The following is a 72,089-nucleotide window of genomic DNA, read 5'->3' as shown; positions in this document are numbered from 1 at the left end:
AGCGTATCTGGTGAACACTACACAGAGACAGGAACAAACACCCACGAAATACCAAGCGAAACTCAGGCTGCCTAAATACGGTTTCCAATCAGAGACAACGAAAGCACCTGACTCTAATTGAGAATCGCCTCAGGCAGCCAAGCCTATACCACACCCCTAATCAGCCGCAATCCCAAATAATACAAACCCCAATACGAAACATAACATATAAACCCATGTCACACCCTGGCCTACCCAAACATATGACAAAAACACAAAATACAATGACCAAGGCGTGACAGAACCCCCCCCTAAGGTGCGGACTCCCGGACGCACCTCAAGAGCATAGGGAGGGTCCGGGTGGGCGTCTGTCCATGGTGGCGGTTCTGGCTCGGGACGTGGACCCCACTCCATTAATGTCCTTGTTCCTCCCCTTCGCGTCCTGGGATAATCCACCCTCTCCGCCGACCATGGCCTAATAGTCCTCACCCAGATCCCCACATAACTGAGGAGCCGCTCGGGACAGAGGGGCAGCTCGGGACAGAGGGGCAGCTCGGGACAGAGGGGCAGCTCGGGACAGAGGGGCAGCTCGGGACAGAAGGGCAGCTCGGGACAGAGGGGCATCTCGGGACAGAGGCAGCTCGGAACTGAGGGGAAGCCCGGGACCGAGGGGATGCCCGGGACCGAGGGGATGCCCGGGACCGAGGGGAAGCCCGGGACCGAGGGGATGCCCGGGACCGAGGGGAAGCCCGGGACTGAGAGGAATCCCAGTACTGAGAGGAAGCTCAGTACTGAGATGAAGCTCAGACAGGTAGTAGGCTCCGGTAAATCCTGGCTGGCTGGCGGAACTGGAAGATTCTGGTTGTCTGGCAGATCTGGAAGAGACTGGTTGTCTGGCAGATCTGGCAGATCTGGAAGAGACTGGTTGTCTGGCAGATCTGGAAGAGACTGATTGTCTGGCACTTCTGGCGGATCCTGGCAGACTGGCGACGCTGGGCAGACTGGCGACGCTGGGCAGACTGGCGACGCTGGCGGCGCTGGGCAGACTGGGAGCACTGGCGGCGCTGGGCAGACGGGGAGCACTGGCGGCGCTGGGCAGACGGGGAGCACTGGCGGCGCTGGGCAGACGGGGAGCACTGGCGGCGCTGGGCAGACTGGGAGCACTGGCGGCGCTGGGCAGACTGACAGCTCTGGCTGCTTCATGCAGACTGACAGCACTTGGCAGACTGACAGCTCTCTGCAGACTGGCAGCTCAGGCTGCTCCGAACAGGCAGGAGGCTCCGGCAGCGCAGGAGAGGATACAGGCTCTGGCTGCGCTGAACAAGCGGGAGACTCCAACAGCGTAGGAGGGAAGGAAGGCTCTGGCTGTGTTGAACAAGCAGGAGGCTCCGGCAGCGCAGGAGAGGAGACAGGCTCTGGCTGCGCTGAACAGGCGGGAGACTCCAACAGCGTAGGAGGGAAGGAAGGCTCTGGCTGTGTTGAACAGGCAGGAGGCTCTGGCAGCGCAGGAGAGGAGACAGGCTCTGGCTGCGCTGAACAGGCGAGGCGCACTGAAGGCCTGGTGCGTGGTGCTGGAACTGGTGGTATTGGATCGAGGACACGCACAGGAAGCCTGGTGCGGGGAGCTGCTACCGGAGGACTGGTGTGTGGAGGTGGCTCTGGATAGACCGGACCGTGCAGGCGCACTGGAGCTCTTGAGCACCTAGCCTGCCCAAGCTTACCTGGCTCGATGCCCACTCTAGCCCGGCCAATAGGAAGGACTGGTATGTGCCGCACCTGGCTCTGCACCCGCACTGGAAACACCGTGCGCTCCATAGCATAACACGGTGCCTTCCCGGTCTCTCTAGCCCAACGGTGAGCACAGGGAGTTTGCGCAGGTCTCCTACCTGGCATAAACATACTCCCTTCTAGCCCCCCCCCAATAATTTTTTGGGGCTGCTTTTCCGGCTTCCAACCGCGTTGCCGTGCTGCCTCCTCATACCTGCGCCTCTCCGCTTTAGCCGCTTCTATTTCTTCCTTGGGACGGCGATATTCTCCAGGCTGAGCCCAGGGTCCTTTACCGTCTAATTCCTCCTCCCATGTCCAAATCTCCAAGTGGTGCAGCCTCTCCCACTGCAACTGCTCTTCACGATTAACAGGGAGCGTAGGCTCAGGTCTGACTCCTGACTCAGCTACTCTCTCTCTGCGCTCTCCCCCGTTACTTTCGGTTTTCGCTCTGCGTCGCCGTGTTTTCCTCTTTGACTCCATTAGCCTGTAGCCCTCTTCGCACTGCTGAAGCGAATCCCAGGCGGGCTCCTGCACTCTCTCCGGGTCGGCCGCCCACCTGTCATCTCATATGCATACGTATATACTGTACTCTAGATCATCGACTGCATCATTATGTCACTAGCCACTTTAACTATGCCACTTTGTTTACTTTGTCTACATACTCATCTCATATGTATATACTGTACTCGATACCATCTACTGTATGCTGCTCTGTACCATCACTCATTCATATATCCTTATGTACATATTCCTTATCCCCTTACACTGTGTATAAGACAGTAGTTTTGGAATTGTTAGTTAGATTACTTGTTGGTTATCACTGCATTGTCGGAACTAGAAGCACAAGCATTTCGCTACACTCGCATTAACATCTGCTAACCATGTGTATGTGACAAATAAAATTTGATTTGATTTGATTTCTTCCCACGTCGTATACTCCATGCCTCTACCGTCCATAACGTCCTCCTTTCGCTCCTGCCAGTTTTCACGCCGCTCGGTCCGTTTGTGGTGGGTGTTTCTGTAACGGCGTTCTTCGTTTGTGGAAAGAGAGTCGGACCGAAATGCAGCGTGTTGGTTACTCATGACTTTAATGAATGAAATGCGGTACATGAAATAACTCAGAAATACAAAACAACAAACAGAACGTGAAACCTAAATACAGCCTATCTGGTGAACACTACACAGAGACAGGAACAAACACCCACGAAATACCAAGCGAAACTCAGGCTGCCTAAATACGGTTCCCAATCAGAGACAACGAAAGCACCTGACTCTAATTGAGAATCGCCTCAGGCAGCCAAGCCTATACCACACCCCTAATCAGCCGCAATCCCAAATAATACAAACCCCAATACGAAACATAACATATAAACCCATGTCACACCCTGGCCTACCCAAACATATGACAAAAACACAAAATACAATGACCAAGGCATGACAGGTGAGGCACACTTACTACACAACATACACTTAGTATTACTTTCTTAGCTACAGTATACATATCCCCCTGGCATATTTATTACATAATGTATGCAGCAGCATGCAAGACATTTTTGAACTCACCTTGTTGCGCTAATTTTGTCATCAAACTTTGTCAAAGTCTGGCATTTTCTGGATTTATGGTGCTTTCAAGACAACTGGGAACTCAGAAAAAAACAATTTGAATCATGATGACGTCAGTGATCTTCAGGTCGTAGCTCTAGAAAGTGGCCAGAGTTCCCGACTTACACCTCCGAGATGGATGAAAAATGTATTTTGCCAGTCGGGGCTTACTTTCTTCCCCGAGTTCCCAGTTGTCTTGTACTCACTGAAGTCAGTGTCTCACCCTAGCCACTAGCCCAGGGAAATGCGTAGCGCCAAATCATATAGTACTCGTTAAAACTCAAACTTTCATTAAATCACACATGCAGGGTACTCATTTAAAGCTACACTCGTTGTGAATCGAGCCAACATGTCAGATTTTAAAAATGCTTTTCGGCGAAAGCATGAGAAGCTATTATCTGATAGCATGCACCTCCCCGAAATACCTGAACAAGACGTAAACAAAATAATTAGCGTAGCCGGCGCTACACAAAACGCAGAAATAAAATATAAAACATTCATTACCTTTGACGAGCTTCTTTGTTGGCACTCCAATATGTCCCATAAACATCACAATTGGGTCTTTTTTTCGATTAATTCTGTCCATGTATACCCAAAATGTCAATTTATGAAGCCCGTCTGATCCAGAAAAAAACAGCTTTCCAAAACGCAACGTCATTTTTTTTAATTAAAAAAGTTGCCTATAAACTTTGCCAAAACACTTCAAACTACTTTTGTAATCCAACTTTAGGTATTTGTAAACGTTAATAACCGATCAAATTGATCACGGGGCGATCTGTATTCAATAGCAGCAAGTCTTGAAATCATGGAGGATTTTCTCTTTTTCATAACTTCCCACGGTGTACCCTCTGACAGGAAGTGCCTATTTCTCATTTCACCAAGGATTAACTTCAACCCAATTGCCAAGACTGGCGACATCGTGTGGAAGCTGTGGGAACTGTAAACTGGGGGCTATCTATTTTCCCTTGCCATAGACAATACAGGGACCTCGCGGAGGGATATATATATATTTTTTGTGAACAGTTTTTCCTTGGGGTTTTGCCTGCTACACACATTCTGTTATAGTCACAGACATGATTTAACCAGAAACTTCAGAGTGTTTTCTATCCACACATACTAATATATGCATATACTATATTCCTGGCATGAGTAGCAGGACGTTGAAATTTTGCGCGATTTTTAACAAAAAGTTGAAAAAATGCACCCGATCTTTAAGAGGTTTTTAACAGTTGTTTTGGTCGCAGCAGAAATCATGCTGGATTGTTGAACGTTTATAATGTTAAGCTCTGAAAATAGACCCTTAAACCCAGAATTGCTACCACACACCCACTTCTCTGAATAGCAGGCTAGCGATTGCTTTGCATTGCTTGCAGTTAGCCACTGATTCCTTCCAAACCACTCATTCTTGAATTTAAGATTTCCAACTTGTGTAATGTTTATGTCCAATAGCCAATGAGCACTGATACATTTCTATTTATTATTTCGACATGATCAGTCCAATCATAGCTACTGTAGATATAACATGATTTGATATAATTTTGAGTCTTCTTGGATGGGCACTTCTAATGTAACTCCATGGCAGCACCCAAGGGGCTTGATTTTTCTAGCTCTACCCTTAGATTTGGCAGTGATGTAGTGTCCCCATGAGGCACAGAACACTGAGCCAATCATGGCGCAAATAGAGACCATTACCAACTTCTACGCTCCCTATTTTTGGCTGGCTGCCCCACCACCACAGAAAGCACTAGGCTAGGATGAAACAATTGCATTTTGGAGCTGCCTTACTCAAGAAAGCAAAAAAGAGACCATGTTTGTATGGAGGCTTTATTAACTCATTCAGGGCAGATGGCTCTGCACACAACAGACACATCACAGGCAGGGACCAGCTCCTGGGCACTTAGGGGTAAAGTGCATTGTCAAGGGCACAACAGCACAAGGTAGTATACAGAGATAACGTAGCTGGTAAGCATCTCGCTGACAGATCACTCCCTGCAGTTTTCCCCCGTAACCTCAAATCTACTGCTGTCCCTATTAGTTTAGCTCTTTCCTCACTCCCTTGCCTTTGTTCAACCATTTGAACTGGCTTATTAACCCTTCCCTCAAAGTATGCTGTTGCCTACCCTCACCACCTGGAGGTGACCCATCAGGAAGTCCAGAATCCAGTTTCAGCGGGAGGTGTTTAGTCTAGCGATGGGGTGGCAGGTAGCATAGCAGTTAAGCGCATGGATCCAGTAACTGAAAGGTTCAAATCGCAAAGCCAGCTAGGTTGAGACCTCTCATTATTTGGCTTTTCAAAACCAACCATTAGAACAGGAGGGGGTGGAGCTCGGTGTCTGTGGGTGTTTGAGTGAGAAAGACACAGAAGAGAGCCAACCAGTAAAAGCACAGCCTCCTTCATTCTTGACCCATGTGCCAACAACATCAAAGAGCCATTCCAGGTTCTGAAGTCAGGAGGACTTTGAGAATTAGGTGTTAGCCGGACTAGTGATGAACTCTAATGGAAAATTAATTGTTTATCTGGCTACAACATAACAAATTTTTAAATCATATGAGGCAGCTTTTCATGAGCATTAGAAAAAGCATTGGGTGTGGATACGGTGGAACATGTGGATCTGTGTAACGGGATTCTTCCTGGGAAGGAGAGGAGGACTAAAACGCAGCGTGGTTGAAGTTCATGGTTCTTTAATAACTAGAAACTATACATGAACAAACTACAAAAAACAAGAACCGTGAAACCCGAAACAGTCCCGTGTGGTACAAACACTGACACAGGAGACAACCACCCACAAAATACCCAAAAGAATATGGCTGCCTAAATATGGTTCCCAATCAGAGACAACAATAAACACCTGCCTCTGATTGAGAACCACTCCAGGCAACCATAGCCTTTCCTAGACAACTCTACTAAACACAACCCCATAAATCTAATAAACCCCTAGACAAGACACATAAATCACCCATGTCACACCCTGGCCTAACCAAAATAATAAAGAAAACACAGAATACTAAGGCCAGGGCGTGACAATCTGAGCAAGTGTGATTTCATTCATGTTTGTGGATATGTAAATGTTAAATTGTCTATTGTTTTTGTCAATGTACACAACTGTTCAAAAGTTTGGGGTCACTTAGAAATGTCCTTGTTTTTGAAAGAAAGTCACATTTTTTGTACATTAAAATATAATCAAATCGATTACAGTAGACATTGTTAATGTTGTAAATGACTATTGTAGCTGGAAATTGCAGATTTTTTTATGGAATATCTACATAGGCGTACAGAGGCCCATTATCAGCAACCATCACTCCTGTGTTCCAATGTCACATTGTGTTAGCTAATCCAAGTTTATCATTTTAAAAGGCTAATTGATAATTAGAAAACCCTTTTGCAATTATGTTAGCATAGCTGAAAACTGTTGTCCTGATTAAAGAAGCAATAAAACTGGCCTTCTTTGTGGGTTCGACTACAGGCTCAGAAACAAAGACCTTTCTTCTGAAACTCATCAATCTATTCTTGTTCTAAGAAATTAAGGCTATTCCATGCGAGAAATTGCCAAGAAACTGTAGATCTTGTTGTGTACTGTGTACTACTCCCGTCACAGAACAGCGCAAACTGGCTCTAACCAGAATAGAAAAATGTGTGGGAGGCCTCGGTGCAGAACTGAGCAAGAGGACAAGTACATTAGAGTGTTAACGCCTCACAAGTCCTCAACTGGCTGCTTCATTAAATAGTACCATCAAAACCACACACTCAGAGGAAGTCCGCCTTGTGTAGTGTATATCTGCTAGGTTGCTTGTGGGTAGCCAGAGTAGCTTACTAAGCAAGAGGGGCCGAGGCACTCTTTTTGAACTTCCAGATCCGTTGTTATACGCCTGTTTACAAATACTAGTTACATGTCAGGCTAGTCTGGTATTCTGTGCTTTGCAACAGTACTTTTTAGCCACAAAAGCAAACATGTCTCCTTTTGATTTGCAAATGCTAGAGCTTGAACTGCTATTACTACTCAGGACGGAGGAGAAGAAAAGAATGTCTGAGAAAATGGCAAGTTTGTCCACTGAACACTACAAGAAGGGAGATGGAGAATACACTCCAACCTAAGCGAAGCATTGACAAGGAAAGACATTTTTCAATACTTTCGGATGTCGGTTGCCAGATTTGACAACTTGCTTCAGCGGCTTGCCTGTCATCTCACACAAGAGAATTCACAGCTTGGCCGTAAGTGCTGCAGAAAGGCTGTCTGTGACCTTTCGGTTTGTGCTGAGTGGCAGCACACAGCAAATTACCTCGACAGTTTGTGCAATCTTCACAGAAGTGTGCCAGGCTAAATACAGTAGCTCATGTACAAAGCAGCACATGTTTACTGAGTGACTGTTTTAAAACAAATAACCAGACAAATACATCTGCAGACCTTTTAGATATTTTTTTACTATCACAAGAGGAAAATAGTGCAATGTAAAACAATGTAATACACAGGTGAAATGTGTAATGAAAGGGACAATAAGAGAAAAAAACTAAGTAAACACAAGTAACATGAATGAGGAAATAAGTATTAAAAACAGGCACACAAAAAAACTGTAAATTACACATCCACCCTAACGTATAAATAATAAGCATTTTTTTAAAAGCACACAAAAAAATAGTTTTTGGGGTGAGACAAACAGTAGACGATCAGCAGGAATAGACTACTTCTATGACACCATGACGTCGTAAATGGCCTTTGGACAATACTGCTGTTTCTGTAACTCCTGCTGCCGTTTCTTTAAGTCATCCACCCGCTGCGTAATGTCAGTGTACAAAGGATACTCAGCTGTCTTCCTCTTCCAGCCATTGGAGCTGGGTCAGGGAGATGGCGTCAAGGTTGATGGAGTTGCCCAAAAAAACTTAGTTCATAAACATCTCAATATAATTAACACACACACACACACACAGTCTATATTCTGATTATTGAACTAACCCTACTAATAATTATGATAAGACAAGCACTGAATACTTCCCACTCTCAATTTCTCCCATCCGTGTTCTAACTAGGTCTGCTAAACATAAGATCACGAACACACACACTGACTGTATGAAAGGACTCGGCTGCATGACGAGTATATACCATATCTGGCATATTGGTATCTGTCTGATGTTTCACGTGAACATGAAGCCAATGCAATTGTCTGACAATCAGTGGGACACATCAGCGGTAGCCCCACTTCTCGTATCCTCACCCTTTTGAAATTGCGAACATATTGGTTCCGAATCTTTCTCAAGGTTTCTTTGATATCAGTATTGGAATTGAACTTTTGTGATATCTCTCTCCAGGTGTTGTCTTTTGCTTGCTTTTCCAAATACAATGGCATCGAAGGGTTGTAAAGGTTCTCATATTGTCTCACCAGCTCTCACAGATGCTCCTCCAAACTGAACATATACATAAATTAGGCTGAGGAAATAAAAAGCACAAAAAACCAGCTTGCCAGAAGTTGAAGCGAAGTAGCAGAATGTCCATCTAATCTGTGTTTCTACCAGAAAAGATGTGATATAGACACAGGGGCAGGACTTCCATTGCAAAACTCACCCAATACTGCCCCTCAGTCATCGCAAGAAATGATACGTCGGGTCTCAATTTCCAGATAGGAAAAAACTGTGTCAAATGACGGGGACGTATTGCAAGGAGTCGCCAGTTTGCTCACAAACAAATAGAGTGAGAGAAAAGTTACGTATTTACCTGATTTGTTTGATATTAATAATGTAATTATGTACTTAACAAATAGTAAGATATTTCTGTTCTACTAATGCTGTATTTTTGTGAAGGGATGGTCTCCACTCTAGCTCCCTGCAGCTAATCTGGGCTGCAGGGTCAAGGAAATGGGTTTTACTAGAAATTGCTTAGGAGTAGAACAATCCCTCTTTGTTTCTAAATAATCCTTGCATCTGGGAGACTAAGCCGGGTTGGGGAGTAAAAGAACACCAGGTGCAGATAACCACAAGATGAACCCAAGGTGGCTTATGATATCCCCCGATCTGCATGGGAGGGATGGAACCAGCCAAGAATAAGCATTTTTAGTGTCAGCTGTATAAGAACCAGGATTCCTCTGTAAGATCTCGACAACACACACTTCAGAGTGCAGTAATTAATGGATGTTAAAATAAAGATAGATTTTTTAAATAATTGTCCAAGACTCTCTCAGTATACATTAATTTCCACGACAATACATTGCAATCCCCCGCAGTAAGACTGTTGCGAGCATGTCTTTTTTCCCAAGTAACAATAGTGGATAAGTATCTGCTCTTGTATATAGTGTGAGAAGTGACAGAGGGAAGCACAGTCATCCGGCTGATGTGTTCCCGTGAATTAATAGCTTAGTGGATGGATGAGTCTCCTTCCATTGCTAATATGCTCTTAAGTCATTATTTATAGCACTGTTATTTTGTTATTTTTAATGCATTTGTGCCTGCTTTTTGCCTACAGTATGGTATGTGGCTCATTTGCCTTTAGTTCAAGTATTGAAGCGCGTTTTGGTACGCTTTCATTCTATCACAACAATTTATTTTGAATACAAATGTTACATTTTCGGGATTATGAAAGTGCTTTATGAATGAAATACAGTTATTACTTAATAACCTCTTTGGGCTAAGGGGCAGTATTCAGAAGTTTGGATGACTGACGTGCCCAAAGTAAACTGCCTGTTACTCAGGCCCAGAAGCTAGGATATGCATATAATTGGTAGCATTGGATAGAAATCTCTCAATTTCTAAAACTGTTAAAATAATGTCTGTAAGTAAAACAGAACTGATATGGCAGGAAAAAGCCTGAGGAAAATCCATCCGGAGGTCACAGGCCATTCCAATGCTTGTCTATGAGACAAGGAATTCCTCCCAGATTGCAGTTCCTATGGCTTCCACTAGATGTCAACAGTCTTTAGAAGGGATTTCATGCTTGTTTTTTGAAAATGAGCTTGTAGTTGTAGTTTTTCAAGGTGTCTCTCATTAGGACTGTAGTCTTGTGGCGCGAGTGGATAAGGGCTCACACTTTGTTACTAATCTCCGATATTGAACATACTACATTCCATCTTAAATTGTATAATTTATTTACATATTAGGGTACCTGAGGATTGATTAGAAACGTTGTTTGTCTTGTTTGGACAAAGTATTTATTTATTTTTCTACCCCTTTTTTTCTCCCCAATTTCATGGTATCCAATTTTTAGTAGTTAGTCTTGTCTCATCGCTGCAACTCCCGTAAGGACTCGGGAGAGGCGGAGGTCGAGAGCTATGCATCCTCTGAAACACAATCCAACCAAGCCGTACTGCTTCTTGACACAATGCACATCCAACCCAGAAGCCAGCCGCACCAATGTGTCAGAGGAAATACCGTACACCTGTCGACCTGGCCAAACACTCCCTAACCCGGATGATGCTGGGCCAATTGTGCGCCGCCCCATGGGCCTCCCGGTCGCGGCTGGCTGCGACAGAGCCTGGGCTCAAACCCAGAATCTCTGGTGGCACAGCTAGCACTGCGATGCAGTGCCTTAGACCACTGCGCCACCCGGGAGGCCTTGTTTGGATGAAGTTTACTGGTAACTTTCGCGATTCCTTTTTCTGCATGTGGAAAGGTGGATTACTGAATCAAACACACCAACTAAACAGACTTTTTTGGGATATAAAGGACTTTATCGTACAAAATGACAATTTGTTGTGTAGCTGGGACACTTGGGATTGCAAACAGAGGAAGATCTTCAAAGGTAAGTGATTTATTTTATTGTTATTTCAGATTTTTTTGACGTCTCTGCTGGTTTGAAAAATGTTTTTAATGCTGGTGTATGCGGGGCGCTGTCCTCAGATAATCGCATGGTATGCTTTCACCATAAAGCCTTTTTGAAATCTGAAAACGCGGTTGGATTAATGTTATGTACGCCTCTAGGAAGAGGGAACGCAACACCCCGCTACAACTCAACTCCACGTGGAGTGAAAGATGAATGGGACTGTAGGTGCGGGTAAGGATGACAAAGGCAGAGAATTTACCATTTACTGGGAATTTATTTATTCCTTCACACATACATTTTTGGGAAAGGGTCTGGACAGAACCAAAGCAAAGAAAGTAAAAGTTAGAGACCCCTCTCCTACCTTACCTGCCTACCCACTACTTACCTAATTTTTTAGCACCACCTGGTGCGCTAACCAACATACAGGGGGTGGTCCACCCAGGCCTTACCTAGTGTGCATAGACAGTAAATACTACGGGTTATGTATGCCCGCAGGCCTATTGCCTATGCACTCCCTAGGTGGCTTCCTCTTCCCGCCTGGGAACAAAACCAGAATAATACAAACTATTTAAATAGTCAAAACAGTCCTTTGGACATAAACAAGACCGGCTACAAAATACTTCACAAAAAAAAGAGAAACAACGAACAGGATTTCAAAGAAGCTCTCTCTGAGCAACAACCAACAAAGAACATAACAATCTCTCTGAGCAACAACCAACAAAGAACATAACAATCAGCTCTCTCTGAGAAACAACCAACACAGTATATAACCATCAGCTCTCTTCTGAGCAAAGGAACACTGGTTTATATACAGCTGGAGAAGGAGTCTGTAATGGGATACAGCTGTATCCTCTGACGAGAGGGCGGGGTCAGCTCCAATTAGCAATGGGGCCGACCAATCAGCTGCTTGGGGGACTCCAGGAAGCCATACATACAAATCTACAACAACACAGATACCGGAGAACTTATCAAGCTTTTAAACGATGTAAGACACTTGTATTTTCATGAAAGTTTAATAATACGATTTTTGTATTTTGAATTTCGCGCTCTGCAATTTTACCAGATGTTGTCGAGGTGGGACGCTAGTGGCACACCTATCCCAAAGAGTTAAGTAATGAGTCTTTAGTCCATGTCCTTTGTGGATTCACCTTCAAATGTAATATTTTACACTTGTTCTATGTATATTGCAAAACAACATGATTTGTGTGTCTGTGCTGTCACCTAGCTGAAGTGTGTCACTGAATGTGAATATCTATTGACTAGCTATGGCAATGTCTGACAGATCTGTGTTAATACCACTTGAGGCAGACCGTGTTACAAGCATATATGCTTTGTTTTTCTCAGATTGCAATCTGAGTGTGCACATCAAGTTCAGCTTTAGCTTTAGTCTGATGTTTAGACTGTTTGTTTCTTGAAATAATATAGATACATTTTAATAATCAATTATATCTATAAAATAATATCTTTTGAAATAACACATTTAGACAATAGGGCTTCGTTTCAATGTGCTATTTAACAAATTCTTATTATTTGTGTACATTGTGGACATTGTGGACATTGTGTACAATTCTCTGACAATGTATGTTCTGAAATGCAGGCAATAGATATTAATATTTTTAAATTCAACATTGTATCTTGATTGTGTGTAGGAAAGGGGGGATAGTAGAGAATGCAAAATTTAAATTAGGGTGACACTGAATATAACCCAAGGATTACATAAATTGTCCAGCTGCTGGGTCAATCCCCCAACCCAATGTGCTGGGTTTATGTCACAACCTAACACACTGGGTTTGTTTTAACCCAGCAATATAGTCTAATTTACCCAGCAGTTGGGTCAAGTGTTCAACCCATGGCGATGGGTTGAATTAACCCAATTCTGTGTTTGGCCAATATTGACCCAGTGCTAGGTTGTCGAAGTCAATCAAAATGGAGAATTTTTAACCCAGCATTTCTTTATAGTAACAATAATAATTGCCATATTAGACATAACTCAAGTTCTTCATTTTTAGATCCCAAAATATAAATTGTTTTCAGTGTTCTAATTTTGTTTGATTTGTGTTTTCTGATTGTTTCATTGCATGAATTCAACAAGCTTTGGACGAAGTACTTCCACATTTCCAAAATATACTCAAAAAGGCAATAGTTCTGAACTGTGTTTTGAATGAGTTTTTGTTGTTTTAAATATAACATTTTTATAAACTACGTTAAACTTCCATTGGTTGAAATCTATTTCTCAGTTATCACTTGGCTCATGTACAGTTGAAGTCAGAAGTTTACATACACTTAGGTTGGAGTCATTAAAACTCGTTTTTCAACCACTCCACAAATTTCTTGTTAACAAACTATAGATTTGGCAAGTCGGTTAGGACATCTACTTTGTGCATGACACAAGTAATTTTCCAACAATTGTTTATGGACAGATTATTACACTTTTAATTCACTGTATCACAATTCCAGTGGGTCAGAACACAATGTTGATTGTGCCTTAAAACAACTTGGAAAATTCCAGAAAATGATGTCATGGCTTTGGAAGCTTCTGATATGCTTATTGACATCATTCAAGTCAATTGGAGGTGTACCTGTGGATGTATTTCAAGGTCTTCCTTCAAACTCAGTGCCTCTTTGCTTGACATCATGGGAAAATCAAAAGAAATCAGCCAAGACATCAGAAAAACAATTGTAGACCTCCACAAGTCTGGTTCATCCTTGGGAGCAATTTCCAAATACCTGAAGGTACCATGTTCATCTGTACAAACAATAGTATGCAAGTATAAACACCATGGGATAGGGCAGCCATCATACCACTCAGGAAGGAGAAGCGTTCTGTCTCCTAGAGATGAACGTACTTTGGTGCGAAAAGTGCAAATCAATCAAAGGACCTTCCTAAGATGCTGGAGGAAACAGGTACAAAAGTATCTATATCCACAGTAAAACGAGTCCTATATCAAATTAACCTGAACGGCCACTTAGCAAGGAAGAAGCCACTGCTTCAAAACCGCCATAAAATAAGAGTATGGTTTGCAACTGCACATGGGGACAATGGAGAAATGTCCTCTGGTCTGATGAAACAAAAATATAACTGTTTGGCCTTAATGACCATCATTATGTTTGGAGGAAAAAGGGGGTGGACGAACACCGCCCCAAACGTGAAGCACGGGGGTGGCAGCATCATGTTGTGGGGGTGATTTGCTGCAGGAGGGACTGGTGCACTTCACAAAATAGATGGCGTCATGAAAAAGGAAAATTATGTGGATATATTGAAGCAACATCTCAAGACATCAGTCAGGAAGTTAAATCTTGGTTTGCAAATGGGACTTTCAGATGGACAATGACCCCAAGCATACTTCTAAAGTTGTGGCAAAATGGCTTAAGGACAACAATGTCAAGGTATTGGATAGGCCATCACAAAGCCCTGACCTCAATCCCATAGAAAATTTGTGGGCAGAACTGAAAAAGCTCGTGCTAGCAAGGAGGCCAAAAAACCTGACTCAGTTACACCAGCTCTATCAGGAGGAATGGGCCAAAATTCACCCAACTTATCGTGGGTGAAGTTAAACAATTTAAAGTCAGTGCTACCAAATACTAATTGAGTGTATGTAAACTTCTGACCCCCTGGGAATGTGATGAAATAAATAAAAGCTGAAATAATTAATTCTCTCTACTATTATTCCGACATTTCACATTCTTAAAATAACGTGGTGATCCTAACTGACCTAAGACAGGGAATTTTTACTCAGATTAAATGTCAGGAATTGTGAAAAACTGAGTTTAAATGTATTTGGCTAATTTGTATGTAAACTTCCGACTTCAACTGTAAATAATTCTGTCACATCCCCAAAGTGTTCACATTTATCGCATGTAAATGTTGTAGCTACATCAAAATCTTAAACTATTTATTTGAGAAATATCCAATCTTGGCTATTTTCTATTATAAGCAGTTTTTTCATGTAAGGGTAATTAATTAATGTGTGTGTTTGTCAGTGAAGGGTGAAAATAGAAGGCATATATGATTAACATTGTTTTGACACCTCTTGATAGTGTTACTTTCTCCACGTTTGTCCTGGCAACGGTAATGCACACCATGTAGAAATATATTTGAGAGTGCAATTTTTTTTTTACTTTGACATATGCACTGAAGCAATTGTATAATTGTTTAACATATCCACATCATACATTGTTTCCTGAAGAATACACACGTTGACAAGAACATTGAGTTAAACAAGAAACTTGTTGTGATCCACAACACCTGTCTGTGGTCAATATCAGTGTTGTGAAGTACTTAAGTAAAAATACTTTCAATTAGTACTTTAGTAAAAAAAAAAATATCTGTACTTTAGTATTTATATTTTTGCCAACTTTTACTTTTAATTCACTACATTCCTAGAGAAAATATTGGACTTTTTACACCATACATTTTCCCACCCAAAAGTACTTGTTGACAGGAAAATTGTTAAATTCTCACACTTATGAACAGAACATCCTTGGTCATACCTACTGCCTCTGATCTGGTGGCTTCACTAAACACAAATGCTTAGTTTTCAAATTATGTCTGAGTGTTGGAGTGTGCCCCTGGATATCCATTAAAAATATAAAAATAAAATTGTGCAGTCTGGTTTGCTTAATATAAGGAATTTGTTAGTTATTTATATTTTAGAAATTCCATTTACTTTTGATGCTTAATGTAAATTTAAAACCAAATACTTTTAGACTTTTCCTTAAGTAGCATTTTACTGGGTGACTTTCACATTTACTTGAGTCATTTTCTGCTATGGTACTTTTTCCACCACTGGTCAATATCTGGTCTTATTTTTTAACACAGAACATGCTGGTCCTAGTTCTGTCCTACATGAAAGCCATGTATGACACATTAGAACAAAGCTCTCTCTGTCCTCTGCCATGCTGTGTCTTTGTGTGATTCAGAAGGTGGCCAAGGGAGAGAGGTGCTCTGGGCGAGAGAGACCTACATGCTAACCCCAGATTAAGGTCATTCTATACGTAATCATACAGGGACCATCTCTCAGGAGATAAATCGCACAGGGAACTACATCTGTTAAGCCCTATGGAATTGTTTTAAGAAGGTAATACCAAGGATCCTTTTGCTATTTGATTTCCTTCTACCCCCTAATTTTTCGAACATTCTGTTAAAAATCGCGCAACATTTCAGCGCCCTGCTACTCATGCCAGGAATATAGTATATGCATATGATTAGTGATAGAAAACACTCAGACGTTTATAAAACTGGTTAAATCACGGCTGTGGCTATAGCGCAGGAAAATCTGATCACTGAAAATGGAAAAATATATCCCTGCGCGACTTGAACCCATTGACAAAGGTGAACCACAATTAATGGGGCTGAGGTTGCAGTACCTACAGCTTCCACACAGTGTCTAGAGTCTTGTCATTTGCCTACTATTTGTTTCTTGGTCAAACAGATGCAAGGCAGCGCAGTTCTTCAGGTCTCGGACTGGATATTTTGGTTGAGTTTCTACCCGGACATTTTTCCAGACGGACAGCTATAGAATATACTTCGTCTTGTGATTAATTTGATCGCTTATTAACGTTTACTAATACCTAAAGTTGCATTACAAAAGTATTTCGAAGTGTTTTTGTGACATTTTTTGAATTTTAAAAAATGACGTTACGTTATGAAACGCTTTTTTTTTCGTTTATCACACAGTCTACATATAACGATATCTAGGCTATATATGGACCGATTTAATCGAAAAAAAGACCCAATAGTGATTATGGGACATCTAGGAGTGCCAACAAAGAAGATGGTCAAAGGTAATGAATGTTTTCTATTTTATTGTGCGGTTTGTGTAGCGCCGAATATGCTAATTATTTCGTTTACGTCCCCTGCGGGTATTTTGTGGTGTTACATGCTATCAGATAATAGCTTCTCATGCTTTCGCCGAAAAGCATTTTAAAAATCTGACTCGTTGCCTGGATTCACAACGAGTGTAGCTTTAATTCAATACCCTGCATGTGTATTTTAATGAACGTTTGAGTTTTAACTAATACTATTAGCATTTAGCGTAGTGCATTTGCATTTCCAGAGCTCTAGATGGGACGCAAGCGTCTCAGTAGGAGCAAGAGGTTAAAATGTTAAGACCTCTATCATTTTTTTTGCTTATGAACATTTTTATTGGGCCTTATTGCTATTAGCCATACAAATGCATTGAATAACAGATTCACTACATACATCAACAGATTGTTCCCTCAAAAAACAATCTGAAATCAGTTTGTTCCAAGGTGTCTGCTCAATATCTAAAAGATTCAAGAACTTTGTAAGTTTGTTCAAGTGCAGTCGCAAAAACCATCAAGCTCTATGATGAAACTGGCTCTTATGAGGACCGCTACAGGAAAGGAAGACTGCTGCAAAGGATAAGTTCATTAGAGTTACCAGCCTCAGAAATTGCAGCCCAAATAAATACTTCAGAGTTCAAGTAACAGACACATCTTAACATCAACTGTTCAGAGGAGCCTGCATGAATCAGGCCTTCATGGTCAAATTGCTGCAAAGAAACCACTACTAAAGAGGACATTAATATGAAGAAGAGTCTTGCTTGGGCCAAGAAACAATGGACATTAGCCTGGTGGATATCTGTCCTTTGGTCTGATGAGTCCAAATTTTAGATTTTTGGTTCCAACTGCAGTGTCGTTGTGAGATACAGAGTAGGTGAACAGATGATCTGAAAATGGCGCTGGAAGAAATGGCAGCAGTTTTACGGGCACCCAACCAATTGTGCTATTATGTGTTTTTTTACGCATTATTTGAAACTTATTTTGTACATAGTGTTTCTGCAACCTTATTTTATGGAAAAAAAGAGCTTGTGGATATGAGGACAGTGATCACCTACCTCGGATTAGAATTTTTTTTTTGACAACAAGCCGGAAGCACAGGACATTCTCCAAACACCCGACAGGGCCAACATCCCTGTTATTTGCAAGAGGAGGAGACGCAGGGATAGAGGACACTGAGCGGGATCCCTCGTGAGGACCCGCAGGAGGCGAGTGGGAAAACTGCCGTTACCGTCAATATTACTCACCAACGTGCATTCATTGGACAATAAATTAGACGAGGTACGATCACGAATATCCTACCAACGGGACATCAAAACCTGTAATATCCTATGTTTCACGGAATCGTGGCTGAATGACGACATGGATATTCAGCTAGCGGGATATCCGCTGCACCTGCAAGGTAGAACAGCACACTCCGGTAAGACGAGCGGGGACTGTCTGTGCATATTTGTAAACAACAGCTGGTGCACGAAATCTAAGGAAGTCTCTAGATTTTGCTCGCCTGAAGTAGAGTATATTGTGATAAATTGCAGGCCACACTACTTGCCTAAAGATTTTTCAGCTATACTTTTTGTGGCTGTTTATTTACCACCAAAAGATAGATCCTGGCACTAAGACCGCACTCAGTCAGCTGTATAAGGAAATAAGCAAACAGGAAACCACCCAGAGGCAGCGCTCCTAGTGGCCGGAGACTTTAATGCAGAGAAATTTAAATGATTTCTACCAAATTTCTATCAACATGTTAAATGTGCAACCACAAGGAAAAAATTCTAGATCACGTCTACGCCACACACAGAGACGCGTACAAAGCTCTCCCTCGCCCTCCATTTGGTCAATCTGACCACAACTTTATCCTCCTGATTCCTGCTACAAGCAAAAATTAAAGCAGGAAGCACCAGTGACTTGGTCTACAAAAAAGTGGTCAAATGAAGCAGATTGCTAAACTACAGGACTGTTTTGCTATCACAGACTGGAACATATTCTAGGATCCTTCCGATGGCATTGAGGATTACACCACATCAGTCACTGGCTTTATCAATAAGTGCATCGATGACGTCGTCCCCACAGTGACTGTACGTACATACCCCAACCAGAAGCCATGGATTACAGGCAACATTCGCACTGAGCTAAAGGGTAGAGCTGCCGGCTTTCAAGGTGCCGGACTCATACAATAAATCCTGTTATGCCCTGCGACGAACCATCAAACAGGCAAAGCGTCAACACAGGGCTAAGACTGAATCATACTACACTGGCTCCGACGCTCCTCTTATGTGGCAGGGCTTGCAAACTATTACAGACTTACAAAGGGAAGCACAGCTGTGAGCTGCCCAGTGACACGAGCCTACCAGACGAGCTAAATCACTTCCATGCTCGCTTCGAGGCAAGCAACACTGAGGCATGCATGAGAGCATCAGCTGTTCCGGATGACTGTGTGATCACGCTCTCCGTAGCCGACGTGAGTAAGACCTTTAAACAGGTTAACATACACAGGCTGCGGGTCAGACGGATAATCAGAACCTGTGCTCCGGGCATGTGCTGACCAACTGGCAGGTGTCTTCACTGACATTTTCAACATGTCCCTGATTTGAGTCTGTAATACCAACATGTTTCAAGCAGACCACCATAGCCCCTGTAACCAGGACCACAAGGGCAACCTTCCTAAATTACTACAGACCCGTAGCACTCATGTCAGTAGCCACAAACTGCTTTGAAAGGCTGGTAATGGCTCACATCAACACCATTATCCCAGAAACCCTAGACCCACTCTAATTTGCAAACATATCCACAGATGGTGCAATCTCTATTGCACTCCACACTGCCCATTCCCACCTGGACAAAAGGAACACTTATGTGAGAATGCTATTCATTGACTACAGCTCAGCGTTCAACACCATAGTACCCTCAAAGTTCATCACTAAGCTAAGGACCCTGGAACTAAACACCTCCCTCTGCAACTGGATCCTGGACTTCCTGACGGGCCACCCCCAGGTGGTGAGGGTAGGTTGCAACACATCTGCCACGCTGATCCTCAACACTGGAGCTCCCCAGGAGTGTGTGCTCAGTCCTCTCCTGTACTCCCTGTTCACCCATGACTGCATGGCCAGGCACGACTCCAACACCATCATTAAGAATGCAGACGACACAACAGTGTTAGGCCTGATCACAGACAACGACGAGACAGCCTATAGTGAGGGGGTCAGAGACCTGGCCGGTTGGTGCGAAAATAACAACCTATCCCTCAACGTAACCAAGACTAAGGAGATGATTGTGGACTACAGGAAAAGGAGGCCGAGCACACCCCCATTCTCAACCGACGGGGCTGTAGTGGAGGAGGTTGAGAGCTTCAAGTTCCTTGGTGTCCACATCACCAACAAATTAGAATGGTCCAAACACACCAAGATGGTCATGAAGAGGGCACGACAAAGCCTATTCTCCTTCAGAAAACTAGAAAGATTTGACATGGGTCCTGAGATCCTCAAAAGGTTCTACAGCTGCAACACCGAGAGAATCCTGACTGGTTGCATCACTGCCTGGTACGGCAATTGCTCGGCCTCCGACCGCAAGGAACTACAGAGGGTAGTGCGTACGGCCCAGTACATCACTGGGGCTAAGCTGCCTGCCATCCAGGTCATCTACACCAGGCGGTGTCAGAGGAAGGCCATAAAAATGGTCAAAGGCCCCAGACACCCCAGTCATAGACTGTTCTCTCTACTACCGCATGGCAAGCGGTACCGGAGTGTCAAGTCTAGGACAAAAAGGCTTCTCAACAGATTTTACCCACAAGCTATAAGACTCCTGAACAGGTAATCAAATGGCTACCCTGACTATTTGGATTGTGTGCCCCCCCAACCCGTCTTTTACGCTGCTGCTACTCTCTGTTTATCATATATGCATAGTCACTTTAACTATACATTCATGTACAAACTACCTCAATTGGCCCGACCAACCAGTGCTCCCGCACATTGGCTAACCTGCTATCTGCATTGTGTCCTGCCACCCACCAACCCCTCTTTTACATTACTGCTACTCTCTGTCCATCATATATGCATAGTCACTTTAACCATATCTACATGTACATACTACAGCAATCAGCCCGACTAACAGGTGTCTGTATGTTGCCTCGCTACTGTATATAGCCTTGCTACTGTTATTTTTCACTTTCTTTTTACTGTTGTTTTTTTCTTTACTTACCTACTGTTCACCTAACACCTTTTTTGTACTATTGGTTAGAGCCTGTAAGCATTTCACTGTAAGGTCTACACCTGTTGTATTCGGTGCAGGTGACAAATACAATTTGATTTGATTTGAATGCCGCATGTGTAGTTCCCACTGTGAAGCATGGAGGAGGAGGTGGGATGGTGTGGGGGCTTTGCCGTTGACACTGTTGGTGATTTATTTCGAATTCAAGGCACACTTAACCAGCATGGCTACCCCAGCATTCTGCAGTGATACACCATCCCAACTGTTTTGCGCATAGTCGGACTATCATTTGTTTTTCAACAGGACAATGATCCAACACACTTCCAGGCTGTGTAAGAGCAATTTGAGAGTGATGGAGAGTGATGGAGTTCTGCATCAGATGACCTGGCCTCCCCAATCACCCGACCTCAACCCAATTGAAATGGTTTGGGATGAGTTGGACCACAGATTGAAGGCAGAAAATCAGCCAACAAGTGCTCAGCATATGTGGGAACTCTATCAAGACTGTTGGAAAAGCATTCCAGGTGAAGCCGTTTGAAAGAATGCATAGCTGTCATCAAAGCAAAGGGCGGCTACTTTGAAGAATCTCAGATACAAAATCTATTTTGATTTGTTTAACACTTTTTGGTTACTACATGATTGTATATTTGTTATTTTATAGTTTTGATGTCTTCTCTTTTATTCGTAAAAAAAAAGAAGAAAAACCCATGAATGAGTAGGTGTGTCCAAACCTTTGACTGGTACAGTACGTGTTCGTGAGAGTCTTACCTTTACTCAGAGTGGTCCATTTTTGTTGCCCAAACTGTTTGGACTTTGCAGATAGAAGCTGACAGATCGGCTGTACTGACTTCAGATATCTCTAGCTTAAAGGATTTGTATGCAAATGTTTGTATTATACTAAGGGGGCGCAGGGGCGCAGACATCGACCTTTGGGGGTTTAATATTCCCGAGGGGATAATTGTCTTAGACACACAGTACTGCTGTATACAAAATAGACATTGGTCAATACATTCTCAACATAATACATACTGTACATCCAACATTACCCTTGTCCTGCACATTGTACAGTATAGCCATATTCATAATACATACGGCACATTTCCCTTACACATTCTGTCAGTGGTGCACTAACACAGCTCAGCTTTAATTAATGCTGTCCATGTGTTTAATAGACAAGTTAGTGAGTAGACACTCTAGTGTGTACGGTAAGGTTCAATAGGAGTCGTCTTTCTCTGAAGTGGCACAATAGATATCCTCATGAATACAGAGCGGTTTTCACATTGCATTGCCATGCTTCACTATGCTATCCATTCTGTTTTCCCTGAGCCATTTTGTAATTCCACATACTTTATGTAAACTCTATGACTCATGTGTTCTTAGGCACAGCCATTAATCAAAGAAAATATGGTGCGAAAGAGAATATGCAATTCAGCTCTTTAACATGCAAATTGACCCAAGAAGAGAATACCACCAAGAAAAATTTAACAGTGCTGTTATGAATAACCTCTAAACAAACAGCTATTTAGATTATAAACAGATCATAATATTGCTTTGGCACCATGATTAATACTAGTAATACAATGTTTTTTGTTCTGTAATTTTACTCTACTCACTCTTCTCATACAACTATGTAAGCGTTCCATTTGCATTTCGCTACACCAGCAAATTCATCTGCTAAACACGTGTGTGTGTGTGTGTGTGTGTGTGACCAATAAAATTTGATCTGATTTACTGTTGTATACGCAACATCAGTGTACAAGTGAGGCTTCAAGCTGTATCTCTTTTCGTTCTAGTCATTTTCTTCCATCCACTTTTCCAACCTCTATCATTATGACCCAAAGCCGAGTACGAAGCTAAATAAAAGCTTATACATTTTTTTACATGCGACCCTCACACAGCCATTTACTCAAAGGTCGTTGGAGGCTAGAAATGACCAAGATCATAGAACAGAGAAAATGATCCATACTGCAGAAAGCACACAGCAACCTGCCTTTGGAGTAGCTACTATGTTATGATTTCATTTGCAACATACTTTTTTAACACTGTGTGATCCCCCCCTATATTAAGATAAATTAAATTGCAGCTGTAGCTGAAGATTTTATTCAGATTCAGTATTCACCTTCTGCTAAGGTAGCCACCTATGTTAGTCAACCCTCTGGTCTAATTTAAATTAACTAAGTGTTTGCTTTCCAGCTTTGCAGTATGCAGATACCCTTTCTTTGCCCTCCACACAACACCCACAATTACTGCAATATCACACAGCCCATATGTGTGAAATAACCATATTCTAATATGCCTTCTTAAAAGCGGCGGTGGGTTCCGCCTGAGATAATTCAATTAATATTTAGATCATGTCTTTACATATCTTTACATTTACAGTGCAAATGAATGATCTGTTATTCATTTATTCAGATTATGAGAGTATGGTAGGACTTGACCATAAAAGATTGCATGAGCTCTTTTGGTTTTATGTCCAAATTTATGTGCAGGATTGTGTGTGTGTGTGTGTGTGTGTGTGTGTGTGTGTGTGTGTGTGTGTGTGTGTGTGTGTGTGTGTGTGTGTGTGTGTGTGTGTGTGTGCCTCCCACAACACAAGCACGCACACACAAAATGCTTGGCAGTGGCACACAGCAAGGTCACATCTGCTGAAGTGAATATATTCTCTTTGTGCTTGGTTTCCACTGACCGACTCTCTCTTACAGAGAAAACCAATACATGTGGTCAGTGCATTGGTCAGCTCTCCAGGCACAGGCAATTAGGCTAGAATGATGTTGAGGCTGAGACACATACACATTCACATTTGTTCCACACTCCATATTGGTTGTCATTTATTGTGCTTTTCTAACAAAGGGAGAGGAAATGGGTCAAGCTGTGCACAGATGAATGCACAAGGCCCCTGCTCACAAAACTGATAATTATCTTCTGCTTAATGCAATCATAGGCTGTTCATCATTGCTTCAGCTGGCATCTACTGCAAGCATGCACATCACTACCTAAAGTACCTGACACATTTACATTACATTACATTTAAGTCATTTAGCAGACGCTCTTATCCAGAGCGACTTACAAATTGGTGCGTTCACCTTAAGACATCCAGTGGAACAGCCACTTTACAATAGTGCATCTAAATCTTTTAAGGGGGGTGAGAAGGATTACTTTATCCTATCCTAGGTATTCCTGAAAGAGGTGGGGTTTCAGGTGTCTCCGGAAGGTGGTGATTGACTCCGCTGTCCTGGCGTCGTGAGGGAGTTTGTTCCACCATTGGGGGGCCAGAGCAGCGAACAGTTTTGACACTGTTGTTTCCATGGACACGTCAATTACATTATGGGCTGTCAGTCAGGTTAGGTACGACAGCTACTGTAGCTCTCCTCCTGGGCCAAATGGCACTCTATTCATAGAGCTCTGGCCAAAAGGGATATATAGGGAATAGGGTGCTATTTGGTACTCAGACATTGGTTTGGCTAACAGACAACATCTCTGACTAAATCCTACAGGTCAGGCCTTTAACAATCTAAAACAAATGAATATTTTTGTTAGATAAATAATTCAGACTGAGAGAGAATTTGTCATGGGATGACATTCTGGATGGGAAGGGATCCTACACATGGGAGGAGATCCTGGCTGGAAGGGATCGCCTCCCATGGGAACAGGTGGAGGCAGCCAGAAGAGCGGAGGAAGCAGGAAAAGGGAGCCAGCAATTTGAGGGAACGTGGCTGGTAAGGAAGCCTGAGAGGCAGCCCCAAAAATGTCTTGGGAGGGGGCACACGGGTAGATTGGCGGAGTCAGGTAGAAGACCTGAGCCAACTCTCCGTGCTTACCGGGTGGGGTGTCGTACTGTTTAGGCACCGTGTTATGCAGTGGAGCGCACTGTGTCTCCAGTGCACGTTCACAGCCCGGTACGTTACATCGCAGCTCCTCATATCGGCCGGGCTAGAGTGGGCATCGAGCCAGGAGGGATGAAGCCGGCTCAGCGCATCTGGTCTCCAGTGCGTCTCCTTGGCCCGGGTTATCCTGCGCCAGCTATGCGCACTGTGTCTCCAGTGCGTCTGCACAGCCCAGAGCGTCCTGTGCCTGCGTCCCGCATGTGCAGGGCCAAAGCCACCATACAGCCAGGACGGGTTGTGCAGGCTCTTTGCCTGAGACCTCCAGTGCGCCTCCACGGCCCAGTGTATCCTGTGCCTCGTCCAAGGACAAGGCCTCCTGCATGTCTCCCCAGCCTGGTGAGTCCTGTGCCTGCTCCTAGAACCAAGTCCCACTCCCATCTGTCTGGAGCTGCGAGGGCTGCATGTCTGTCCGGAGGCGCCAGAGCCGCCCGTCTGTCCGGAGGCGCCAGAGCCGCCCTTCACTCCGGAGCCGCCAGAGCCGCCCGTCACTCCGGAGCCGCCAGAGTCTCCCGCCTGTCCGGCGCCGCCAGAGTCTCCCTCCTATTCGGGGCCCGCGGTAAGGGTCCCCAGTCCTAGGTTGGCGGCGAGGGTCGCCACTCCAGAGGCACCACATAAGCGGGCAAAGACTAAGGTGGAGTGGGGTCTACGTCCCGCACCAGAGCCGCCACTGCGGAGAAATGCCCACCCAGACCCTCCCCTATAGGTTCAGATTTTCGGCCAGAGTCCGTACCTTTGGGGTGGCACTGTCACGTTCTGACCTTAGTTCCTTTTTTATGTCTCTATTTTGGTTTGGTCAGGGCGTGAGTTGGGGTGGGCCTTCTAGTTTTTGTTCTATGTTTTGTATTTCTGTGTTTGGCCTGGTATGGTTCCCAATCAGAGGCATCTGGCAATCGTTGTCTCTAACTGAGAACCATACTTAGGTAGCCTTTTCCCACCTGTGTGGTGTGGGTAGTTATTCTCTGTTTAGTGTGTGTTGCACCTGACGGAGCTGTTTCGGTTGTGCCTTTTGTTACTTTTTATTTAGTGTTCAGTTATATTTAATAAAATGCCAAACATGTACCATGCTGCACCTTGGTCCTCACCTTTTTCCACCAACGGCCGTTACAGAATTAAATCCGATGGTATACCCTAAACAGCTGGTGCAGTAAACCACATGCTGAGCCCTAACTGAATTGTAAAGGAACAGATGTGGGCAGAAAGTAAATGTATTGTGCAGATACACCCTGTCAAAACAATGTATTTTAGCCCAAATTCTTCACAAACTAATATCATCTAATAACTGTTTTCCCCTGCAGCAGCAGACCTAAAACCAAATAGAACAGTGCACAAATAGGCCAAGAAGCATTTTCATTAAGCCATCAGATGAATTGTTCTGATATTTATTCAATTTAACCTTTTATTTAATATTGATATGAATAGTGTTGCATCCCAATTGGCATGCTATTTCCTATAAAGTACACTCTTTCTGGTGGCTGGTCCAAAGTAGTGCACTATATAGGGAATAGGTTGCCATTTGGGACATAGTCTTGGTCTCTCCTAAAACATCCATCCGTTCCCTCTCCTGTGAAGAGAAAAGAAAATAAGCTTCTAATAAGTTTCTGCTGGCTCTGGTCTGCATATCCATGAGCTCTAATTGGCTAAAGGACATGACACAGACACCTGTAGGGCAGGTGTGGTCACAACCTTTCAGAGCACCGTCCTCTGGACATCCTCCCTAATGGACACCTACACAGCAGGAGGGCTGGGACCTGTGGTTCCATTTGTGACCTTTCCAATATATGTACGTCGGTAATAAATGGGCCAGTCATACGCCCGCCACACACTCAAGATGTGCGTTGTATGTTCACTTAGCGTTTGTACCTTATAATTGGCATGTTTAGTATTCATTTTGCTTCTCAATCTCTGCAAATGTGCAACTGTCATCAATTTACAGGGAATTTTGTTGTGGTATGCAAGTGAACTCCAAAAGTATTGGGGTAGTTGTTTATTTGAAATGATATCATGACTATGAGATACACAAATATCATACCACCCACCCTCAAATTTAAGCAGTCTTCACCTTAACCTCAGTCATTGCATCATTTCAAATTGCTGGACTACAGAGCCAAAATTACCAAAAATGTGTCACTGTCCCAATATTTTGGAGGTCTGTATGTACTGTAAGGTAGACATGTATATGGTTATAAATTGAGCACGAAAACAAAGAAAGCATGTAAATGTGTGAGTGTCGGTGCATGTACAGTATATGAGTGTTTGCCTATTTTCCCTGTATTTCCATTTTTGTGTCTTCCTGCGAGACACCCTTCATCAGTACACTGTGGTGTGCAGTATAGCACAATACAACAGTCAAATTCAACATCTTGTGCTTTTAAATATTCTGAGCATCAGACGCATGGTAAATGAAGGCCTCCCGTCTGCCCCATGCTGCGTGGCTCTGAGGAGAAGCATTGATCCACAGCTTTGAAGCATTGTCCTCCACATGGGGCAGGCAGAAAATAGGGATCGGGAAGTGTATCATTCTTTCTCCTCCAGGTCCAAAGTCGTCCATTATTCCAACGAGACCAGCTTTCAAAGGCCTCCACCGGCGCCCAGTCCGACGCCCTTATCGTAGTGGGCAGCAGGTAGCCTAGTGGTTAAAAGCGTTGGGCCAGTAAACGAAAGGTCACTGATTCTAATCCCCACAGCCGTCTAGATGAAAGATCTGTTGATGTGCCCTTGACCAAGGCACTTAACCCTAATTACTCCTGTAAGTCGCTCTGGATAGGAGCGTCTGCTAATTTATTTAAATTAAGTGGTGGATAGGTGAGTGGAGAGAACTGAAGTCCTAAATATGATAATTTGGAACGGAACCTCCTTTTATTGACATTTAGACTTCACATTTGAGATGAAAAGTCTCTTTACAAAGGCACCCTGTAGCGATTCCACATTTCAAATGTAGCAGTTCAGAGAAATGGATTGACAAGAAACTTATATTTTTATTTTCGATAATACAGAGATCACATAGGTTTTTGCATATTTAATTGTGTAGGTTTGTATATCAGGCCAATGGGTGAATGAGTAATTTCCTTATAAATTCACATGTTTACTGTCTAGTTGAGATTTGCAATTTTTCATTAATTTCTTATTTTTCAAGCAAATAATGATTTGAGAAATGGATTAAAAAAATTAACATGATATAAATCAATCTAATATTTTAAACTAGAGGTAGGGATTACTATGGGGTGTTCCATTTCCCTTATACTGTTGGTGGTAGTTTTTGAGATCATCCTGATCAGGGCCAGACAAAATGTACTGTAGGAAGAGTTCAATTACCATCTGGCCAGAAACTACCGCCACTGTGGAGCTACATGTGTGCTAAACACAGCAGTATGAACATCCAGACTGTTGGAATGGCCGGATGAGCTAATAACCTGGACAAGGATGAAGATCAAACCCAACAAGTCAAGAAACATGTCACTGTGCAAATGGATCAGGAATGACAGAATTATCTTTGTTGTGCATTTACATTTTATCAGGCGCACTTATCCAGAGCAATTTACAGGAGCAATTAGGGTTAAGTGCCTTGCTCCAGGGCACATCAACAGATTTTTCACCACGTCGGCTAGGGGATTCAAACCAGCAAAACTAGGCTACCTGCCGGTGTGTGTAGCCCCGCAATAGGAGGAGAGGCCATACCAACTACAGCAGAGCAACCCATCCAAAGCCTGCAGAGACAATACAAAGCAGATCTGTCGGATAGGAACATGGGAAAGGCTGTCCTCAAATAACTCTGACTGCCTGATCAATCAAAGCCAGCTACCCAAAAAGAACAACGTGGTACTACCAATGGGTAATGTGACCACTGAAGATATGTGAAATTGTTTAATCTACAGTGAACAAGTGGTGGCACAAGGTCAGCAGGAATGCTGGACAATGTGGGAAATGTTTTGTCAACAAGACTGCCACCTGGTCAGACGTGTGGAAGATCTCACAGGCTCGTATCACTCTTTCTGATAAGATCCACCTACGACACCTTGCCATGCCCTTGGAACCTGCACCAATGGTATGGCACAGAGACGGCCTGCCAGCTCTGCAGCAACACCAACGCAAATCTCCAGCACATTCTGTCAGGCTGCAAGACCATGCTGACATAAGGTCGATACAGGTGGAGACAGGTGTGCAGGAAGTTGGTGGAAGTGTTGGAGGCGAGGAGGCAGGACGTGAATAGGGCAGATCAAACAAGCAGATCAACTTCATCAGGCGGGGAATGGAATCCAAGTTAAGCAGCTATTGATGTCTGACACTGTTCTGGCATTCCCTAGGTATGACAGTGAATTCACACAGACTGTGGATTGCAGGGAGGGGTTCATGACATCAGTGTTGACTCAGAGACACGGAGGGAAGAATAAGCCGGTGGCCTATTGTTCCTCCCGTCTTGATGAGGTGGCACAAGCAATGCCCCTGTGTTTGCAGTCAGTGGTGGCTGCAGCACGGGCTGTGGAGGACTCAGCCTCTAGTACTTTACCATGATTTGACATTGAGGGTACCACATGACGTCTCAATCTTATTATTAGAACATAAAATGGTGTACATGTCACCAGCTAGACACTTGTCTTGTATGATTATTTTGTTAAATATGCCAAATCTAACTATTTAGCGATGTACTACCTTGAACCCCTCTACTCTAATCCCCATAGCTACCGATGGGTGTCCCCATGATTGTGTAGCAGAGACAGAGAAAGTAGTTCTCCCCAGACCAGATCTAACTGATCTGCCTTGGCCAGATGCTGAAATAACTATGTTTGTTGGTGGGTCTTCCAGAAAGAACCCAGATGGCTCAAATGCTACGTGTTATGCAGTAGTGACTCTCACTGAGGTGCTTGAAGCTGAAGCTTTACCAAAGAATTACTCTGCTCGACAAGCTGAAATTGTTGCCCTTACCAGGGCTTGTGAATTGGGAAAGGGTAAATACATTACGATACATATCGATAGTGCTTAGGCTTTTAACACTGTCCGTGTATTTGCAGCTCAGTGAAGAAACAGGGGTATGGTCACCACGGCGGGTAAACCCATTACCCATGAGAAGCTAATTTTGAATTTACTAAAGGCAGTTTTATTACCAAAGACAGTAGCCGTTTGTAAATGTGAAAGGGCATATGAGGAAACAAAGAGAGCGGTCAGAAAACAACACCCATACACAGAATCTCACTTGAAAGAGGAAGTTAGTATTGACACAGAATTACTGAAGGAAAGTCAGCTTAGAGCTCAGATTAAGGAAGTTACTAGATGGGTTAAGATGGGAGCCGCTGATAAAGGAGGAATTTGGCACAAAGGGTACCTACCTATTTTACCTTAGTTACGGTTTAAATAGGCTGTTGTATTGATACCTGGGCAGAGCCAGGTATCAAAGGGGGGATGGGTAGTTGTGGTCTAGGATAGGACACTTTGTGGCCTATTGGATAATAAACTATTAAATAAAAAATTCTAGCTAACAATTAGGCATAGAAGTTAAAGATATCATCAGACAGAACAAATGAGAAACTGTTTGGTAACCAAACCTGTATGTCCAAGATTTTATACACTACAGGTGAAATACAGGAGAAGGCGATTCACTCAATCCAGTCCCTGAGGAGAATAGACGGGAAGCAGCCCTGTTGGGAGGGGCCATACCAAGTATTCCCGGTGACAGCCTTCACGTTGAGAATAGCTGAAAGAGCTACCTGGGTGCATATCACACATTGTAGGAGGGTAAGACACACTAACACTGTCGAACAATCACAGGGGTAGATTCCTTTATACCCGACCTTTCCCCGCTGTGAGCGTTCATAGAAGTGAAAGTATGGCTTGGCCTCTGGCTGATGATATGTTCTCTGGGAAATGGTGGGGCTTTACAGGAGTGCTGGTTGGTCTGAGCTGTCTTATTGTGGGAGCAATATATTCCTTAATACACCATGACCCATCCGAGAATTCAGATGGTAACTTGATCCATAGTTAGACGATGAGGATGTTGTATTAACCAAGCATAAGAGATCACTTAATCTGGATAAACAGGAAGTGAGAGTGGAGATTGGGAAGGATGTCTCAGTTGAGTCCTATGTAGACCAAATGGGGTCTCTGACTCCTTGGCAGTCTAGGACTATGAGCCATTATGGAAAATATCTGTACAGGTCCCTGTGTAGTTCATGGACACAGGTCATAGCTCACACAGTGAGAGAGGGCTATATGAATCCACATACCCAGTATGGAAGGAGGTGGAGTATAGTGAAGGTAAAGGTTTCAGTTGACACCCTAGTGCCATTCCTGGAAGTAGAAGTTAGGGCAGATGATAGCTCTATAGTCAGCCAGAATACAAGCAGAACCCCAGAAAAAAACAGATACTAACAGCAGAGTCGTCCTGAGCCAAGGGCCGGTGCGGATAGTGCAGACAAAAGATCTTAAGGAAGTGATTGAGGTGGAAACTGGTTATGGGGTTCTAACCTATGGTTAGAATAGATTCAGTATACAGCCAGATCAATAGCGTAAAAAGAATGTTAGGCCTGCGCCACAGCAAAACCTCAGTTGACAACCATTCCCTTTCCATTTGATGGAATTGATGCACCCAGGGGAATGGCCGGTATGGTAAAGCTGTTCATGAGGGCAGGAAAGCCAGACAGTGACAGTTGCATTATCTATATCCCTATGTGCCGATTACAGCCAGACTTCACCCTTTCACAGTTACAGGAGGACATTATTATGGTATGGCTCGCTACATCACACGGATGGGACGTAGGGGAAGTAATAACATGCAATAGGACAGAGAATGTTACAATCGACGGGACAATGAGGGACATGACTGGCAGATGAAAGGCCTAAAGTGGATCTTTAGTGGTTTGTGGAGGTGTAAGACTGTGGCCTAACCTGCCTCCCAATTGGCCTGGCAGTTGTGCACTAGTGCAGTTAGGCATGTCCTTCACCCTTACCCAGAGCCCGGTAGAAGAGAGAGGAGTGCTCCGTCAGGATCTTTTGCCAATAGAGTTTACATTAATAGCATTGGAGTTCCAAGGGGGTTACTTGATTAGTTCTGGATTGGAATCAAGCATCTTGATAACTGGGGGGATGACACAGCTCCAGACAGATCAGTGACCAAGGCCCTGGCAGAGAACTGGGGAAGATAATGCTCTAACAAATTGGTTTGATAGTGTGTTTGGGAAATGAAGAAATGTCATGATCACTGTGTTTTGGGCAACCTTCACCTGTGTGACTGTGTTAGTTTTGTGCGGATGATTCCGGTGTGAAAGGTTCTCATTTCCAGGACTCTGGGGAAATCGATGACGCAACAGATGGTGAGTTACGGGCCGATTCCGAGCTCTGACCAGTGGAATGAAAAATACATGACTCTAGACCTAGCAGATGGATCTGGCTCCTTTACATACGAAGAGCCTAAGTTGGATGAGACCATTTCTGATGTTTAGGGATTTTAGTTTGTTTCTTGTTTTCATGTTTAGACTGTTTCTTTGATGAAGATTGTAATGAAAATCCCGATAAGAAGAGTTCTGATGTAGGCCTAGAACAGTCAGTGTAAATGCATGTATTGGTTTCTGTTAGGTTGTATTTGGATAACAATAAATATTTCTAATAAAAATTAGATGTGTGCTTTTTAATATTTTTAATAAAACTAGATGTGTGCTGGATGTATAATATTTAGTCAAAGGGTGGATATGTTGAAGTATTTTTAGCAAATATGACTAAATAATGTATACATTGGGCGTAGAGTTATAATATAATTCACAGAGTGGTCTGTCGTCTATTAAAATAATATGTTGGTACATAGGCCAAGAGGAAGGGTCAACAGATAACTCATGATCACAGTGAAACTAACAACAGGAAATATGTCTGGTCCTCAACCAGGGAGGGGAGAAACCGTTGGCCGTGCAGTAGATTGTGTAACATATGGTAGCCGAAGATAACCAATGTGTATGTGTTGGAATGGAATTGAAATGCAGCTTTGTCATTGTCTGAGAGGAGGAGGGACATTTATGACGAAATGAGAGGTATATCAACCAATGTTCAGGAAATGATATGCAGAGCTCCCGAGAATAAACGTCACTGACTATTTTTGGCTGGTCTCCGTCTGTTTCATTTCCCCCAGAACCTTACAAACTCTGGGTACAGACTGAGTTTTTAATTGAATTGGTGAAAACATAAGAACTAAATTCATCTAACAAGGTTGCCCTTGAAAGGAAGCGGCTGAGTACTCAGAACTGGCTGCGTAGTGCAAGGAAGCTGGCTGGAATCCTGTCATCTACCCCGTAGAAGTGGGATGCAGAGGCTTCTTGGGAACTCCAACAATCCGCCTTCTCAAAGGCACAGGAATGGCAGAAGCGAAGCTGAAAAAGGCACAACAGAGCTGGCAGAGAAAGGGGAAGGACAGGAGTTGGGGAACGAAGAACTAACATCTAGTGCAGGGGTGTCAAACTCATTTTCGTCTTAAACGAGTTCCAGAGGGCTGCACTGAAAATATGTTATATTTTCTTGCCGTCAGAATTTCCGAAGCTCCCTGATTGTCTCGTGAACTGTATGAACTGTATGAACTGTATCAGCCCATTATTATTTCGACACAGTTTAGATTTGGTTTTAGTCATTTTCAAGTATATTGACCTCGTGTCTCCCCCCCCAAAAAAAACAATTCCAAATATAAACTTACTCAAACAACCTGCGGGCCGGAATGGAGCCCCTCACAGGCCGAATCCAAGCTGGTTTACGACACCATTGAAGGTGTGACAGGCAGCGATGCCCAGCAGGTAACTACTGCACCTACCTACCTGTATAAAGTATGATCTTTAATGTAGTTGTTTTCTCTTCCTCCCTTTACTCCTCTCTTTGCCTCTTTCAGCATCAGCTGAAAGATGAACAGATGTTGTCATAGGGACAATTCAGGCAATTGACTGACATATAAACAGCATCTCAGAACAATCTCACCAAAAATACATTCAGTTCCATTCAATGAAGATTAATTCATACTTTCGTTAACCTGATATTCAGGCTCCCAAAGAGAACAACTCAGAACAATGTGTCAAAAAAAAATGAATTACTTACAATGGAAGTGAAGACACAGCAAAATTGATGAATGTTGGTATGAGTCTTCACAATACACCCTGTACTTGTTTTTAATCCTTGCTTATTGGGTAGACTTCACTAGTACTCTATAAAACACTCCATCATAAGAGTCCATGTGCTGACTGTATAAAGCCAGTTGTTAATAAGTGTGAATTACGTCTCTGTAATAGTAATTCAGTTGAAGGTGTGTGGACTTGGAGATCCCCTTGGCTCCTGTAACAATTCAAAGAGTGGAATAGTCTGGCACCACCTATTGGTGGCCTATTACATAAGCTTGATGACTGCCTTTACTGTGTTTCTCAAACTCGGTCCTGGGGAGCCCAAGGGGTGAACATTTTGGTTTTTGCCCTAGCACTACACAGCTGATTTAAAATAATCAAAGCTTGATAAAGATTGATGACTTGAATCAGCTGTGTGGCGCCTTGGTAAAAAACTAAATGTGCACCCCTTGGGGACACCAAAAACAAGTATGGGACATGTTGGTCTATGACATCTGTTAAGTTATTAGTATAATATTGTTTTGCATCCCTTACAGAGGGTTCAAGTAGCATTACCTTATCAAGCATCTTTGAGAGGACACTGCTGTCCTCCATCCTAGCTAGATTACAACTACCTAGTAGCCTACAATTATCTGTTTCCATTGACCAATGATGTCTGCTAAACCATCATTTCTCATTTTAAAGCAGCCTTTGTTTTATGAGGTAAACACACCCTTTATGAGGGGATCAAATAAAAGTCTGTGTAAAGTCAAGGAAGGTACCAATGTTTTCCTTGTAATAGACCGTCTCTATCAATGCACATCACTGTGCATTTTTTATGAGGGTCACCATCTTCACATCCCAGTGATTTAACAAGTAAAAAAACAAAAACCGTCAGACGAGGTATCAAATAGAAGATGAGTGATTAAATCTAGTCAGACTGGGCGATGCTATATATATATATATATTTCAGAAGATTGCTGCTCCCTTTCAAGCCCAATTTAAAGTTTGAAGAAGTAAAAAGGAAGTAAAAGTTGTTCCACCAGTCTCCTTCTTTTGATCTGTCACAGTTAGAGCTGTTAGTGCCATGAGATACCGTGATTAGAGAGAATTGCTCAAATTCTGAAGAATCTATAGGAAACTAAAAAGCATTCTGAAACCACCCTATGAGCAAATAGACTTATTAAGGTATGAGAGACAAGCTATCCCTGCTATGTTCAATTCTTCATGTGATGGCTTGTTAAAGTACACTGAACAAAAATATAAGCTCAACATGCAACAATTTTAAAGATGTTACTGGGTAATAGTTCATATTAGGAAATCAGTCAATTGAATTAAATTCCATGGGTGGGGAGCCAGGCCTAGCCAAATAGAATGAGTTTTTATTACAGACAGAGATACTCCTCAGTTTCATCAGCTGTCCGGGCTGTTGATCTCAGATGATCTCAAAGGTGAAGAAGCCAGATGTGGAAGTCCTGGGTTGGTGTGGTTACACTTGGTCTGCGGTTGTGAGGCTGGTTGGACATACTGTCAAATTGATGTTGGAGGTGGCTTATGTGTCACGGTTTTCTTCCTGGGAAGGAGAGGCGGACCAAAACGCAGCGTGGTTGAAGTTCATGGTTCTTTAATAAGAAAACTCAAACATGAACAAACTACAAAACAATAAATGTGAAAACCGTAACAGTCCTAACTGGTGCATAAAACACAAAGACAGGAAACAATCACCCACAAAATACCCAAAGAATATGGCTGTACACAACCCCATAAATCTACAAAAACCCCTAGACAAGTCGAAACACATAAATCACCCATGTCACACCCTGGCCTAACCAAAATAATAAAGAAACAAAGATAACTAAGGCCAGGGCGTGACAGTACCCCCCCCCAAAGGTGCGGACTCCCGGCCACACACCTAAACCCATAGGGGAGGGTCTGGGTGGGCGTCTGTCCACGGTGGCGGCTCTGGCGTGGGACGTGGACCCCACTCCACCATAGTCTTAGTCCGTTTTTGTAGCATCCTAGGAACGGCGACCCTTGCCTCCGACCTAGGATTGGCAACCCTACTAAATGGCCCCACTGGACTGAGGGGCAGCTCCGGACTGAGGTATCTCAAGACTGAGAGGTAGCTCAGGCTGGTTGACGGCTCTGGCAGATCCTGGCTGAATGGCGGCCCCTGGCGGATCCTGGCTGAATGGCGGATCCTGGCTGAATGGTGGCTCTGACGGATCCTGGCTGAATGGCGACTCTGGCGGATCCTGGCCGACTGGCGGCTCTGGAAGATCCTGGCTGACTGGCGGCTCTGGAAGATCCTGGCTGACTAGCGGCTCTGGAAGATCCTGGCTGACTGGCGGCACTGGAAGACCCTGGCTGACTGGCGGCTCTGGAAGATCCTGGCTGACTGGCGGCACTGGAAGATCCTGGCTGACTGGCGGCTCTGGAAGATCCTGGCTGACTGGCGGCACTGGAAGATCCTGGCTGACTGGCGGCTCTGGAACATCCTGGCTGACTGGCGGCTCTGGACGATCCTGGCTGACTGGCGGCTCTGGCGGCTCCATGCTGACAGACGGGAGACTCTGGCGGCTCATGACAGACGGGAGACTCTGGCGGCTCATGACAGACGGGAGACTCTGGCGGCTCATGATAGACGGGAGACTCTGGCGGCTCATGATAGACGGGAGACTCTAGCGGCTCTGGACAGACGGGAGACTCTAGCGGCTCTGGACAGACGGGAGACTCTAGCAGCTCTGGACAGACGAGGCGCATTGTAGGCCTGGTGCTGGTGGTACTGGGCCGAGGACACGCACCTCAGGGCGAGTGCGGGGAGGAGGAACAGGGAGTACTGGGCTCTGGACACGCACAGGAAGCCTGGTGCGGGGGGCTGCCACCGGAGGGCTGGTTCGTGGAGGTGGCACTGGATAGACCGGACCGTGCAGGCGCACTGGAGCTCTTGATCACAGAGCCTGTCCAACCTTACCTGGTTGAATTCTCCCGGTCGCCCTGCCAGTGCGGCAAGGTGGAATATCCCGCACTGGGATGTGCAGGCAAACCAGGGACACCATGCGTAAGGCTGGTGCCATGTACGCAGGTCCAAGGAGACGCACTGGAGACCAGATGCGTAGAACCGGCTTCGTGGCACTTGGCTCGATGCCCACACTAGCCGATACGAGGAGCTGGTATGTACACTGTGCTATGCACCCGCACTGGGGACACCGTGCGCTCCACAGCATAAAACGGTGCCAGCCCGGTCTCTCTCGCTCTCCGGTAAGCACAGGAAGTTGGCGCAGGTCTCCTACCTGGCTTCGCCATACTTCCTGTGTGCCCCCCCCAAGAAATGTTTGGGGCTGACACTCGGGTTTCCAGCCCTGCTTCCATGCTGCCTCTTCAAACCGCCACCTCTCCGCTTTGGCTGCCTCCAGCTCTGCCTTGGGGCGGCGATATTCCCCCGGCTATGTCCAGGGTCCATCACCGTCCAACTCGTCCTCCCATGTCCACTCCTCCTTGCGCTGCTCCTGCTGCCGCTTCTCCTGCTGCACCTTGGGGCGGCGACACTCCCCTGGCTTTGCCCAGGGTCCTCTCCCGTCGAGGATTTCCTCCCACGTCCAGAAGTCCTGATTGCCACGCCGCTTGGTCCTGTTATGGTGGGTGATTCTGTCACGATTTTCTTCCTGAGAAGGAGAGGCGGACCAAAACGCAGCGTGGTTGAAGTTCATGGTTCTTTAATAAGAAAACTCAAACATGACCAAACTACAAAACAATAAACGTGAAAACCGTAACAGTCCTAACTGGTGCATAAAACACAAAGACAGGAAACAATCACCCACAAAATACCCAAAGAATATGGCTCCCAATCAGAGACAACAATAAACACCTGCCTCTGATTGAGAACCAATCTAGGCAACCATAGACTTACCTAGACACCTAAACTGAACACAACCCCATAAATCTACAAAAACCCTAGACAAGACGAAACACATAAATCACCCATATCACACCCTGGCCTAGCCAAAATAATAAAGAAAACAAAGATAACTAAGGCCAGGGCGTGACATTATTGTAGCGAAATTAACATTAAATTCTCTGGCAACAGCTCTGGTGGACATTCCTGCAGGCAGCATGCCAATTGCACGCTCCCTCAAAACTTGAGACATCTGTGGAATTGTGCTGTGTGAAAGAAATTCACATTTTATAGTAGCCTTTTATTGTCCCTGGCACAAAGGTGCACCTGTGTAATGATCTTGATATGTCACACCTGTCAGGTGGATGGTTTAATTTGGCAAAGGAGAAATGTTCATTAACAGGGATGTAAACAAATTTCTCCCAAAAATTTGAGAGAAATACGATTTTTGTCTATATGGAAAAATTCAAGGATCTTTTATTTCAGTTTATGAAACATGGGACCAACACTTTACATGTTGCGTTTATATTTTTGTTCAGTATGTGATACTGCCATTTCTGTTGAGAGGCACTCAAACACAGAGTGCCACTTAGATGTTTGTTAGGCTGCTGGGGTTCTGTTAGCAGGGCTAGGGGTTTCAACATACCTCTTCCATTACAATATTCATGATATACAACATCCTGTGGTGTAATTGTTTTGTCCTCAATTTTTTGGGTCCTCAATTTTTCTTTCAATTTCTCCACAAAGCCAGTTTGATGTTCTAGTCAAGTCTCTGCAAACTTTTTCGCAAAGTAACAACCAAGTAAGCAAGCAAGCCCCAAAGACCACGCAAGCCACAGTGCCTGATTGCTCCAACATGTTACCAGACTTTACCATGGTGCAATTAATTGACATTCTCAAATCAAATTAACCTTGCTCATCTCAGAAAATGAAACCCTCTTGTTCTGAATCAGTGACTGTACACTTACATCATTGTAATTGTTAAATGTAAAAGACACTAAAAATAAGTGGTGAGAATATTTAAACAAATTAAAACCATTGATGATTCACAGCTTTTTAGTCAACACATGGCCTATGTAATATGGCCATACCCATTTTACCACAATGACCACCATAGTAGAACCACGATGAATGGCAAAGCATTATTAAGAATATCATTATAACCCTTGGCTTCAGCCTGTGAAGTGAACCTGATATTACAACGTTTATCCTAATCAATAGGAATCAGATTCATATGCCAGTCAGATTTACATAACTCGCTTTCCAGACCCTATTAAATTACTCAAGAACAAACTCCATTGACCTTTACATCGTAATGTGTTACTGTTGTTTGCTTCAAGAGACACGGTGATACAATATATGGCATATAAATTACATATAATGAATTATACTGTAGGATTTCTATAGTATATGGAGATAGAAGATGGGTTGTGATAATAAAGATACATTTCCGTTCTCTGCAAGTTAATGGACAATAAAGTATTGTTCTTCTTCTAAGACAAAGGCAGCAGCACAATAAACATGAACGGAATAACGGACGATGACAATGCACTTTGAGTGATATTGTTTTTCCCTCCTCCAGTGGAAGATCATTATCACTCAGTTGTTTCTTATTATGTGGCTCAGCGGACCCTCACATTAGCAAGCGTTCTGAACAGCGTTCAGTACCAGCTAAACAGGCTGAGAGTGAGGGACTGTAGTGTACGCTTCAGCAGCCTAAAGCACTCTAATACATACAGGAACAGCCTTCCACTTATACATTACCACTCAAGTGCTTCTGTTGGAAAGAAACGCAATAGAGGCATCCATTCTGTAGAGTTCCAGAACACGAAGGTAGAGAGGATGATTAGAATGTGATTTAGAAGCACCAGTCCAGTGCACTCCAGAATGCTTTAAAAGACAATTAAGCTGTCTAGTCACGAAAACCGACTATCACAACTCAATCGATTTAAATCAGAGGATTAATTTGGTGTATTAGTTGTCTGTGACTAAAGCCCACTAGAGTAACCCACAGATCCATGCACAAACTACAAATCTGCTTTCATGAATTCTAAAATGCATTTTTGGAATCCCCCTGAGTGGAATAGACAAATAGATTTGTCAATATGTCAGATTGTGTGGTTTGCTTACACCAGATGGCCGTCTTTCATATGTTCTCTCTGACTTGGTGTAAAATGCTGATTAATGCAAAGAGATCCTGGCCCGCTCCCAGTGTGTGTGTGGGTGTGGGTGTGTGTGTGTGCCCGCCAAGCTCACCCTTCGTTAATTGCTTCCATCCTCTGCTGAAATAAGAGGCTCTTGTGAGCCATGCTCTGCTATCCACCCCCATTGAAACAACCAGAGACAGAGCTGTAGGAATTAATGCAGAAGAATTCAAACCCCTGAAATAGAGGACCTGTCATACATTATTCAACAGACAGACATGCAGGCTGTGTCTGTGTGAATATGTGTGTGTGTGTGTGTGCATACGTGTGTGTGTGCGTCCTTTTGTGCCTGTGTGTGTGTGTACATACCTGAGAAAATATTACTATTTTACCCCCAGTATATAACACGACGGAAGCAGAAACAAGTAAACCATGGTAAGTCAACCTTGGGGCCAGTCGATAACCAGGCCTCTGCATTGGTCTGTCAGTGTTCAGACAACCATGGTTTAAAGTTGTAATCTGGGATTAGTACATCGATTCTAGGACTTTTTAATTAGTTATACAATATATTGCCATATATTAATGAAGTATATAACTTAAAAATTCCTCAGTTCAACTGTTTTAACCCATTAGAAACCCCAAATAAAATATTATTTTACTCCAACACACAAAGGAAAAAGGCAAATCAAAGGCAAAAAAATATTTTTAAATGACACTATAAGGATTATGGGAGAGTGTTATTCCAAGGGTTGGGATGGAATAAAGGCCAGGATTATATCCAATCTCCAGTTTTCAGCTATGCAAGGAGAGACGGAAGAGAACAGAGAGCTGAGGAGAGGACTGAAAGGAAAAGAGGAGAGAAGGGGAGAGTTGAGAGAAGAAAGGAGAAGAAATGAGAGGAGGATGGATGAGAGAAGAGAAGAGAAAGAGAGGGGAGGATTGAGAGAAGAGAAGAGAAAATAGGGAGATATGGAGAGCTGAGATTACAGGAGAGGCACTGGCAGGGAGAACTGATTTCCTGTCTAGCGTTCTCCAGCTTGCAATGAATGCATACTGCCTCTCATTGATTTGACTTTGCAATTCGAGTAGAATCATATTGCAGAGGTGGGGATAGGGAGGGGGCAGGGGGCATAAAGGATGCAAAGGCAAGACAGAATTAAAATCCTGGCTGCCATACTCTATACCAGTGTCATGCCCTGACCTTAGATATCTCTGTTTTCTATATATTTTGGTTAGGTCAATGTGTGACCAAAGGGTTGTTTGTATGTCTAGGGGTTTTGTATGTCTATGTTGGCCTGATATGGTTCCCAATCAGAGACAGCTGTTTATCGTTGTCTCTGATTGGGGATCATATTCAGGCAGGCCTTTTTCCCACTTTCCAATGTGGGATCGTATCTATGTGTAGTTTCTTGTCAGCACTATATTGTATAGCTTCACGGTTCGTTTGTTATTTTGTTAGTTTGTTCAGTGTTCATTCTTTTAATAAAGAGAATCTACACATACCACGCTGCGCCTTGGTCTCCTTCATACGACGAATGTGACAACCAGGTTGAAGGACAAAGTGTAAAAGTAAGATTTTCTCCACTTATTTTCCTTTACCCTCGGGATTGAAGCAAAGTTTAAACATCTTGTTAACCTCTTGCGTCCCCCCGACACGCAGGCGTCCCATCTAGACATCTGGAAATGCAAATGCGCTACGCTAAATGCTAATAGCACTCGTTAAAACTCAAACGTTCAGTAAATCACACATGCAGGGTACTGAATTAAAACTACACTCGTTGTGAATCCAGCCAACAAGTCAGATTTTTAAAATGCTTTTCGGCGAAAGCATGAGAAGCTATTATCTGATAGCATGCAACGCCCCAAAAGACCTGCAGGGGACGTAAACAAAATAATTAAGCATAGTCGGCGCTTCACAAAACGCACAAATAAAATATAAAACATTCATTACCTTTGACAATCTTCTTTGTTGGCACTCCTAGATGTCCCATAAACATCACTATTGGGTCTTTTTTTCGATTAAATCGGTCCATATATAGCCTAGATATCGATCTATGAAGACTGTGTGATCAAGGAAAAAAACATCGTTTTATAACGCAACGTCATTTTTTTCAATTAAAAAAGTCGACGATAAACTTTCACAAAACACTTCGAAATACTTTTGTAATGCAACTTTAGGTATTAGTAAACGTTAATAATCGATCAAATTGATCACGAGGCGATGTATATTCTATAGCTGTACGTCTTGAAATAATGTCCGGGTAAATAATATCCGGTCGGAGACCGGAAGAAATGGGCTGTCTCTTGTTCGTTTGACCAAGAAACAAAGCCCAGGCAAATGACAAGACTGTTGACATCGTGTGGAAGCTGTAGGTATTGCAACCTCGGCCCAATTTAATGTGGTTTCTATTCAACAATACGTTCAAGTGGCGCATTGATATATTTTCCCATTTTCAGTGATCAGATTTTCCTGCGCTTTTCGATGAAACACACGTTCTGTTATAGTCACAGCCGTGATTTAACCAGTTAACCAGAAATGTCTGAGTGTTTTCTATCCACACATACTAATCATATGCATATACTATATTCCTGGCATGAGTAGCAGGGCGCTGAAATGTTGCGTGATTTTTAACAGAATGTTCGAAAAAGTAGGGGGTAGGATCAACAGGTTAATTATGGTCCATTCCAGTGTTTGATCACAACTTGATTGCTGTGAGCTGATCAATGTTGGATGTGTCTCCCTTTGCTTTTAAACTGAGATCATTTGTTTTCTCAAATCCATCCACATTACAAATTATTACATTCAATTGTTCTATTGACAATTACACCATGAAGCTTAATGATCATAATTAAGGTTTCAAAGCTATTCTTAGATTTTGTTTTTGTCTTGACATGGTTAAGAATAGATTGGTAACTTTTTCTAATTTGGCACACAGAAACTAGAGGCCATGAGTACCTTGGTCAAAAAGAATGGCACCGATTGGTCTATACAGTAGGCAGTAGGTGGTGCTGGTATAAGCAGTCTCACTTAAACCCTCATATCCGCCATATCCGCCAGGGGTTGATGATCTATTTAAGAATGTAATGGAATTTAAACGCAGTTTGGAGTTTATGAAGTCAGAAGTTTTACGCAGTCAGAAGAATTTACGCAGTCAGGAGTTTACGCAGTCAGAAAAATCCCCGAGCTGACAAGGTAAAAATCTGTCGTTCGCCCCCCGAACAAGGCAGTTAACCCACCATTCCTAGGCCGTCATTGAAAATAAGAATGTGTTCTTAACTGACTTGCCTAGTTAAATAAAGGTGTCAAAAATAGAATATATACCGATTTCCAATTGTTATGAAAACTTGAAATATGCCCTAATTAATCGGCCATTCCCATTAATCGGTTGACCTCTAGTTGTCATGTGTTGCTGCCTTGCTATGTTGCTGTCTTAGGTCTCTCTTTATGTAGTGTTCTGTCCCCGACCCCGCAGGAGGCATTTTGCCTTTTGGTATGCCGTCAACAAAATAAGAATTTGTTCTTAACTGACTTGCCTAGTTAAATAAATAAATAAAACTATAATGCAATAGTATTACCAGGCACCCAGGACACAAGCACTGTTGTGGAAAGCTGCTGCCATCCCATGACTGTCACGTTGTATAATGTTGTATAATGATAGGAGACATGTGCTTCTTGTCAGTAACAAACAACCACATCATGAACATTCAGGGACATGGGCAGCAATGAGGAGAAGGGTTTGTTCTCCAGGTCTTTAAAATTTAGTTTCCACCTGACTGAAATGCCCAAAGTAAACTGCCTGTTACTCAGGTCCAGAAACCAGGATGTGCATATAATTGGTAGCATTGCATATAAAACACTTTGAAGTTTCTAAAACTGTTCAAATAATGTCTGAGACTATAACATAATCGATATGGCAGGCAAAAATCCAAAGAACATCCCAGGCCCCAACATCCAATAGGTCCCAGGCTCTTATTATGGAAACCTATTGTTTCTTTGTAAATACGTCTCCCAGAATGCAATTCATATGGCTTCCACTAGATGTCAGTCTATGAATGAACAAGTATTTGGAGTCTTGGTTAGGAGACCACCTGAACAATATCAGTCGTTCGGCGCGCGAGGGAGAGGGCGTGCGCTTACTAATTTTCCTTTCCTATTTAACATACCACTTTCTGTATCAAAATATTATATTTTATTTACATTTTAGAGTACCTGAGGATTAAATAGAAACATTGTTTTACTTGTTTGGACGAAGTTTAGCAGTAGCTTTTTGTAGCTTTTGTTTTCAGGTTGAAGGAGTGGACTACTACCAAAACAACCATTCTGGGACCCATGGGATTGCAAAGAGAGGAAAATCTTCAAACTTAAGTGATTTATTAAATCGCTATTTGTGATTTTATGAAGCCTGTGCTGGTTGAAAAAATATGTAGATGTGGGGCACCGTCCTCAGCATGGTATCCTTCCGCCATAAAGCCTTTTTGAAATCGGACAACGCAGTTCGATTGACAAGAATTTAAGTTTTTAAATGATGAATGTTAAATATTACAATTATTTATTGGAATTGCACACCCTCTGATTTCATCGGATGTTGTTGGCTTGTGTCCCAAGATCACAGTCTAACCGGGGGCTGAACCTGTTTTTAATTCTCATTTTATTTATACAATACCACTACAATTCTCATTTTATTCTCATTTTATTTATACAATACCACTACAAAAAAACAAAAAGATTGTCCAAGCGTCTTCGACAGAGGGGATCAAGCTGATTCTATACCATTCTAGAGGCCACTTCATGAAGGAAGGCTTGATCATTAATGTTTTTTAGCAAGTGTCTGTGACAAATCAGGACATGTCGTTTCACTGTGCTGCCCTTACGAACACAGGCTGTAAAACAGTGATCACTAAGGTCATTACAGAAAACACCAGACTGATACCTATCAGGATTATTTGTGAGGATAACATTGAGGAGATTAGCCTTTTAGGCAGTCCCATTGCTTTAGGACTTGGTCAGGTGGTTTAAGCATGACCCAGTTTAGGTCACCTAGAAGGACAAATTCATACTTAGTGTAAGGGGCCAGGAGAGAGTTTAGGGCAGGTAGGGTACAGGCCAGTGCTGATGGAGACGATAGCACCCAGCAACAGTTAACCTCAAATAACTATTTGCAAGTTTAATGCTTAAAACCAGCAAATCAAATTATTTGGGGACAGAGCACTGAAGATGATCCTTGGTAATGATTGCCATTTCCCCACCTTTGGAAGATCTGTCTTGCCAAAAAAAGGTTATAACTGGAAAGGTTAACATCTGTATTCAAAACATTCTTCCCTTAACCACGTCTCAGTAATGACCAACACATTTGGATTGGAGCTGTGAACCAACACTTTCAATTGATCCATTTTAGGTAATAAGCTTCTAGTGTTAACATGCAGACAACTCAGGCTTTTACGAGAGCAGAAATCAGTGAAGCAGATATCAGAGCACTAGTCAGAATTGGGCCTAGCAACAGTAGATGGGCCAGGGTGTAAATGCACATTTACAGATATCATCAGCAGTAATACAATCAGGGCACAGCAGAAGACAGGGAGAGAGCTCTGCAATCTTGACATATTACATTTGAATGTGCATTAGATGGCAACAAGATCATATTTTACAGCAGTTTCATCAGGTAACATGAATACAAAGCCGGCAAGAGGTGGTTAGAATAGGATGGGAGGCCAAAAGTCTGTGTAACTAATATATAGTCAGAGTCCCGAGTATTATTCTCTGCGTTATTGTTGAAGTTCACCACTCGCTGCAAGTCCTCATGCTTCAGGTGTAACCTGTGCTTGCTTGGGCCAGCTCTCTTTTTGAAGGGAGGCATTATTAAACCATTCTCCTTGTATGACTGGTGGAGGAGAGTCAGGCGAGTTCTACTGATGCTGAAAGACAAATTTCAGATACAAATATTTTAGCGTTATTATACAATAGATAGCTGTAATCACTGTCAGACACACCTGGCTAGCTAGCTAACATTAGGCTATAACTAGCAATGCGAAATGGTTTTTTGAGCTATCACCACACACAGATCGTACATGTAATGTTAGCTAGCAAGCTAAGCATCTAACATCAGCTAGCAGGCCGACCATCTAAAGTCAGCTAAGCTACCTAACAGTAAGCCTTATAACTTGCAATGAAAATAACTTTCTGACAAAATTAGAAACATATATCTGAAGCTGTAGCTGAAAGCTTCAAGGCAGACTGCAACCCCTTTCATTAAATAAAATGTCCTGTGTCGTTTCCATTTTGTTTGTACAGCTTGCTTGGCCCGTTGTGTGAAGTCTCTCTTCACACTGACCATGTCCAATGCCATAAGAATCATCTACAGCTTTATCCCCCACTCAAACTATTACCCTTTTACCCGTCCTAGCAGAGCTGGTTAGGCTGTTTTCAGGTCATCCTGAGCATTTGTGACTAACTGTGCTGCTGGCAACAATTTAATTACGCTTTTTGGCAACGTTTACTGACACCGGCCATATTCAACAGGTGTTGAGTGTTCTTAAAATCCTCAGTTATTCTGCGCTCACACTCAGATGAGAGTGCTCTGATACAGTTATTGCAGTGACATTCTATTGAAATGGATACTTGCATAGTGGAGTCTTTTGTTAAGTTTTACAACACTATACATTGAAAATAAAGCTGCGTTAGACAGGATTACCTACACATACTGACCAGCTCAAATAGACAGAAGCGTGCTATATGGCATACCAATCCAAACTGATCTCTCGGCATTTCCAACCCACTCATTATCTCAGCCAATCATGGCTAGCGGGAAGGTTGCTGCTTTATCTGTAGCTTAACCAACTAAGCTCATTATTTAACCATGTTATTCCGATTTACAGATGGCATACAAGTTTGTTATTAAAGGGTCATGAAAGTTCACATGTTCAAGAAGGTGTTTCTGCCAAACAAACACATTTTGATGAAAGAAAAACACACATAGCTCTAAATGTCATAACCCTCTGAAGTCTTCAGTGGTGTTATGTGGACTGTGTCAATGTGAGTTCCATAGGAAGTGCACCCCTATTGATAAAACTAACAAAATGTACAGTGGTTCCTCCTTTAAAAGTTGCGAGCTTACACCACGGGACTTAGAGGTATCCAGCATCAAGGCTTCATTGCTCCAGACCACCACAAAGGGGAGTTAGAGCACTATACGTTATAACGATTCAAGAAAAAATGTACTATTGAGAGGAATATGTTAGTTAATGTGCATATTTTTTAGTCATAAAGTTAATTTATGAAAATCGCTATTTAGCAAGATAGTTGAATAGCTAACATTAGCCAGCTAGCTAGCTGATGTAATGACATGAGAATGACATTGTAATTCATGTTGTTTAATGTTTTAGGGACTCCTGAGAAAACCAGCAAACCAGGCTGTCATCTTGGGAAACAGTGGATGCAAAGAATCTAGCTAGCTAAAGCATTGACTGCAAATTGAATGTACAATTGTGTAAGCTTGCCTTGCCGTGCACTGCAGATAAAGTAACATAGCTAGCTAACTATTTACTTGCGTATTGTGTAGTGGAGGATAAAAATAACTGTATGCTTATGGATATGTAGCCGATCTGTGTATGGACCCTAAAACGTTAGTTCTGAACTAATATTCATACCAATCAATGAACCACAGCTATTATAGTTGTGTCAACTTCAAGTCTGAATGGCATTAATAAAGCCTATGGACTAAGTAGCATGCAAGTCCTATATATATGTACTGTAGTTATTACCATGCATGACATCCCCACATTGTAGCCGGTACATTGAATATATTCATACCAGGTGTATCAAAATACATTATTTTAATGATGCTGAATCTGCATGTGTGTATTACATTTATACACTTCAACATTGTTTACCACTCCCGCTCCTGGGACAACAATGATTACACATTGTAACTATGCAATAGACTAGAAACTTGATTTAAGTAAAGCTCATTTGTAATTCATATATACAGAATATAAACTGCATATCTCATTTCTCCCTGTTGGGGGATTGAAACCTGATCTTTAGCTAAATAGCCCAGTACTCTAATGCCGACCGTCATGTTATACAGTGCCATATTTTCCATTCCATCCTAACAGACACCCAGAGAGTTTTTGTTTTTTCATGGAATAGAAACCATAATATTAATCAAATTAATTAACCTCTCTAGGGTTAGCGTCCCATCTGGCCAACATCCAGTGAGATTGCAGAGCGCCAAATTCAAATACAGAAATGCTCATAAAAATTCAGAAAACAAAACATATTTTACATAGTTTTAAAGATTAACTTCTTGTTACACCAACCACAGTGTCATATTTATAAAATGCTTTTCGGGCGAAAGCATACCTAGCCCAGAATATACCTAGCCCAGAACATAGCCCAGTTGACAAATTAGTACAAACAGTAACCAGCCAAGCAGAAACGTGACAAAACTTAGAAATAGAGATAAAATGAATCCTTTACCTTTGATGATCTTCATATGGTGGCAATCAGAAGACATTCGTTTGATGAACTCTCTTTAAATCCAAAAACCTCAGTTTTTGCACGTTTTCTTCAGTAAACCACAGGCTCAAACGCAGTCAAAACAATCAGACAAAAAAAATCCAAATTGTATCCGTAAAGTTCATAGAAACATGTCACTGGCTTACTGGTGTTCTCTCATGCCGTCCCTGGAAGGGGTGCGTCACCTGAGTGGGTTGATTCACTGATGTGGTCATCCTGTCTGGGTTGGCGCCCCCCCCTTGGGTTGTGCCATGGCGGAGATCTTTGTGGGCTATACTCAGCCTTGTCTCAGGATGGTAAGTTGGTGGTTGAAGATATCCCTCTAGTGGTGTGGGGGCTGTGCTTTGGCAAAGTGGGTGGGGTTATATCCTTCCTGTTTGGCCCTGTCCGGGGGTGTCCTCGGATGGGGCCACAGTGTCTCCTGACCCCTCCTGTCTCAGCCTCCAGTATTTATGCTGCAGTAGTTTATGTGTCGGGGGGGCTAGGGTCAGTTTGTTATATCTGGAGTACTTCTCCTGTCCTATTCGGTGTCCTGTGTGAATCTAAGTGTGCGTTCTCTAATTCTCTCCTTCTCTCTTTCTTTCTCTCTCTCGGAGGACCTGAGCCCTAGGACCATGCCCCAGGACTACCTGACATGATGACTCCTTGCTGTCCCCAGTCCACCTGGCTGTGCTGCTGCTCCAGTTTCAACTGTTCTGCCTTATTATTATTCGACCATGCTGGTCATTTATGAACATTTGAACATCTAGGCCATGTTCTGTTATAATCTCCACCCGGCACAGCCAGAAGAGGACTGGCCACCCCACATAGCCTGGTTCCTCTCTAGGTTTCTTCCTAGGTTTTGGCCTTTCTAGGGAGTTTTTCCTAGCCACCGTGCTTCTACACCTGCATTGCTTGCTGTTTGGGGTTTTAGGCTGGGTTTCTGTACAGCACTTTGAGATATCAGCTGATGTACGAAGGGCTATATAAATAAATTTGATTTTATGTCAAACGATGTTTATATTCAATCCTCAGGTTGTTTTTTAGCCTAAATGATCTATTATATTTCAGAAATGCATTTGCGCATGAAAAAGCTCTGCGACACGGTAGGGTCCACTAGTTCAGACTGGTCTTACTCCATCATTTATAAGAATACAAGCCTGAAACGATTTCTAAAGACTGTTGACATCTAGTGGAAGGCATAGGAACTGCAAATGGAGTCCTAAGTCAATGGATACTGTAATGGCATTGAATAGAAAACTACAAAACCAAATAAAAAAACTACTTCCTGAATGGATTTTGCTCAGGTTTTCACCTGCTAAATCAGTTCTGTTATACACACAGACACTATTTTAACAGTTTTGGAAACTTTAGAGTGTTTTCTATCCAAATCTACCAGTTACATGCATATCTTATCTTCTGGACTCTAGTAGCAGACTGTTTAATTTGGGCATGCTTTTCATCCAAAATCCCGAATGCTGCCCCCTACCCTAGAGAAGATCAAGAACAAGTTCTTATTTACAAGGACAGCCTACTCATTCCTCCCCATAGGGGAATTGAACCCCGGTCTCCCGCGTCTCTGGAAATGCCAATATGGAAGACTATGAAATGCTTCTCAAAGATGCCCTCTGGTGGTCAAACTAGCACTAACTTGCAGTAACAGAAAAAATGGCTGACAATTAAATGACGTGCCACAGAATGCTGCGGCAGCCCACAAGGTGTGCTGCAGTATGACACAACTTATATAGAAGCAACCACAGTATGGTTGCATTAGACATGTGAGGTATAGTTGAAGTAGGAAGTTAACATACACTTAGGATGGAGTCATTAAAACTTGTTTTTCAACCACTCCACAAATTTCTTGTTAACAAACTATAGTTTTGGCAAGTTGGTAAGGACATCTACTATGTGCATGACACAAGTAATTCTTCCAACAATTGTTTAAAGACAGATTATTTCACTTATAAATCACTTTATTTTTTAGTCAGAAGTTTACGCACACTAAGTTGACTGTGCCTTTAAACAGCTTGGAAAATTCCAGAAAATGATGTCATGGCTTATTCTGATTCGCTACTTGACATCATTTAAGTCAATCATAGGTGTACCTGTGTATGTATTTCAAGGCCTACCTTCAAACTCAGTGCCTCTTTGCTTGACATCATGGGAAAATCAAAAGAAATCAGCCAAGACCTCAAAAACTAAATGGTAGTCTGGTTCATCCTTGGGAGGAATTTCCAAATGCCTGAAGGTACCACGTTCATCTGTACAAACAATAGTATGCAAGTATAAAAACCATGGGACCACGTAGCTACCATACCGCTCAGGAAGGAGATGCATTCTGTCTCCTCGAGATGAACAGTACTTTGTTGCGAAAAGTGCAAATCAATCCCAGAACAACAGCAAAGGACCTGGTGAAGATGCTGGAGGAAACAGGTACAAAAGTATCTATATCCACAGTAGTCCAATATCGACATAACCTGAAAGGCCGCTCAGAAAGGAAGTAGCCACTGCTCCAAAACCGCCATAAAAAATGCCAGACAAGGGTTGCAACTGCACATAGGGACAAAGATCGTTATTTTTGTAGAAATGACCAATTTGTGGTGAGAACTGAAAAAGTGTGTGCGAAAAAGGAGGCCTATAAACCTGAGTCAGTTACACCAGCTCTGTCAGGAGGAATGGGCCAAAATTCCCCAAACTTATTTTGGGCTACCCCCCTTGTGTAAGGCTACCCGACATGTTTGATGTAATGGAGGTGATGGTGGTACTTGGTAACTTAAAGATATTAGCAGCAGGTCATGATGAGATTGGTGCCTCAAGTGAAATCAGTGTCTTCTAATTTACAGTACCAGTCACAAATTTGGACACACCTACTGAGGGTTTTTCTTTATATTTACTATTTTCTATGTTGTAGAATAGTAGTGAAGACATCAAAGCTAGGAGATAACACATATGGAAATAACCAAAAAAGTGTTTTATATTTTTGATTTTTCTAAGTAGACACCCTGTCATGCCCTGATCTGTTTCACCTGTCCTTGTGCTTGTCTCCACCCTCCACACCATCACACCTCCTCCTCAATGCTTCACAGTGGGAACCACACAGGCGAACATCATCCATTCACCTACTCTGCATTTCACAATGACACGGAGGTTGATACCAAAAATCTCAAACTTGGACTCATAAGAACAAAGGACAGATTTCCACCGGTCTAATGTCCATTGCTCATGTTTCTTGGCCCAAGCAAGTCTCTTCTTGTTATTGATTGTTCTTCGTAGTGATTTCATTGCAGAAATTCGATGATGAAAGCCTGATTAACGCAGTCTCCTCTGAATAGTTGATGTTGAGATGTGTCTGTCTGTTGAACTTTTTGGAGCATTTATTTGGGCTGCAATTTCTGAGGCTGGTAACTCTAATGAACTTATCCTCTGCAGCAGAGGTAACTCTGGGTCTTCCTTTCCTGTGGCGGTCCTCATGAGAGCCAGTTTCATTATAGCGCTTGATGATTTTTGCTACTGCACTTGAAACTTTCAAAGTTCTTAAAATCTTCCGCATTGACTGACCTTCATGTTTTAAAGTGATGATGGACAGTCGTTTCTCTTTGCTTATTTGTGCTGTTCTTGCCATAATATGCACTTGGTCTTTTACCAAATAGGGCTATCTTCTGTATACCACACCTACCTTTTCACAACACAACTGATTGGCTCAAACGCATTAAGAAGGAAATTCCACAAATTAACTTTTAACAAGGCACACCTGTTAATTGAAATGCATTCCAGGTGACTACCTCATTAAGATGGTTGAGAGAATGCCAAGAGTGTGCAAAGCTGTCATCAAGGCAAAGGGTGGTGAATTTAAAGAATCTCAAATATAAAATATATTTTGATTTGTTTAACACTTATTTGGTTACTAGGTCATTCCATTTGTGTTATTTCTATCACATTTTAGGGAAGACCCAGATGAATACGGTGTCAAAGTAACAAAAGTTTATTACTAGAACAGGGGGCAGGCAAAACAACAGGTCAAGCGCAGGCATAGGTCAGTAATCCAGATTAGAGGCCAAAAGGTACAGAACGGCAGGCAGTCTCAGGGTCAGGGCAGGCAGAGGTCAATAATCCAGTGTGGTGTGACAAGGTACAGAACAGCAGGCAGGCTCAGGGTCAGGGCAGGCAGAATGGTCAGAACCAAGAAAGCTACAAAACAGGAACTATAAACAGACAGGCTCAAGGGGAAAATGCTGGTAAGCTTGACGAACTGGCAGCAGACAAACAGAGAACACAGGTATAAATACACCGGGGATAATAGGGAAGATGGGCGGCACCTGGAAGGGGGTGGAGACAATCACAGAGACAGGTGAAATAGATCAGGTGTGACAATTTCATAGTTTTGATGTCTTCTCTATTATTCTGCAATGTAGGATATAGTAAAAATAAAGAAAAACTCTGTCCCCAGGGAGATCGAGAAAGAGAGAGATATGCCGGCGGCATGCTACTACATCGACATGCATTTAATAATGTCAGAAGGCTACTGCATCTGCTATACAGACAATTTGTATTAGCATATGCTTCAAGTTCCAGCTGAAATGATTCCAAAATTACTTCTGGTCCCGAACAGTTGCGCATCAAAACTTCAAAATTACATATTATATGTCGACTAAACTGGTCAAACTAAGTGCAGAATCAAGCTTTAGGATGTTCTAAACGTACAAAACCATTCTCAAATCTATCGGACAAACGTGCTTCTTCTCAGGCATTCTGGAACAAAGGAAGGTCTGTCCTAAATGTGCGCTCTAGTCTCCAGGTATTTTCTCGCGACATCCACTCTTTCGCCTCCCAAAGGGTCAAAACTCGCGGGATTTGCACAATTAAATGCTGTACTGAATGAGGACATCTAGTGGAAGACATAGAAAGTTTCTCCAGATCCATAGCTGGTTGGGAAGGGTGGGGGCGATGACGTCAAAGTTGCCCCAAGTTTCAGGCTCCCAAAAATAGTTTGGGAGATTGCCTGCCCTGTGAGTTCTGCTATACTTACAGACATAATTCAAACGGTTTTAGAAGCTTTAGAGTGTTCTCTATCCAATAATCATTATTATATGCATATGTTAGCAATTTTGGACAGATTTGTTTTCAGTTTACTATGGGCACGCAATTCATCCAAAGGGGGCAGTATTCTGCTGAGCCTTAACAGGTTTTAAAGAAGGTTATTTTGTATAAAGATGAGCAATATATTGTTAGATTATAGGAGTAACTCTGGCCTACCTGAGAGATTCTTCCTTACTTCAAGTTCAACTGTTGGAGTCAGTTGGAGCATCAGTGCCCACTGCCTTTAAATCATAGGCATGCATTAGCTAAAGCTTAATAATAGCTTCCCCACAACAAACATTCACAAAAGTTTCTAAATATTATTGGGGTAATATCAAATTAAGTCAAGCCATTGTTTGTAGGTATTATAAGAGCAGGCTATTATATTGCAGAAAACACAACATTACACTTGCAACTTAATTTGGCCAAAGGAAATGGCTCAACAGAATGAAATAAAACAATAGCGAACTGGTTTAAAACTTTGAACAGGCTATGTTGCAGCAATTACCAACAAAGGTAAGTGCATACCTTCCCCTATAAATGACAGAAATAGGCTAATGCTATTTATTTCATAACAGACCTACTTACAACCTATCTTAAACTATCCTAAATATGGAACACACAATTAAAAAGACAGATCCAATTTTATTTGGCTAAATCAGCAGAATAAAAAAACTAACACATTTTGCATATTTAAAAAACTGGTTTCGATAAATATTCTTACAATAATAACAATGATAACAATAATAATGATATAACAAATTATTATAATTAAATGTAAGTTCCAAAATTGCATCCTACCTGAATAGGAAGTTTTGTTGGCATTTGGCCATGCCAACATTCTTCTCATTTTCCAATATAACAGCTTGCAGATACAGTGCAGGTATAGCCTACTACATGATTAGATTATTATGGACAAAACTGTGAGATTCTTTTTATTTGTGAAATGGCAGCCAAGCATCGATCCTCAAATCATATCACATGATATCATCATACGACTCTCCATATTTATTGACAGGAGCATTAACCTCATCGCTACGCACTTCACCACCCTGTGAAGTTCATCATAATGTATTTAATCTGTAGCCTAATAAACTGCATGCTTTCCCATGATGTCATGACATTTATTTATCTGACATTTAGGCTGCATTACTGCATAAAAAGGTTTGACGGAAATCGGGTTAATGTCAAGCCATTTTGACGATAACATATATTTTGGATGAATGTGCACATGGCTACAGGAGACTTGTGAAGTAGCCTAATACGACTGGTTATGTTTATGCCACATATAAAAGGTACTGAATTTGAAAAGTTAAATGATACATATTTAGGCTATATTGAAGCATTATGTTCTAGGTATGCAAGGAATAGTCAATTGGATTGGAGAGGAGGCAGTGCATGTGTTAAGCTATCCTGAATAACGGAGTCTGCCAGGAGCATATGTGACCACATTATTATAGAACGACTTGGGAGACAGCGGATTCAGTATCAGATTTAAAAATACAGCCAGACTGGCCTGCTACTGTGCCTTTCTAGACCTTAAAAACTGTCGAGAGTAAACCCACAACTGTCACATCCTGATCTGTTTCCTGTCCTTGTGATTGTCTACACCCACCTCCACGTCTCGCCCATCTTCCCCATTATCCCCTGTGTATTTATACCTGTAGCTCCTCAGCGACTCAGCTGCTAGCATTTATGTCTCGTCGGTCACTCCACCTTCTCGGGAGCCCCGCTTACCTCCTCTGGAAAACTTCAACGGAGAACTGAGCACCTGTCGGGCGTTGCTAGCTCAGTGTGCCCTCGTCTTCGAGCTTTAGCCCTCCTCCTACCCCTCGGATCGCTCCAAGATAGCCTACCTCATCATGCTGATGTCTGGGAGGGCTCTCACCTGGGCTTCTGCCATGTGGGAACAACAGCAGGCCATGTGCACTAGTCTGGAGGAGTTCGTGGGAGAAGTGAGGAAGGTTTTTGATGCCCCGTTCTCCGGGCAAAAGGCCTCCCGGAAGGTAATCCAGCTTTGGCAGGACTCCCGCAGAGTAGCTGATTATCCGGTGGATTGCCCCACTTTGGAGGTGGAGAGTGCTTGGAATCAAGAGGCACGGCATCTTGGAGGTCGTCAAGGATGAGCTTGCAGCCCGGGAGTTACCTACAGAGTTCGATTCCCTCATCGCTTTGACCATCGGTATCGATGGGCGATTACGGGAACGAAGGAGGGAGAGGCAATTGGATTTTTCTCGGACACCCAGGGATCCCACCTTGCTCTGAGTCAGCCTGGAAGTTCCTGATGGTCTCAATGCCGAGAGAACGCGAGTCTTCCTGACCTGCCCCGAGGGTTGCCTGAAGACGGCCGAGTCACCGCTTCCTGAGCCTATGCCACTAGGCAGAGTTGGCTGTCTCCAGAGGAACGGCAATACAGGATCGGCACAAAGAGTTGTCTGTATTGCGGGACTCTTGGTCATTTCGTGTCCTCTTGTCCTATAAAGAAACCAGGCTCACCGGTAGGAGCAAGTACTCTGGTGGGCCATATGGAGAACGTTCCTGCTTTCCCTGCTCGCAACCCTTTTCATGCCATTCTACAGTGGTGAGACCAGTCCAAATCTCTCCGGGTTCTCATTGACTCTGGGGCCGATGAGACCTTTTTGGACGCTACCCTGGCGTCCGAGCTGAACATCCCCACTCAGCCCCTCTCCATTCCAACCTACATGTGTCAGGGAACCACAGCGAGGCTATCCAGTTTCTGCTCATCAAGTCCCCTCACATTCCTGTGGTATTGGGATTCTCCTGGCTCCAGCGACACAATCCCCTCATTAACCTCTTGCTCCTACCCGACACGCAGGCGTCCCATCTAGACATCTGGAAATGCAAATGCGCTACGCTAAATGCTAATAGCACTCGTTAAAACTCAAACGTTCATTAAAATACACATGCAGGGTACTGAATTAAAGCTAGATTTTTAAAATGCTTTTCGGCGAAAGCATGAGAAGCTATTATCTGATAGCATGTAACACCCCAAAAGACCCGCAGGGGACGTAAACAAAATAATTAGCATAGTCGGCGCTACACAAAACACACAAATAAAATATAAAACATTCATTACCTTTGACCATCTTCTTTGTTGGCACTCCTAGATGTCCCATAAACATCACTATTGGGTCTTTTTTTCCCGATTAAATCGGTCCATATATAGCCTAGATATCGATCTATGAAGACTGTGTGATCAAGGAAAAAAATAGCGTTTTATAACGTAACGTCATTTTTTTAAATTAAAAAAGTCGACGATAAACTTTCACAAAACACTTCGAAATACTTTTGTAATGCAACTTTAGGTATTAGTAAACGTTAATAAGCGATCAAATTGATCACGAGGCGATGTATATTCTATAGCTGTACGTCTGGAAATAATGTCCGGGTAAATCTCAACCAAAATATCCGGTCGGAGACCGGAAGAAATGCGCTGCCTCGTGTCCGTTTGACCAAGAAACAAATCGTAGGCAGATGACAAGACTGTTGACATCATGTGGAAGCTGTAGGTATTGCAACCTCGGCCCCATTTAATGTGGTTCACATTGAACAATGGGTTCTAGTGGCGCATGGATATATTTTCCCATTTTCAGTGATCAGATTTTCCTACGCTTTTCGATGAAATGCACGTTCTGTTATAGTCACAGCCATGATTTAACCAGTTTTATAAACGTCTGAGTGTTTTCTATCCACACATACTAATCATATGCATACATTTTTAACAGAATGTTCGAAAAAGTAGGGGGTAGGAGAAACAGGTTAACTGGTCTACTGGTGCCATCATGGGCTGGAGCCCGTTCTGCCACACCCACTGCCTGAAGTCAGCACAACTTGCCCCGGGACATTTTCCTGGGGGCTCGGAAGGGTGCTCCCGTCGCACCGACCTTATGACTGCGGGATTGACTGTCTACCTAGCACGACTCCGCCCCGGGGACGACTGTACTCTCTGTTGGGACCAGAGGCCAAGGCGATGGAGACTTACATTGGGGACTCATTTGCCTCAAGATTAATCCGCCCTCCTTGTCCCGCCAGCGCAGGGTTCTTCTATGTGGAGAAGAAGGACAAGACCGTTAATGTGATTAATGTGCCGGTGCATCTACTACCAGGGCCTCAACGACATAATGGTGAAGAACCGCTACCCGCTATCACTCATCTCCTCGGCCTTCGAGCCGCTCCAGGGGGCTACCGTGTTTTCCAAGCTGGATCTACAGAACGCCTACAACCTGGTGTGGATACGGGAAGGAGATGAGTGGAAGACCACCTTCAACATGGCCAGCGGTCACTACGAGTATCTGGTCATACCATTTGGCCTTGCCAACCCCCCTGCTGTGTTCCAGGCTCTGGTCAATTATGTTCTCTGCGACATGTTGAACCGGTTTGTCTTTGTCTACCTAGATGACATGCTCATCTTCTCCCATTCCACTCAAGAACATGTACTCCACATCCGACAGGTTCGCCAACTCCTCCTGGAGAACCAGCTGTTTGCAAAAGCAGAGAGGTGTGCGAGTTCCATTGTTCAACCATCACTTTTCTGGGTTTCATCATCGCCTCAGGGAGTGTGCAAATGGTTCCCGGGAACGTGAGAGCGATGGTGGATTGGCCCCAGCCTACTTCCATTGTGCAGCTGCAACATTTCCTGGGGTTCGCCAACTTCTATCGTCGCTTTATCCGGCACTACAGCACCCTGGCATCCCCCATCTGCACTCACCTCGCCCAAGGTTCCGTTCACGTAGTCTCCAGCTGCTGACCTGGCATTCCGGGACCTTAAACATTGCTTCACCACAGCTCCCATCCCGGTTCATCCAGACCCTTACCGTCAGTTCGTGGAGGAAGCTGATGCTTCTGATGTCCGAGTGGGGGCGGTCCTGTCCCAGCGTTCTGCCTTGGACTTCAAGCTACATCCCTGCGCCTTCTTCTTCCACCGCCTCAACGCCACGGAAAATAACCATGATGTGGGGAATCGTAAGCTTCTCGCTGTGAAGATGGCATTGGAGGAATGGAGGCACTGGCTGGAGGGGGCGGAACACCCATTCATCGTGTGAACCCAGGGCCTATTTGGCTTGCCTGGAGTTGAGGCACTTGGAGGTGCGGAGAAATTCCAGGTTCTTGTGGTCGATCCACACGATGAATGGGTGTTCCGCCCCCTCCAGCCAGTGCCTCCATTCCTCCAATGTCATCTTCACCGCGAGAAGCTTACGATCCTTTGTGTATTTATACCTGTGTTCTCTGTTTGTCCATTGCCAGTTTGTCTTGTTGTCAAGTCAACCAGCATTTTTGTTCTCAGCTCCTGCTTTTCCCAGTCTCTCCTTTTTATCGCCCTCCTGGTTTTGACCTTTGTCTGTCCTGACTCTGAGCCCGTCTGCCTGACCACTCTGCCTGCCCCTGAACCTGAGCCTTTCTGCCATCCGGTACCGTTGCCCCACTTCTAGTTTACTGACCCCTGCCTGCCTTGACCTGTCTATTGCCTGCCCCTGTTGGAATATTAAACCATTGTCAATTTGACGTGTCTGCATCTGGGTCTTACCTTGATTCCTCATAACAACTGATTCTAATTCAATTAAACATTCAAATTAAAGGACTTTTTCGCCATTATTCATATTACTTTTTCACTGCAGCCTAGAGTATAATTTTTAATTCATTGCTTTGTGGTGTAGGCTATAGGGCTAATGACTATAGTCTAGGTTACTGACTATAGGCTACTGACTACAGACTACTGACTACAGACTACTGACTATAGGCTACTGACTATAGGCTACTATAGTCAGTAGGATAACTGTATTGTCCCTATCAAGATCAATAGGGGAGCTTTTTGAGCTGTGTGTTTCATGTCTTCACTGTTCTATCATGCACAATGACGCATCTGGCCTGTCCGCTGCATCTGGCCTATCAGCTATTCCTATTCCTATTTGTTGTTGTCAATTCACATTGTAAATTGATGCACCTTTCAATGCTTATAGTATGATTGCTAGTTAGCCTATTGCAGATCTGGACAAATTATCCACCTACCACTATTGTCACTATGAATGGATAAACCATTAGACTGGTAGACTATACTGATCTGTGGAATAGTAAAAGTAAAGACACGGAAAAGCGTAGTGCATAAGGGAGGCACATGCAAGCAGATGAGGAAATTAGGCTGGGATGGAATAAATGATATAGGAAAATCTGCAAAAGAGTGAATGCTAACCAGGAAAAAAACGCAACACTAGATTAACAATGTGAAATATTGTGATTAGTATAGCTGTATAATCAACTCAAATCAAATCAAATTTATTTATATAGCCCTTCGTACATCAACTGATATCTCAAAGTGCTGTACATGAACCCAGCCTAAAACCCCAAACAGCAAGCAATGCAGGTGTAGAAGCACGGTGGCTAGGAAAAACTCCCTAGAAAGGCCAAAACCTAGGAAGAAACCTAGAGAGGCTATGTGGGGTGGCCAGTCCACTTCTGGCTGTGCCAGGTGGAGATTATAACAGAACATGGCCAAGATGTTCAAATGTTCATAAAATGACCAGCATGGTCCAATAATAATAAGGCAGAACAGTTGAAACTGGAGCAGCAGCACGGCCAGGTGGACTGGGGACAGCAAGGAGTCATCATGTCAGGTAGTCCTGAGGCATGGTCCTAGGGCTCAGGTCCTCCGAGAGAGAGAAAGAAAGAGAGAAAGAGAGAATTAGAGAGAGCACACTTAAATTCACACAGGACACAGAATAGGACAGGAGAAGTACTCCAGATATAACAAACTGACCCTAGCCCCCCGACACATAAACTACTGCAGCATAAATACTGGAGGCTGAGACAGGAGGGGTCAGGAGACACTGTGGCCCCGGACAGGGCCAAACAGGAAGGATATAACCCCACCCACTTTGCCAAAGCACAGCCCCCACACCACTAGAGGGATATCTTCAACCACCAACTTACCATCCTGAGACAAGGCCGAGTATAGCCCACAAAGATCTCCGCCACGGCACAACCCAAGGGTCTGTAGTGATGCCTCTAGCACTGAGATGCAGTGCCTCAGAACGCTGTGCCACTCGTGAGACCATATAAAGGAAGATGTTTCCTACATGAGTGCTTGTTTTGTTATCCAGAATATCGTGTGTCCTTTATGTCATCCTGTGAACCCTGTTCATTGCTGTTTGCAGATATATAACATTTTCTTGCTGCTTGTATCTCTCAGGATTTGATATGACAGTGAAAATAGCAGTGATATTCTATGGACCTCTGTATGGAATCCCAATTCTCACTAAGTATGCAGCCTTACATTGTAGTCTGAAATATGGTGCTCCTTTCTGTGGGCCTTCGCACAAAGTAGCGTTCCAAATACTCATACACCTGTTCTTATACCACAGTTACAAAGGCAGGATATTGTCATATCTTATCATTATTGCTAAAATGGAAGAAACTAATTGAACATGACTGGTGTTAATTCGTTCCCACTGCGCGCGCACACACACACACACACACACATTCTTTCTTCCCTCATCTGTGTGCTGCTTCAGTGGTAATTTTCCCACCGAGTTGCAGTGACTGGTGACCATATGTCTCCCAGTGGAGTGTGTGTGTGTGTGAGTGTGTCTCCCAGTGTAGCGTGTGAGAGGGGAAACTCAAGCAGGTGTTCAGATGCCCACTCTCTTCAGAGCTGCCTCCAGTCTCTCCCTGCTCAGGTGAGGGGAAATTATCATTAGTCAAATAAAGATCTGACCGTGAGCAAGGAGAAAAAAATACAGTCTGAGAATGAGCTCCCCATCCAACATCTGTGGCCCCCTGTAGCAGAGCCTCAGAGACTGACTGTCGGTTGGCTAGGCATCTAGAATATGCCTGGGGATTTCCTTAGAGTAGCTATAGCTACAGTGGAATGGGGTAACACAACTGTAATTCTTCCAATATTCCTGTTTGGCCTGCTCTATAGCCTCTGCGTGACAAATATGTGTCCCAAATGGCACCCTATTCCCTTTGGGACTGAGCTGAAGTGTCAGGTGATTGGATCGAGTGAGTGTCTAATTTCACTAAGAGACTCAGAGACTCAAATAGTCTGATTAGTTCTAGCTGTTGATAGAGGCTGATAACTAAGAAAACAAAAATTGCATCTCTCTAAAAGGACAATTTTTTTCCGTTTAATCCGCTGGAAATATACGTGTTCGACAGCCTCGATTCGGTCTTATGTAATACAATTTGATACATCATGCAAAATGGTATATCATACACTGCATTTGAGGAACAATGGGAAAGTTGATATGGATGATACTTCCGGGTTGGAGCGAGCGGTCGCATCTGCACTCGGTCCGCAGGTAGTATTACATTTCATTACATTTCATTATAGTACAACGGTTTGATTTGTCTAATCTTAGCAATTTCTTCTTAGCTAGCTACATAGCCGTCTTTGTATCATAGATAATTGCGTAATTATCGTATTTCGTCGTCCTAACGCAGTCTACACTGCCCCGCAGCTAGCTAACGTCCACCGTTAGCTAGTCCACGTCTACCGATTAGCAGCACAACTATTACACTCAACTGAACGACTTGATTAGTGTAGTGTTAGCTAGCTACATAGTTGTCTTTGCTGTCTTCGTATCCAAGATAATTGTGTAGCTTAGAGTGTGTAGTTTTAGAGTGATTATCTTAATTTACCGAGGTTAGCTAGCCAGCTATTTGTCGTCCTTAACGTAGGAGACACTGCAACCGAATTGAACTTCCTCACTCAACAACACGGTCGCATTTCGCTTCACAGGTAGTATCACATTTTTCATTTCATTTCATTACAGTACAACGGCTTGATTTGTTTGATCGTAGCTAGCTACATAGCTAGCTACATAGCCGTCTTTGTATCAAAGATAATTGTGTAGTCTTGAGCGATTTCCTAGGTTAGCTAGCCAGCTATTGTCGTTCTTTTAACGCAACGTAACGTAATCAACACTGCTAGCTAGCCAGCTAGCCCCGAATAGCAGCACAGTAGCACAGTAGAAACTATAACACTCAACGGAACGACTTGATTAGTGTAGTGTCAACAACGCAGACACTGCCAGCTAGCCTACATAGTCAACAACGCAGCCTCTGCCAGCTAGCCTACTTCAGCAGTACTGTATCATTTTAATCATTTTAGTCAATAAGATTCTTGCTACGTAAGCTTAACTTTCTGAACACTCGAGACGTGTAGTCCACTTGTCATTCCAATCTCCTTTGCATTAGCGTAGCCTCTTGTGTAGCCTGTCAACTATGTGTCTGTCTATCCCTGTTCTCTCCTCTCTGCACAGACCATACAAACGCTCCACACCGCGTGGCCGCGGCCACCTTAATCTGGTGGTCCCAGCGCGCACGACCCACGTGGAGTTCCAGGTCTCCGGTAGCCTCTGGAACTGCCGATCTGCGGCCAACAAGGCAGAGTTTATCTCAGCCTATGCCTCCCTCCAGTCCTCGACTTCTTGGCACTGACAGAAACATGGATCACCACAGACAACACTGCTACTCCTACTGCTCTCTCTTCGTCCGCCCACGTGTTCTCGCACACCCCGAGAGCTTCTGGTCAGCGGGGTGGTGGCACCGGGATCCTCATCTCTCCCAAGTGGTCATTCTCTCTTTCTCCCCTTACCCATCTGTCTATCGCCTCCTTTGAATTCCATGCTGTCACAGTTACCAGCCCTTTCAAGCTTAACATCCTTATCATTTATCGCCCTCCAGGTTCCCTCGGAGAGTTCATCAATGAGCTTGATGCCTTGATAAGCTCCTTTCCTGAGGACGGCTCACCTCTCACAGTTCTGGGCGACTTTAACCTCCCCACGTCTACCTTTGACTCATTCCTCTCTGCCTCCTTCTTTCCACTCCTCTCCTCTTTTGACCTCACCCTCTCACCTTCCCCCTACTCACAAGGCAGGAAATACGCTCGACCTCATCTTTACTAGATGCTGTTCTTCCACTAACCTCATTGCAACTCCCTCCAAGTCTCCGACCACTACCTTGTATCCTTTTCCCTCTCGCTCTCATCCAACACTTCCCACACTGCCCCTACTCGGATGGTATCGCGCCGTCCCAACCTTCGCTCTCTCTCCCCCCCTACTCTCTCCTCTTCCATCCTATCATCTCTTCCCTCTGCTCAAACCTTCTCCAACCTATCTCCTGATTCTGCCTCCTCAACCCTCCTCTCCTCCCTTTCTGCATCCTTTGACTCTCTATGTCCCCTATCCTCCAGGCCGGCTCGGTCCTCCCCTCCCGCTCCGTGGCTCGACGACTCATTGCGAGCGCACAGAACAGGGCTCCGGGCAGCCGAGCGGAAATGGAGGAAAACTCGCCTCCCTGCGGACCTGACATCCTTTCACTCCCTCCTCTCTACATTTTCCTCTTCTCTCTCTGCTGCTAAAGCCACTTTCTACCACTCTAAATTCCAAGCATCTGCCTCTAACCCTAGGAAGCTCTTTGCAACCTTCTCCTCCCTCCTGAATCCTCCTCCCCCCCCCCCCTCCTCCCTCTCTGCAGATGACTTCGTCAACCATTTTGAAAAGAAGGTCGACGACATCCGATCCTCGTTTGCTAAGTCAAACGACACCGCTGGTTCTGCTCACACTGCCCTACCCTGTGCTCTGACCTCTTTCTCCCCTCTCTCTCCAGATGAAATCTCGCGTCTTGTGACGGCCGGCCGCCCAACAACCTGCCCGCTTGACCCTCTCCCCTCCTCTCTTCTCCAGACAATTTCCGGAGACCTTCTCCCTTACCTCACCTCGCTTATCAACTCATCCCTGACCGCTGGCTACGTCCCTTCCGTCTTCAAGAGAGCGAGAGTTGCACCCCTTCTGAAAAAACCTACACTCGATCCCTCCGATGTCAACAACTACAGACCAGTATCCCTTCTTTCTTTTCTCTCCAAAACTCTTGAACGTCCCTGTCCTTGGCCAGCTCTCCCGCTATCTCTCTCAGAATGACCTTCTTGATCCAAATCAGTCAGGTTTCAAGACTAGTCATTCAACTGAGACTGCTCTTCTCTGTATCACGGAGGCGCTCCGCACTGCTAAAGCTAACTCTCTCTCCTCTGCTCTCATCCTTCTAGACCTATCGGCTGCCTTCGATACTGTGAACCATCAGATCCTCCTCTCCACCCTCTCCGAGTTGGGCATCTCCGGCGCGGCCCACGCTTGGTTGCGTCCTACCTGACAGGTCGCTCCTACCAGGTGGCGTGGCGAGAATCCGTCTCCACACCACGTGCTCTCACCACTGGTGTCCCCCAGGGCTCTGTTCTAGGCCCTCTCCTATTCTCGCTATACACCAAGTCACTTGGCTCTGTCATAACCTCACATGGTCTCTCCTATCATTGCTATGCAGACGACACACAATTAATCTTCTCCTTTCCCCCTTCTGATGACCAGGTGGCGAATCGCATCTCTGCATGTCTGGCAGACATATCAGTGTGGATGACGGATCACCACCTCAAGCTGAACCTCGGCAAGACGGAGCTGCTCTTCCTCCCGGAGAAGGACTGCCCGTTCCATGATCTCGCCATCACGGTTGACAACTCCATTGTGTCCTCCTCCCAGAGCGCTAAGAACCTTGGCGTGATCCTGGACAACACCCTGTCGTTCTCAACTAACATCAAGGCGGTGGCCCGTTCCTGTAGGTTCATGCTCTACAACATCCGCAGAGTACGACCCTGCCTCACACAGGAAGCGGCGCAGGTCCTAATCCAGGCACTTGTCATCTCCCGTCTGGATTACTGCAACTCGCTGTTGGCTGGGCTCCCTGCCTGTGCCATTAAACCCCTACAACTCATCCAGAACACCGCAGCCCGTCTGGTGTTCAACCTTCCCAAGTTCTCTCACGTCACCCCGCTCCTCCGCTCTCTCCACTGGCTTCCAGTTGAAGCTCGCATCCGCTACAAGACCATGGTGCTTGCCTACGGAGCTGTGAGGGGAACGGCACCTCAGTACCTCCAGGCTCTGATCAGGCCCTACACCCAAACAAGGGCACTGCGTTCATCCACCTCTGGCCTGCTCGCCTCCCTACCACTGAGGAAGTACAGTTCCCGCTCAGCCCAGTCAAAACTGTTCGCTGCTCTGGCCCCCAATGGTGGAACAAACTCCCTCACGACGCCAGGACAGCGGAGTCAATCATCACCTTCCGGAGACACCTGAAACCCCACCTCTTTAAGGAATACCTAGGATAGGATGAAGTAATCCCTCTCACCCCCCCCCCCCTTAAAAGATTTAGATGCACTACTGTTCCACTGGATGTCATAAGGTGAATGCACCAATTTGTAAGTCGCTCTGGATAAGAGCGTCTGCTAAATGACTTAAATGTAATGTAAATGAAAGTAATTCTGTTTTGAAAGTTGACACTTGTAATCTCGCTTCTGAGAAAATTGCCTTTGAATGTTTTGGTACCTACTGGAGAGCTCTTCTTTGTCTACACCCATTCAGCGCTGTTCACACCCTCTTAAGCTTTAGCCCCATCCATTTCTTTAAGGGTTGATCCAAGGTTTCTGTCGTATCAACAGCAGTCAAGCACCCAAGCGAACTGGCTAACAGTTGTTGCAGTGACATTCTATTGAATTGGATACTTGCATAGTGGAGTCTTTTGTTAAGACATGTAGCTAGCTAGCTAAACAATGAACCATAATCCCAGCTCATGACGTTACTATCCTGCATAAATCTGCAGGTAGCTAACCAACCAGGTTCAACGTTAGCTACCATTAGGCTATAACTATTCAAGCAAATGGCTCTGAGATACGAATAATAAGATCATACATATGTTAATTAGCGAGCCAGCCAACACATTTTGATTTAAAAAAAGATTACGTTCAAATGGCTCTCGTGTGAAGTAGTGACCCACAACATACACCTAGTTTCCTGAAACGGTTTACATATGAGCAGGGACAATAATTATCTAGGCAATTAAAAATTCTGCCAAGGCTATGTGATTGATATTTGTTGTATGATAAAATACAGTTAAGTAGTGGACTATTCACACATTGTACATATTTGTCTGCCAGGCCAGACATGATCTTCAATTAGTGTCTCAACGTGTGAATTGGCACTGTTGAAGGGGCATAGAACTCATTATTCTAAGTCTCAGTCTGGGTCTGGTCTCTTGCTATAGCACAGTGCCTGAACCGTGTGTGTGTGTGTGTGTGAGTGTGAACCCACATTTCAAGCCGTGCTGCTTCTGTCTCTCATTAGGGATGTCTACACTGCCCTACCAAGCAAAAAGGCTAATTTGGTTCAAACATTTTTGCTACATTAAATACTTGCTTAATCATGTGGACAAGTATCCTGCCTCTTGCATTGTGTTGTGGAGAACATGGGGGTCATATTAGCAGTAACTGCATAAAGTTACTGTGAAACCAAGGTAAATAAAATTAAAAATCCTCAGGTCCATGCTATGAGCAGTTACTTCTCACCACTGCTCCCACTCTCCCTCTCTGGTGCTCGAGGGCGCCAAGCTGACCTTCATAACGTACACCTTTCACCATCATTACGCACAGCTGCGCAATATTGGGCTCCCCTGGACTCCATTACCTTGTTGATTACCCCCTCTATATCAGTCTGCTCCTCAGTTTGTTCCCTGTGTCAGCATTGATGTCATTATTTTTCCCCTGTCCAGGCGTTGTTCCTGTTCCGTTTCATGACCATCGTTTATTAAAATGTTCTCCCAGTTCCGTATAGCTCCGCATTTACATGATTGGTTGACGGTAGGTGTGGGCGGGAGGTCCAGTATAAACACAAATTAACTTCCTTGATAACAACCTTCACAACAGCTTTGCTCTGCGAAGTGCAAGAAGTATAACTGCCCTGACTTCTGTAGAACCCATATTGCTGTAAATCTTGTATGGCCACTGCAGAACTCGGATTGTCCAGGCAGTGCCTCTAAGACTTGTGTGTATGAGGTTATCCTACCATTTCTCAAAATAATAACATTTTTTAAAAAGCACACATTTATACTGTTTTACTACCACAATCTTGGCAGCAACTCCTCTTCAAACCTTATGACAATAGAACTCATCCTGGTATCAAAGCATTTCGTTTTATTCTGTACGGTAAAACCGAGACACTCCATATAGTATGATATGTTACGTATTGTATTGTATGTATTAATTTGTGGATGTCCCATCACCCATTTCGTATGATATGTTATGAAATATAATTTACATGATATGTTACGAATTTGTAAAACATGATGTATTACGTCTACCCATCCACCCCGACCAACCACCCTATTTTTGTTTTTGCCTTAATAACAATATGAATCATGTAAGGGAAAATATAACATTTCAAGTGGTAGGCCAGGTTTTTGTTCAATCTATTTCTAACTTTTCCTATACTCCTAACCATACAAACCTGACAATCATCCTTCAAGTGAAGTATTTTCTCTATGAAGGACTTTTAGTTATGTTGCTTCATGCTCTATAGGCAGTTTCCCACACATGTTGTTGATGTCCTTGTCACTCAAACAGCCATCTGGTTTAAAGCAGCAGTGACATATTGGTGGCTCTGGCAAGTGAGTTTCTCTGGGGAGGTTTAAATTACGTTCAGCTATCAATTAAAACAGCACAGTGTATACTTACAGGGGTAAGTGTGTTAATTTCGGCAAGGTTCTCTGTCTGTACGACTCCAAACAGATTCTGAAAGCTAAACACAACCCCAAGGACAAGCAGGATGACATCATTTTGATTCACTTTAGACCCAGGACTCATGTATAAAATGTGATACAGGTATAGAATGTGATACAGGTGTCAAATATGACACAGGTATAGAATGTGTGCCACGCCCTGAACTTAGAGAGCCGGTTTATTTCTCTATTTGTTTAGGTCGGGGTGTGATTTGGGGTGGGCATTCTATGTTGTCTAATTCTTTGTTTTTGGCCAGAGTATGGTTCCCAATCAGAGGCAGCTGTCTATTGTCTCTGATTGGGAATCATACTTAGGCAGACCTTTTTCCCACTTTCTGTTGTGGGATCTTGTTTTTGTTAATTGCTGGTTTAGCACTACTATACTTTGTGTCATTTATCTTTCTTGTTTTTTTGGTGTTCATTTTAATAAATTCAAAATGTACGCCTACCACGCTGCACCTTGGTCTCATTCCGACGACAGCCGTAACAATGTGATACAGGTGTAGAATATGACACAGGTGTCATGACTCTCTCTCCTGGGTGACTATCAAAGGTGCTGGATCAGCTAGGCCAATGGCTGACACACCAAACTCTCTCTCTCTCCTGGGGTAGTTGGCCCAAATTTAGGACTTAACAGGATCGTAAATAATTTCAGAAACTCTGCCTTTGGCTCTGCAGTATTGAGAATGTAATCTCTGAGTGTTATACAGAGAGACGTCAACATCAAAAGATTGGACATTGGCACATTTGTTTTGAAATCAAAATGTTTGGAATGGTTGTTGGGTCCCAAACAATAATCATGTCAAATCATTTTGTATTTTGTGAAGCCATTAAGGATGGTATAACAAGATAACTGAGAGTGTACACATCTGTGTTGTAAGGTTTGCATCTAAATGTTGTATAAAATCAATTATTAAGTGTAAGAAAACTTCACAAAAGTAAACTTGTTATGGCTTGGGGGCAGTATTTCGACATCTGGATGAGAAGCGTGCCCAAAGTAAACTGCCTGTTATTCAGGCCCAGCTAGGATAGGATAGGAAGCTAGGATATGCATATAATTGGTAGATTTGGATAGAAAACACTCTACAGTTTCCAAAATTGTTAAAATAATAGCTGTGAGTATAAACAGAACTGATATGGCAGGTGAAGACACTTGTATCTTTTATGAATGTTTATGAGTATTTCTGCATTTTGAATTTTGCGCTCTGCAATTTCAACGGATGTTGTCGAGTTGGGTCGCTAGCGGAACGCCTGCGCCAGAGAGGTTAAAACCTCTTACAGCTCCCCCCCCTACTTTGTGCAATTTCTGCCTGAAGACATACCCAAATCTAACAGCCTGTAGCTCAGGCACAGAACCAAGGATATGCATATTATTGGTACCATTTGAAAGAAAACACTCTGAAGTTTGTGTAAATGTGAATTGAATGTAGGAGAATATAACACAATAGATCTGGTTTAGATAAAACAATGTTTTAAAACGTATGTTTTTTATTTTTATTTTTGTATCACCATCTTTAAAATGAACAAGATAAAACAAACATTCAGATAGGATTATGGGGACAATTTCAGTGAAACATATAAGAGGGCAACAGTACTTGTGAAAAGTTTCAGAATGATAACTTCCAAAATGAGTGTGCTACATGTCATTTATCATGAAGTCACCCAGGTGTCCCACACAAGTAGCCCAAATGTACCCAAGTGGCCAAATTGGTGAAGGTATACATTTTGAAACAAATAACTATATACAAAATACCAAAATGGTATTCTAACACACTCCCCCCCCCCCCCCAAAAAAAAAGAAAATGGAGGGAAAAAAATAAGAAAAAATAATGGAAAACTAATAATTATTGATTAAAAAATATATGAAAAAATATATATATATACATTTACAACATAACATGGGTAACTATTTACACACTTTCAATATTTGGAAGACCCTCAGTCCTCTATCAAATCAAATCAATTTATATAGCCCCAGCCTAAAACCCCAAACAGCAAGCAATGCAGGTGTAGAAGCACGGTGGCTAGGAAAAACTCCCTAGAAAGGCAAAAACCTAGGAAGAAACCTAAAGAGGAACCAGGCTATGAGGGGTGGCCAGTCCTCTTCTGGCTGTGCCGGGTGGAGATCACAGTGGTTGTAGAGGGTGCAACAGGACAGCACCTCAAGAGTAAAAATGAACAGTTTAGGGTTTCATAGCCGCAGGCAGAACAGTTGAAACTGGAACAGCGGCAAGGCCAGGTGGACTGGGGACAGCAAGGAGTCATCATGCCAGGTAGTCCTGACGCATGGTCCTAGGGCTCAAGTCCTCCGAGAGAGAGAAAGAGAGAATTAGAGAGAGCATACTTAAATTCACACAGGACACCGGATAAGACTCCCATTCGGAGTCAGTGACACTGTGAAAGAAAATATTCAGTTAGTTTCACATATGAGCCCTGTATCAACAGGTATAATAAACAGATATATAGAGAGAGTACAGGGAACATAAGGTTGAATATATTATTATGACCTGCTAGATCTACTGTCTCTATTATATTATGACAGACCAGCTAGATCTACTGTCTTTATTATATTACAACAGACCAGCTGTATCTACTGTCTCCATGTCACTTTGGCCATTGAAGTGGGCCTGCCCTCCCCTCAACAGCCTCAAATAGCCTATTTCATGTGGGTTGGGGTGGGGCGGCAGACACACGCATCTCACATTTCATGACATTACATGTTTATATATTGCTTCTAAAAAATAAAAATAAATCACAAATAATATTTTATATTATTAATTTCAAACAAGGGAATTAGCATGATAAGAACTTACCAGTCCAAAACGATGTCCTCTCCCATTCATAAAATATTACTCCACAATCGCTAAATGAATCGTCCTACAACAATCTCTGTCTCATCTTCCCAATCAATTTATTCTAAAATTGTGTGTACATCTGTAAGCTAAATCTAGACTTAGATTTAGCTTTCCCTGACTTAGTCGCCATAATGGTTGATATATAAATAGCTGAATCTGCGCATTTACCAAACAATGCAGTATGTAAAATGTGTTTCTCCTTCCGGTATGAAACTTCAATACCGAATGACTCACTTTACGCTGGAGTTTACTACATGGGTTGATCTTGCAACACATAATCATGGCCTATTGCCGTTTACCTCAGCCCATTGGCTAACTACCCATCTAGATTTCAAGACGATCAGTGGGTTAAAAGACAGTCAATCAACGAAACAGCGGGCAAATCATTGGTGCACAATGATGTCATGACTTGTTGTCTTCAAATCGGTTTCTTTCAGTCAATGCGAAATGACCCATCAGGTTTGATTGTGTTAGAAACAAACCAGTTGATTGCAGTGAAACCAAACATGACTGGAAAAGTCACGTTCTGTGTGGGTGATTTACCTGAAATGTGTCATCGAAAATGGAATGAGACGGAATTCACGACACAAGCGGTTCACAAAATGTTTCGTGTTAGGTTATAAAAACGGATTTGATCCAAAAAAGATCATTCATCGTGTAACAATGAGCATTGGAATTGCAAACAGACGAAGGTTGTCAATGGTAAATTATTTATTTTAATGTAGTTTGTGATTATGATACGCCTGTGCTGGTTAAAATTGTTTTTTTTATTGGGCTCTATGCTCAGATAATCGCATCGTATTATTTCGCAGTAAATCCTTTTTTAAATCTGATGACGCAGTTGGATTAGCAAGATTCTAGGCTTTCGATACATGTGAGACACTTGTATTTTCAGGAATGTTTAATATCACTATTTATGTAGCGATCACCGTATGATCGCGTGGAATTTCAGCCCGCTAGCGGGTTCCGTGCGCAGAGAG

At 43.4% G+C, this 72,089-nt stretch overlaps 1 long non-coding RNA gene across 1 annotated transcript; it reads left to right on the top strand.

Annotated features, from left to right (window-relative positions):
• The first annotated feature begins 30,201 nt into the window (after positions 1 to 30,201).
• Positions 30,202 to 49,580, top strand: LOC135561886 (uncharacterized). The gene is made up of 2 exons (XR_010459739.1): positions 30,202 to 33,738; positions 49,183 to 49,580. It is a non-coding gene; the product is annotated as an uncharacterized LOC135561886 (long non-coding RNA).
• Positions 49,581 to 72,089: the final 22,509 nt, after the last annotated feature.

The sequence above is a fragment of the Oncorhynchus nerka genome, linkage group LG18, assembly GCF_034236695.1.
Source record: "Oncorhynchus nerka isolate Pitt River linkage group LG18, Oner_Uvic_2.0, whole genome shotgun sequence".
NCBI classification, from domain to species: Eukaryota; Metazoa; Chordata; class Actinopteri; order Salmoniformes; family Salmonidae; genus Oncorhynchus; species Oncorhynchus nerka.
The sequence above is the reverse complement of the archived record's forward strand: the minus strand, read 5'-3'. Positions and strand labels throughout refer to the sequence as shown.